Source organism: Peromyscus maniculatus, chromosome X (genome assembly GCF_049852395.1).
Source record: "Peromyscus maniculatus bairdii isolate BWxNUB_F1_BW_parent chromosome X, HU_Pman_BW_mat_3.1, whole genome shotgun sequence".
NCBI classification, from domain to species: domain Eukaryota; kingdom Metazoa; phylum Chordata; class Mammalia; order Rodentia; family Cricetidae; genus Peromyscus; species Peromyscus maniculatus.
The window spans coordinates 55,384,829-55,456,917 of NC_134875.1; the positions used below are offsets into that span (position 1 = coordinate 55,384,829).

Here is a 72,089-nt window from a genome sequence, read left to right on the forward strand (position 1 = left end):
AGAGTGTTAGGGAAAGTGGATTTAGAAAAGAGAAGAAAAGAGCCGGGGCGGGGGGGGGGGGGGGGGGGGGGCGTGGATGTCAAGGTCATGATGGGGAACCCACAGAGACAGCTGACCTGAGCTCATGGGAGCTCATAGTCTCTGGAACAACAGCTAGGGAGCCTGCATGGGACCGACCTAGGCCCTCTGCATGTGACAGTTGTGTAGTTTGGTCTGTTTGTGGGACTTCTAGCACTGGGTTCAGGGCCTGTCCCTGGCATTTAGCTGGCTTTTGGGAACCTATTCCCCATGCTGGGTTGCCTTGCCCAGCCTTGATGCAGGGGGAAGTGCTTGTTCTTGCCTCAACTTGATGTTTTGACTTTGCTGTGTTGACTCCTATTTCTGAATGGAGACAGAGAAGGGATGGATGGGGGAGGGGTTTGATAGGTAGTGGTGGGGGGAGAACGGGAGGAGAGGAGGGAGGGGAAACTGTGGTCAGTATGTAAAATAAATGAAAAAAATTTAATGTACTCTCAAAGAGAGAGAGAGACAGAGACAGAGACAGAGACAGAGAAAAGCTAAAGTATCTGAAGAATTCAAAAAAGTGGACAGACTTAGGAAGCTGCATGGCTGCTGCCCTGTAAGCCACTGGACTAGGGAGCAGGCAATGTACGGCAAACAGGTACTATACACAAGCCTACCTCACTCCTTTAAATAGCTACTTTACTGCACTATACCAACAATAGTAAGGAAGATGTGAACAGAAGATTTCATGAGTGTTTTCCAATTGAAAATAGACAAAGGACAGGGCATGGTGGCACAGGCCTTTAATCCTAGCACTCTGGAGGCAGAGGCAGACAGATCTCTGTGAATTCAGGGTCTGCCTGGTCTACATAGCAGAGATCCAGGCCAGCCAGGGCTACATAGTGAGACCCCATCTAAAAAAAAATGCACACACACATCCATACACCCATCCCCCCACACACAAATGGTACGTAGGAAACTACTCCACACCCAGTTACCCAACTAAATTAACATCTATTTATATTGTTGTTTTTTGATACATTTCCCAGTACCCTCATGGTGGCTTACAAAGGCCTATAATTCCAGTTCCAGAGGATCCAATACACTCTTTTGGCTTCTGTGGGTACTGCATACATATGGCACACAGACTTACACAGGCAAAACACCCATACTTTTAGAGAGTCTGAATGTATGTGATATGGGGGCTGATTTTTGAACACATTCTTCTGACATTTTTTCCTAGTGAAAGATTTATACAAGTTTAGCCTGTCTTTAGTATCCTGGTGAATCCAGCAGCCTTAATACTTCTCCCTCGGTCATTTTGAATTGACATGTTAATACTATGTGTAGTGTATGTAATATCAGATTACCAAATTGTCATGCGCTTTTGAGACCACTGAGAATCTGGCTCTGCAAGTGGGTTGCTTCTCATTTCAGACTCAAGCATGTTTGTCTCCAAATATTCTTCAAAGCTTCTTGTCTGGGGATGGTTTTGACCTCCCTGAGTCTGTAACAGGAAAGAGTACAGCAAACAGCCCAAGCAAAAACACCGTGTCCTTAAGAACAGCTAGAAGGTAAATAATTTCCAACAGATCGTACTATTGCTTAACCAAAGACACAAAAAGTGCCTGCTGCAATAGGAAAAAGAATCCGGAAGTTAAGTTAAGGCTTGTGGAAGTTCAGCCATGGAGAGAAAGCTTATTCAAAAGCTTCAGTTAATCACCTCATCATTTTCAGTTGGTTTTTATGGATGTTGTATGCTCCTGTTTTGACGATGTTATCTCTACCTGTTCTTATTTGTTCTTTACTTGAAAGCCTCACCTGAAGGGGGACACTGCTCTGAGAGGGACTCTCCATAGGGTGCTCTCTGTATTGAGAACTCCAGTTAATTGCCTCAAGAGCACTTCCTCAATCAACTTCTGCTGGATATTTTGAGTGTCTGATTTGATAATACTTTTCTGTCTATCTGCCTTCTGTCTGTCTATTTATCATCTGAATGTCTGATATTGCTATTTATTTTTTACTTCAGCTTGCTGTATAATTAATAAATTCACTCATTCAAAACTAAACATAAAGATATTTTAGATCATTCTCCAGACCATATAGCAAACTATGTCTTATAGTAATTTCTTTTGAGATGGGGTCTTGAGTAGTTCAGTCTGGGGTTAAAATTACTATGTTGCCCAGACTGATCTCGAACTCATGATCTTCTTGCATTTGCCTCCAGAGTGCTGGAATTATAGGCACTACACACTACTTTTAGTATAATTTTTAAGTTCCTCAAAGACTTTCTCATAAGGCTTGACATCACCATGATCTATTGTCCTGAGCAAAGTGCTATTAGGAAAGGCAGTCTGCCAAAGGCCCTGAGTGTCCTTGTGTGTTCTTACTGCATATGCCAAGAATGTAGGGCTCTGAGCATTCTTTACCCAGGCAGACAATTTTTCAGTTGTGCTTACAGTAAGCAACCTTGAAGTATGAGGTAACATCTTCCCTTGGACACAGAACAGGCTTATGATTTCTTTGAAAAAATTTCCCAGTCCCAGTGCGTATTTAAGCCTCTATCATGGGCCCTTTGTCACCCTAAGAGATTTGGGAATCAGAGACAGTACAAATCAGCATAAAGTTCTAGTTAATGCTGCTCTATAATAATGCATAATAATGTATCTCTGACCCAGCACTTTACTGTCTTCTGCCAGCATCCACTGAAAAACAGCAGGCTAACTGGTTAGTTTATAAGTAGGATAAAACCTTAGATTTGGTACAGTTCTCGACAGGTGCTTGCAAATACTATTCGTAAAGCAGGTATGCTTTAGAAACTTTTCCTACCAGTGTATTTTTTAGCATGTCTGTGTACCACCAACGCCATTTACCTTGTGTTCTACTTAATGTTTTTCTTCGAACCGACTCACTTATATCATTTGAATAGTTTTTCTAGAAAGGAAAGTTTATAACATGACCCTCCACCTGAATTATCTTCATATACTTTAAACCATAAGTATCCAATACATGTTCAAATAAATACATGGGCATTACAATGTAAAATTCATACTTACTGTCTAAAAATCACCTTCCCCTTCTTCCAGGTCCTTCTCCCTTAACATAAGTTATCTGATTGCATCTAAAGCTGCCGTGTCTCGGATAAAGATTCCCACAACCAAAGTTTCTGTTTAGTGAATTCTGAGCTAGTGTTTTGTTTCTTTTGAAAAGTGCCCTGTAAGTCCCCTGATAAAGTCGAGTGTTTTGATCTGCAGTGAGGGAAAACTGCCCTCTTTTAGATAAGTTTGCCCATGACAACCCAGCTGTCATCCCTACTAGATGCCTACTACAGGTTGGAGCAGAGAAACCAAAGGACAGTCCACCTGGAAAAGAGTGTGTTCCAGGTGAGCCATTCCACATCCTGCTCCGGTGACCACCTTCTAAGCTAAAGAAACCTGGATATACTTCTATCTGTAAAATTGGCACTGTGCGCCCCTTGATTCTCACATTACCCCAGCCACAATGCCAGCCACATCATCATCTGTCCAGCTGTCATAACCTTGAAGAAGAGAACTGAAGAGCTTCCAAAAGGAGCATCATAAAGGAAAAATTATATATAGGTGGCATATTACCATCACACTTTCTTTCCAGCCAGAGGTGGGAACATCCTCAAATCTGACTTCAGCCTCCCTATAAAATTTACACAAGTATTGGGGTACTTGTTGAACCTAAGAGAACCTGTCATCAGGCAGCCTGCTGAAGAGAAATCACTCACTATAAGGAAGCACAGTCAGTAAGACCAAATGGCACCTTCACATCCAGGGCAGGAATTCTGATGAAAGCCTAAGTCTGTTCTTCAGACTCAGCTGTTCCGGTCAAATTCTCAGATGAGCCCATTCTATCTAAGCCTTATAAAAGAAAATAGGATCCCAAAGCTGTCATGGTATAACCATAAGACACTGTGACCCAAGTGTCTAACAAAATGGAAAAGATGGGCAAAATTTCCGTCACTTTTGATGTGTGCAGATCTGGCCCACTAGAGGTACCAAATAAGTGTTTTGGGCTTCGTACCTGAGAATTGTATGCAGTACCGGGGAACTGAATTTTTCAGAATGGGGAAGAGGGGCTGGAATACCATGTTAGTATCATAAAGCAGCTAGATGGGAGTCTAGACAGGTATAAAGGAGTATGTAGCACTCGCTTAACAATTGCTTGAGTGAGTTTGTTCTCAAGCAGTTGGAGTATTACTTTCTCTATGTGTCCAAATAGCAGGAACCAATCTCTAGTATTTGGATCCTGTATGAACAAATGGTGATAAAACCCTGTCAAACAGCTCTCGGTACCTTATTTGGCAACCACAAAATTCCTATAAGATTATTATGCTTATTATCGCAGATGAGAATAGTTGTCAATTTTAGTCTTTTAACACAGTGGTTCTAATATTTTGTCAACGAGTAACAAGTGCCCCACTATTTTAGAAATAAATTGATAAGTGCTGTTGGATGCTTATTTTTAGTTATAAAACCTTTATTATTTTTAGCAAGAATAATGCATGTTCATTTTAGGAATATGGCAAATACAAATAAGCAGAAGAAAAATCATTCATCTTTCACAAGTTTATATGTGCATATATGTAACATACAAAGGTACTCTTGTCTTTCAAAATACGATATTCTCATATTATTTTGTATCCTTTTCTCATTTTGTATCTCATCAGAAGCTCATTTTTTTTTTACAAATCAGTAAAGCTCTCTTATTAAAAGCCAGAGACTTGTAGATTGGTTCAAATATAATCAACAGTAAGATGCAGACAAGAAGAGATACATCTAAAACCACTAACAGCAACAGATTCAAAGCAGGGAGATGGGCAAAGGTATATCAGAAAAAATGCTAATAAAAAGAAAGTTATATTGCAATGGTAATAGCAGATAAACAGAAAGCAAGGCAAACTACATTAAATATGGGTAAGGATGGTTTCGATTAGCCTTCCAACGCATCACTATAAGTTTGTTTCTCACTCTCCTTATCTCATCTATTTCATCCACATCTCTAAACATATCCTCACTGCTCAAATGCCTGTTGTGTATATCCTCTTTAAAATCCTGAAGAGACTGAATCAGCATCTCCCGAAAAGTTTCCTCTGATTTTTCCTCCTCTTCTGGTCCTTCCCCCTCCTCTGGCTTTTCCTCGGGCTTTGGCTCTTCCTCGGGCTTTGGCTCATCCCCATTTTCTGGGTTTCCTTCCATCTTTTGGCAGGGTTTCATCTTGTGTATGCTTCTCTTCCTTCTTTGCTTCTTCCTGCCTATTTGCGACTGCAGTTATTTCTAGGAAGCAAGCAGGAGACAGTAAATGGAAGACTTGGTAAGTGTTCAGGTGCTGTGCACAAAAGGTCTCCTCACCGTTTGCTCTCTCTCTCTCTCTCTCTCTCTCTCTCTCTCTCTCTCTCTCTCTCTCTCTCTCTCTCTCTCTCTCTCTCTCCCTCTCTCTCTCTCTCTCTCTCTCTTCCCCCCTCCCTCTTCCTCCCTCCTTCTCTCCCTCCCTCAGTTCCTCCCTCCCTCGCCTTCCCTCTTTCCCTCCTCTCCCTCCCTTCCCACCACATTTTGGTCCAACAGACCTCAGCAAATACCTTCTACCTGAAAAGCTCAGTCCATAATCAAGGTTTCCCTGTCCCCGCCCCTCTTACCTCCATTTTTCCACCCCCTCCCCTCTCTAGTCCCTCCCTCAAGCATTTTCCAAGGCCTTCCTTCCCGCCTCCCGCCCCAGCCCTCCACAAATCTTTCTCCCTTTACAGGCCTAACACGGGGGCCCTCCGAAAGGGGGGTAGGTTGCTTCAGGGGGAAGGGAGAGGGGAGTGTGGCCTTCAACCTCTGCCAGCCTTCACCAACCCCCCACCCTGCGAGTCTTTATAAAGTTCCCTTCACTTACCAGGTAGTGATCTGGTCAGTTTCTTTCGCCTACTTATTTTAGCCTGGAGCGGTACAAAGAACAAACCTGCAGGCAAACGGAGAAGAAGGGAGGGGATGTTGGGGGTGGGGCGGGCGAGCGAGCCCTGGGTGCTCAGCAGAGCAGCACCATGGAGCGAGCTCACCGAGCTTTCCTTATTCCAGGTCTTGCTTACGGAAGTTTCCCACCCTTTGTTTCCAACAGGACTCCTCCTTCCCACCCCTCAAGTTAGCTGGTCTTTCTAATTAGACAGGGGGTAAGAAGGAGAGATTATTTCCCAACTATCTGTAGATCCAAGACGAGGTTTGGGAAGCCGAGCGGCTGTCAGAAAAGAGGTCCCCAATCTCAGAGTGTGATTATTTTTGAGCCGTCATAGGTCTCCTTGCCTTTCTTTTGGGACTCCCTAGTTCCTTTCACAACTGTCCTTTCCCGCAGAAAAGGTAAAGGGGAGAGGGACGGACTTACCTGGAACTGAAGTCGCCACCCTAGACCACCCTACACTAGAAAACCCCTGGCAATATCCCATCTGACACCCACCTGGAGAATTTAAGCAAGCTGTCTCCTCCTTCCGCGGCCCTCTCACACCGCCGCCCGCAAGGCTGAAGGAAGCTGGTACCCAGATGGAAACAAGGACCAGACTAACAGGATTTCTGCACACGTCGACTCCTGGTCACATGAGAGCTACGTCACCAGTGAGCTCGGGTCCCCAATCTCCACTCCCACAAAAAGCGCGGCAGATGTGGGCCCGCCCTCTGCTCCCTCACCTACCCCCTTCTCAAACACACATTTGGCCTTGTCAGTCTTTTCTGGAGCAAAAAAAAAAAAAAGTGCGGGTTGTTTTTTTTTTTTTTTTTCTGTTGCTTTTGCAGTTCTCTGATTACTAAAGAGGGGCATCTTATTTTCTGGAGCTACGAACTTTTCTGCTTCGTTTAGTAATTGGCCCTTCCTCTCTCCCACTCCCAACTGCCAGTGTCACTAGCTCCCCAATGTAGCTCTCTGTAGCCCCTCCCCCCTTCATCTGAAATATACTCCTTTGTTGTGTGGAACCAGGTAGGTAGGGCACGAGTAGGGACAAAAAAAAAAAAAAAAAAAAAAAAGACCTTGGAATAGGAGTGGGATTTCGTGAAGGCAATTTAAACTTTATTCTTAATACTTCTGTAGTCTTTTCAAAAGTAACGTTGTTTTACAGTCAGAAGTAACAGCCAAATTATTTCAGATACATGCATGGATTCATACATGTACGTGATTTAGACTAGGGCCTATAGTAAAGGGTTTAAAAGTATATGCTTTTAAAATGATTATTATCTCGCGATGTTATTAGGGAGAATGATTTAAAGTGAATAAAAATAATGTTTGACTCTACAGCCCTGGCGGTAGTACTGTCAAGAAGTTGTGCTGCCTAAAGAATCCCTACTTGATCAGTTGTCGGATCCATATTGTTAGCACACAGTAGGTCTCCTCATCTAAAAGAAGGTGATGCCATTTATATCATGAATTGTTGGGATGTCTTAACACTACAGTGTGTCTTTACTGCTCCAAACCACTTAGCTAATATAGACAACCGTCAACATTCACTCATTCCCATTTTATTTCACTTCTCAGAGGTGCATTCGAGACCTAAATAACTCAGGGTTTGCTTGAGTCTCAATCGCTTGAGGCTATTGGAGAAAACACTGACGTGAGAATGGAGCTGTGGTGGATCTGGTTTGTGTTTCCCCTTTAATGGGGGTGGGGGGAGCTCTAGCTTCTTTATCTTTTAAATGACTTTAAAGTCAAGTCACTGGTTTTGTGATGATAATGGTTGCTTGGGTTAGGGACTTGTAAGCCTCTTTAGGTGAAAGTCCTGGCTTTTCGCTGACTCATACATGCCCAGTGGGAGTCTACAGTGTCTAAAAAACAATGTGGCATCACTGTCTTCCTGGTGTAGCTTCTCTTTGCTTACCTTAACCTTTGAGGCAGATTGCTGCTCCATTTTACATGTAGCCATAGCAGTATTTTAAGAAATGATTTGTTCAGAACAACAATGCAAGGCTGATTTGACCTAGCTTTGCACACTCTAGCTCCTCTTCAAAGCTACAGACACCAAGATAAGAGTAACTAAGACAATGGCCCATTCCTGGCCAGGGGCGTGGTGGTATCTAAAAGTCTCCAGTCAACAGTCCTTTGCTGCCCTTTGCCTTTCCCTTTCATCCCTAAAAAGCCCCTTTGCATTCCTGAGTCCACTGAAGTAGTCTTTGTTGGCATTAGCATCTCATTTTATTTGCTTTGTTAGCATTCCAAGTGAAATCTTTTTCTTGCCTCAAAAACTTATCCTTGAATCATTGTCCTTTTCCAGCCACAAGTAAATAGCCTTGCATTTGGTAACACCTTGAAGTTTGTATGATGGAAACTGGGTCCCCGAGGGCAATATGGTAGGTGATGGAACCTTTAAGAGGTGCAGTCCAGTAGGAAGCTATTAGGTCATTGAAGGGTATTGCCTTGGATAAGAACTCATGCAGTTCTCAAGGAACCCTGCTTATTTTTTTTGCAAGAGGGTGCTTATAAAAGGGGGATGACCCCAACACCACCTAGGATTGTTCTCCAGCATCTTCTTGTCCTTCCTACCAACAGCTGCCATGTTGTCATCCATCATGCTATGATGTAGTCAGTAACCCTTCACCATAGAAGTCAAAGCCAAGTATTATGCCTTTGAATCTCAGAAATTATATACTAAATAAACTGCTTTTCTCGGTAAAGTGTTAAGCCTCATATATTTCGTTATAGTAACAAAAAATGAACTAATACAGTCTCTGTGCCAAACTTAGAGCTGGTTGAAAGATCCCCCAGTACGGTACACTCCTTGTGTTGATCTTTTTGTTTGTTTTTCAAGACAGGATCTCTCTGTGTAGCTCTGACTGTCCTGGAACTCATTCTGCAAACCAGGCTGGCCTTGAACTCACAGAGATCCACTTGCCTCTGCCTCCCAAGTTCTGGGATTAAAGGCATGGACCACCACTGTCCCACTAAGATTGAACCTCTGAAGTTTTTGAATTTTTAGAGACTGTGGGACTTTTAAAAGTTGAAATGTGTTTTAGATTCTGATACTGATTTTAACATGGGACCTTGGAGATAAACAAGAAAGAAAGGGTTATGGTTTAATAATGATGTATTGGGATTGACAAGGGATCAGTTGTTCTGATTAGCTTTTTGTCACCTTGGTATAAGCAAGGGTCATCTGGGGAAAGGGAACTTCAGTTGAGCCTGGAGTATAGCCCTCATTCATGATCGCCACCATGGGAAGTTTTGCTTTGTATGTTGAAAGGTAAGGGTTTCTCTGACAGTATTTTGCAAGCCTGCTTTCAGTTTCTTTCCCTTTTCTTGGTGTAAATTTGTGGAGCCAGTTGTTACAATACTTTCATGTTGCCAGCTTCTTCTTGAATATTATATTTAAACTAATCAATGAATCTTTCTCATTGGTAAGATTTATCTTTATTTTAATTTATGTGTATATCTGCATAAGTCTATGCCATGTATGTGTGGGAGCCCGTGGAGGGTATTAGAATGTGTTGTATTCCCTGGAGCTTGGGTTACAGGTGGTTGTGAACTGCCTGATGTCTGTGCTGGGAACTGAACTCAGGTCATCTGAAAGTGTAGCACAGGTCCTCTGGGAGTACAGCTAGTGCTCTCACTTGCTGAGCCATCTCTTCAACCCCTAAAGCCATTCTTTGTCAGCATACATAACCTCCAGTCTAGTTTCCAATAGAGTTCTTACTCTCCTCTGAAAGCTCATGAGCACTGGCCTTCCAATTGACCTCCCTATTGGCATTCCCAGCTTCTAAACTTACAGAAGAGCTACTACCCATTAAGCTCTTCTTATTCCATGCTAGGGCTTTTCTAGCTCATGACACTAAACTTTTACAGATTCTTTCCAAAAGCCTACAAAGTATGGTCAAGTAGTCATAGCAACAGCCCTACTTCTCAGTATCAATTTTTTTGTGTTAGTTACTTTTCTTGGTGCTGGGACCAACTATTTCACAATAACCAACTTAATGGAGGAAGGGGTTTTTTGGGCCAGTCCATTAGGTGGGGTAGTATGAATGGTTTGTCTTTAGCATCCAACAAGAAGCACAGAAAGGGAAGTGCCAGCAGTCAGCTAACTTTCTCCTTTGTCTTTATTCCATCGGAGATTCTAGCCTGTGCAGTGGTGCTGCCTACATTCAGGCTAGGTAATCTTCTCTGGAAACATATCCAAAGATGAGCGTCACTCATGACCCAGGTGTCTAATAATCCAACCAAGTTCTCACAATCAACAGTTTCACAGGTAATTGATACTCAGAACTAGAAGACAAAAACAAAAGCAGCATTCCTGATGCTGAGGACTGTAGAGGTCATCAAAGTAAGTCCAAGTCATGAAAAAGATGAATGGAAGAGATAGTAGAAAATGAAAAAGCAGAAGTCAGAGCACAGAGCAAAAAACTACCCAGTAGGAAATTAACATGCCTTCTGGCAATGAAAAAGGAAGATAGATATTTGTTGTATGGTTTCAAAAAGAAAAAGGAAAAAGAAATGTCCAGGTGGAATCCTTCCTTTGGTTATTTAATGCATACACCTCTTCAATAATTAATATGTACTATTTAGTAAATAATATTTTCTAACTTGTAAGAATGGATTTATTTTTTCCTGAACAGAATTTAGTTGTCCAGTGTAGAAACTTATAGTGTAGAGTAAAGGGACACCTTGTGCCCAGATCCAGTACTGCAATTTGAACTTACCTGAGCAAGATGTCTGGTTCAGAGAAGCGGGCTACTTACTCTTGATCACTACTTTTCTGTGTGATTAAGCTGAGGAGCCCTTGAAATATCTTGGAAGTCAGGTACACTAGAAAACTCTGTAGAAATTCATAGGGGTTTGAGTTCTAGGTTATAGATGTGGACAATGTGAAGACTGAAAACAGAGGCCTCACCAAATTTACATAAGTGATTCTGGACAGTGAAAACACAGCCATACTTTCTTTTCTGGCTCTGTGATGAATTGCCTTAAAATAATTATAAATTCCCTATAGAAACTAAGACTTTCACCAGGTATGGTGGTGCACACCTTTAATCCCAGCACTCAGAAGGCAGAGGTAGGCAGATCTCTGTGAGTTTGAGGCCAGTCTGGTCTACAAAGCAAGTTCCAGGACAACTAGGGCTACACAGAGAAACCCTGTCTCAAAAAAAAAAAAAAGAAGAAAAGAAAAGAAAGAAAGAAGGAAAAGAAACTAACATTTTCAATAGACTTTCTCTCCAAGAGAATCCATGTATTTTAAGTCAATAACTATACACACAGACATACACATTTGAACATTAGTTTTGGAGATCCAAACTAAGCACTTCTAGTTTTATTTAATCAGAAAGAATACAGAACATGGGAATCAATTGAGAGGTATAGCACAAATATTATCAATAGAGTACATTTAATTTGGCTGAATATTCTAAATATGAGTAGATAAAATAATAAATCACATGTTGCTGACAAAGATTGAGAATGATATTAGATATTAGAAAAAATATTTGCCTGTAGTATCCAAAGAAAACTGGCATCAAATCACTACAAAAAATTGATAAAGTAAATGTTAAGACAAGAAACAAAATATTAGAGTTTAGGTATATATGTCATAATGTTAGGATGGTCAACATAACAGCAGAGGCTATATCTCAGTCAGCAAAGCACCCAAGGCTCTGGATTTAATCTCTACTTAGCACTGAAAAAATCAGTCTAAGAAGAAAATACAAAAGTCCTTTGCACTTTTATTAACATTGTGTATTAGCCCAATTTCCACTGCTATAATAAAATTCTTGACCCTGAGTTCTTTAAAACAAAATGAGGTTTATTTAGTACCATTTTAGAAAAGTCCAAGATTACCAATTTTCCCTCTGGGAATGGACTTATGACAGATGGAATGATAGCATCACATGTGCAAGACATACATAGGTAAGGGAATAGCAGCCATATGTGAAAAGCAGGAAACAAGATAATGTGGGTGAGCTATTTTTCACTTAAGCAACAACCCACTCTTTAGTGAACTAATTGGATTCCCATAAGAAGTATGAGAATTGCCAAATGAGATGCCAGGCACATGTGCCTTTGATCTCAGCACTTGGGAGGCAAAGGCTGGCAGATTTCTAGGAGTTCAAGGCCAGACTGGTCTACACCGAGAGTTACTGGCCAGCCAAGGCTGCATAGTGAGACCTTGTCTCCAAAACACAAAAATAAAAGAAGTATGAGAAGCACTTTGAGGGGCAGGGTACTCAATGAACTAGTATATTTCCCCGAGGTTTCACTTCTAAGATGGTCCACTGTCTGTATATTCATTTATCACATGTGTCACACACACACACACACACACACACACACACACACACACACACACAGCCATACAATTACATGCCATAGCATGTATGCAGAGGTCAAAAGATGCCACAAACAGCAGAATTATTTTGTTCTTTAGTTCCACCATGTGGGTAACTGAGATAGACTTCAGCTCCTCAGGTTATCGGGGTATCAGGCTTGACAGCCACCACTTTTATGGTCTGAGCTATCTTACTGACCATAAAAGGCTTGTTTACTAGGTTGCTTTACACAATACAGTGGACAAGAGGTCGAGAACTGAGCAGCTGTTCAGCCCTGGAGGCTGTCCTATGTGCCTTAGCAGCCTCAATCTGCACCAAGGGCCTGAAGGATGCCTGGGAGATACAGGTCTTCAGTTCATGTTGTAAGCAGGAAGACACCAGGTTCTATTATCGCTGGCAGAATCAGCAGCTGCAGCAACAGGGTAGATGAAATCACCATTGAGAGTAAAGGCCAAGCCAACGAAGAAGGGGACATTTTCTTTTTCCATTTCCTTTTATCCGAGTCACTAGCAGAAGATGCTGCCCACCTCTAGGATGGCTCTCCTCACCTCAACTAACTAGCAATACAGTCCCCCACAAGATGCCCACAGGCTGGCCTGATTTAGATAATTCCTCATTAAGACTCTCTTTCCAAGTGATTCTAGGTTGTGTGAAGCTGACAATTCAAACTAACCACCTGATTAGGAAGCAAATCCCAAAGCGTTTTCAAATTAAATAGACTTCTTTCTGAGTATGGTCAGACACACTTGTAATCTATTCACTTTAGAAGCAGATTCAGAATTGCTGCAAAGTCAGCCTGATCTACATAGTGAGTTTCAGGCCAGTCAGATGACACTGTATTCCAAAAAGTCAATGGCAAATATATATATATATATATATATATATATATATATATATATATGCTCAAATACATAAAAAGAAATTTTGACAATATCTAAGTTGTTTTTAAATACTAAGAGAAGTGTTTTGCTTTTAGCTTTCTGTTTGGATCTTACATATTTTAGCATTAGGATAAATATGTATGTTAGAACACTAGCTAAAGACATACTAAGAAAAAGATGCTTCACTGATGTTCAAAGAAATAATTTGTAAAATTCATTAAACAAATAGACAACTATATTAGTCAGGAACCCTCCTCCTCTCTCTCACACACACATCTATACATCTTGGAGATGATGGAGAATCTGACTGCTAAAGTTGCCACATCATGTTACCCAAATGTTCAGTTTTCACCAACATAACAGGAAAGTGTATCTCACTAGAGGGAAGAAAATAAAGCTAGAGCCCTGGTGAGAGCATTTACCAGGTAAGGCTTTTTATTTGTTTACATTACAAATTTTATTTCAGACAGAGGCAGGTGGATCTCAGTGAGTTTAAAACCAGCATGGTCTACCAAGCAAGTACCAAAACAACCAGGACTGTCACACAGAGAAAGCCTGTCTCGAAAAAATTAAAAACAAAAAATATTTATCAAGTTGAAATGAAAGGAGACCAGACTATCACTCAAAGTTACATAAGAAAATGAAAATGTCAGATGAAATTAACTGGACAGACCTAAAAGTCAATATTTATATTGGGGTTTGTAACTCTGCTTTTGATTGCTTGCTTGATTTAGAAAACAAAAATGTGTTCACATTCGTGTATTAGAAAAATGTGTCACATCCATAAAATGGAATTTTACTCAGCCATAAAGAAGAAATGAAATTAAGAACTTTTCAAGAAAATGGATAGAATTGGAGCACATTGTATGAAGAAACGCTGCAGGCTTAGCTTCTGATTTTCATAGCCATATTAATGTGAGAATGGGTGTGTTTAGAGGGCAGGAAACTTAAAATGACCCTTGAGAGGAGAAAAGGGAAGGGGAAATGTTATAAGGCAAATTTCACCACCCCCCAGATTTTTAGAGTTTTTTTTAAATCATACAGGAGACAAAGAAGGCCACTATACTTTGATTAAATTCAATTATCGATAAGATATAATAATATAACCAAACCAAAGAGCGAAGATGATAGTCTTTAAGAGAGAACAATAGTGTAAACTTCGACACTCTACTTCAGTAATAAATAGGTGATCCAAGCTGAAGGTCAATATGAAAAAGAGACTTGAATAACACTGTTGAATAAAAACGCTTTTTATGTAACTGTCACAAAACAACAATTCTTAAGTGCTCATTGAAAATCCCCTAAAAGTATAATTTTATAATTATGTGTCAATAAATTTAAAAAAGATTAGCGCTACACAAAGTATTTTCCTTAACCACAATCTAATGATTAATACCAACAATATATAAACAACTTCTGCAACTCAGAAAAGGGGTAATAAACTTCTCACATTTGAAATGATAGGACTTGAGCCTACCAAAAAAGATATGACCAGGGGTCATAATCACATGAACAGTTGTTCAGTATCATTTGTTGCTAACAAAAGCACAATAAGATATGTCATAGCCACTAAGGTATTTATACTTCAAAATGAAAAATAAGGATTGATAAGGATGTGGAGACCTGGAATCTTTATAGATTAAATAGGAAGGTAAAATGGTGAAGCTGGTATAAAAAAACATCCTGTGCAGTGGTTCTCAACCTTCCTAATGCTGCAACCTTTTAATACAGTTACTCATACTGTGGTGACCCCCAACCATAAAATTATTTTCATTGCCATTTCATAACTGCAATTTTGCTAGTGTTATGAATTGTAATGTGAATATCTGATATGCAGGATATCTGATATACAACCCCCAAGAGGGTTGCAACCCACAGTTGAGAACCACTGATCTTGTAGTTATTAAAAAATATAAGCAGGATTCATAGGTATCAGTTATGTATCTGTTGTGATAAAATAGCCTGACAAAATCAACTTAAAAAAGAAGGAAGGGAGAGAGGAAGGGTGGAGGTGGGAGTAAAAGGAGGTTTATTTTGGCTAACAGTCCCAGGGTATAGGTCTTCATGGTGGCAGGAGCTTGAGGAGGCTTTATCCCATTCTATCCACAATCAGGAAGTAGAGAGTGCGTGCTCAGGTAGCTTCCTTGTTTATACAGTTCAGGATCTAAGGCCAGGAAATGGTACCACCTTTCTTCAGAGTGGGTCTTCTCACCTCAGTTAACCCAATCAAGACAGTTCCTCATAGGCATGCCCAGTGGCTAACATAATCTAAATAATCTTTGCAGGTGGGCCTGCCTGGAGGTGTGTCTCCCACGTGGTTCTAGGTAGTGTCAAGTTGACAATTCTAAAGATCACAACTCAACCCCATGTCAACATGCCACCCAAGCCCATCACTTATAAGCCGTAACCTTCTACCTCTTAGTCCCATAATCCTATCTTACACTGCAAAAATATATCCCATCCAACTTCAGAAGTTTTCATAATCCTAAACAATTTCAACACTTTTAAAAGTCTAAATTCTCTTCTGAGACTCAAGGAAGTCTCTTAACAGTAGACTCCTACAACATCAAAAAAAAAGAAAAGAAAAGAAAGAAAGAAAAAAAACATCAAGTTGCTCAGTTCTAACTCATAGTGGAATCAAATGTAATCATTAATTACAAAAGGGAAGAATAGAAACCTAACAAGGAATAATCAGAGCCAAGCAAGACTAAAACACAGCAAGGCAAGCATCAAATCTTGTAACTCCGTGGCCAACATGTAGGACTCAGGATGAATCTCCAGAGGGCTTAGGTAGCCCCACATGTCCACTTCTGCTGCTTGCAGCAATTATTCTCTCTCTCAGGCAAGCTTTACACTCTGTCTGCAGCTTTCCTCAATGAATGTCTCACTGTCTTAACATCCGTAGCATTCTGGGATCTCTCCATTGATTCACCTTCAGATCTTCATGCAGTCATTTTTCAGGGCCACCATACTGGTACTTCAACACTGCTACATATTTCTTGGTGTCAGTGGCTCTCCGAAACTGTGGTGAAAGGCTCTGATGATGCTATCACAGTGCGTCTTCTATGCCTGCAGAGTTAGTCCCACATGGATGGCTAGACTTTTCTAGATTTTTAGTAGCAGCAAATTAATTCTTTTGCATTTGTTAATTTATCTCTCAAATTCAGTGTCACCACTCCTGAGTGGTTCTTTGTGCCCTGGGTGTTAAACAAAGCATGGTGGCATCTCACGATTTGGGGGGGGGGGTTGAGACAGGGTTCTCTGTGTAGCCTTGGGTATCCTGGGACTTGCTTTGTAGATCAGGCTGGCTTTGGACTCACAGAGATCCACCTACCTCTGCTTCCTGAGTTCTGGGATAAGAGGTGTGCATCTAAAGTACTAAACAACGCAGACACCGTACAGAGAAGTTTTTAAAATCCAATAATGAAAACATTTCAAACAACAAGGAGGCCACTGAGCTTGGAAGTTTGAAAAGGTTTTCTGTATGGCCAAACTCTCTAATGGGTTTCTCAAGTTCCTCCTCTTCCTATGGTTGGAAGAAAATAAAATCCTTATGAGGAAGTAGACTACTATTTCCCAAGGCGTGGCTTGTCATTCAGAGGTTTGGCCCTGAAGCCTGAATCATTGTCTGAGGAAGATGCTTTATTTTTTGGCCTTTGTAAAAAAATAAATAAATAAATTCCACAGCATGGTGAAGAGGCAAGAGTTCCATGAAAACGGCTTCCTAGCATCCATGCAGAGAGAAATGTAAAACCAAACAAACACAAACGAGTTTTCATGCCTTTTGTAAATTCCTTTGCAAAAGGTGATACCAAGTACAAATGTCAAGAGACATTAGAAAAAAAAAATTCTTTTGGGAGAGATGGAAACAGGTAATTCTGGAGCTGGGAGAAGACTGATGTGCGAATATACTTCAGCTATCTTTTTACAAGGAAGACACTTGGAGGAACCCTTACAATGCATAATTGTACCCCAAGGGAACTTGTATTGTCTCTTTAAATGTGGCTGCCCTGAGTCTTTCAGCGTATTTCAAAAGATGACAATGGATTGTGAGCTTTTGCTGTTCAGCACAAGGTCGTCACGCATGTGGAGTGCAGGCCAAACTTTCTGAGTGTTTATAGACACCAGAGAAATAAGGGTTTTATCTAAAATACACTCGAAAACCCACTACAAAATGTGGCGTACGTGGGTGCCACAAACCATGATGCCTACTATAGTTTTCAGATTCTCTGACTCAACTGTGGTGGCAAGCTGCATTTCATGGATGAGAGCTCTGTTACCAGTCCTGGGCAAAGTATTCTTTAACTAGGAAGATAATAGAGAAAAGAACCAGAGTATCAGATTATGGGCCAAGACCTTACCTGGGGGCATTCAGCACTTCCTTGCTGTTTGGGAAGATATATTGCTGTTTACTGTGTTCTAAAAGTGAAAGTGACACTGAATTTGAGAACTACATTAACAAAATCAGGAGGACTAATTTGTGGCTACTAACAATCCAGAAAGAGAAAAGCCTAGATTTAAAAAGCTAGAAGTCAATTCATGAAATACCAGCCATGCTTCCTCTGCCTATTAATTATCTAAAAAGAGAGCAAGGAGGGTTGGTGGTCACGTGGATGACTCTTAGGTTCCCTTACATACTTTTTTATGTCCCTGGCAGGATGCCCAGTCTTTGAATTGTGATCCAAATGTAGCAAGGCACGGTTTGCCAAGCATTTCCCTAGTGTTCACAGAGGGGGAAGGAGCCACATATTCCCAGGCTACATGTGTGTAGAGAGAACGCGTCAGTCACCACTGCCAATACAGTTTCCTAAGATTTGTTTTGTATATTGAGGTTCTGTATTATTTCAGCCGGGGTGGGGGGCTGTGTTTAGCATTAAATGTATGTAATTATTTATCACAAAGTAAAAGTTGTTCATTATTAGTGGTATCCCCTTGCATTCCAGATAACTCTCAAAATAGCCAGGCTCCAGTGTGGAAGTTATCAGTGTGGGGATGCCGGCAGTTGTTTCTTATGTCAGTCAACACACTAGGTACACAGAACAAAATTATTGTTCCTTGAATTCTTCAGCTGTGAGGAACATTAATATAATCCATTTTTATGTTTAATAGGCAATAAAATGTTCAATTGTTCTTGCATTTGGGAAAGTTAAAATGTGTCCGTTATTGCCTGGAGAAAAGGTTTTGTATTTTGTAGCATTTAATTTCCAGCTGCTAACTTAAAATAGTAGGCTGCTACATTCATATATTTTCATTAATCACTTTAATAAATACAATAAAAGATGGAAGTAATGAAAAAAGAGAAGCCAGGAGAAAACCACACAGAGACACAACTTCATTTCTACTAGGGTGACTACAATAAAAATCATTTAGGCAATAAAACATGTTGTGTCTGGGGAGATGGCTCAGTGGATAAACATGCTTGCTGTATAAGTGAGAGGACCATAGTTCAGATCCTCAGAGGCCAGATAAAAGCCTGGCAGGTGTGGCAGCTGCCTGTAATCCTAGTACTTAGGATTCAGACACAGGATCCCTAGGCCAGGCTATCTACAACCGGTACCTGAAATTGGTGTGTGAGGTTTACCAAGAGATCCTGCCTCAATAAATAAAATGTAAAGGAATCAAGGAAGACATCCATCAACTTCAGGTTTGCACGAGCACACACACACATATACAAGCAAAAAAGTGTTATTAATGGTATAGAGAAATAAGAACATTTATGCACTGTTAATGGCCACATTTGAAAAGCAGATTAGAAATTCCTGTAACAGTTAAACAGACTTAACATATGAACCAATGACTCTACTTCTCAATGTGTATCTAGGACAAAAATGTGTCCCAGGACAGTGTGGAACTGGCAATGTTCCCTCAGTGACACCTGTTTTAAATGTCGCTACAAAACTGAGATTTAAGACACTGGGAGATCTATTCATCGGAAATTCGGTGAAGTTTTGATACATAAAACCAAAGTGCATCAGCATCTGTGGGGCCATCAGAGAGCAAAAGACCAAGGCAGGATGTGACGGAGACAAAGGTGGTGTTCAAAACCTGAGGGCTGTCATGGGAGGCCCCACCTCTGCCTTCTGGACTTGTTCTTGAGCATATATTGAAACATGCCGTGTCCTCTCTTAAATGGACAGCTCGATACAAGCTAAGTTTCTGTATGTACCGGTGCAAATGAGGTCTCACCAAACATAGCCCAGGGCTATGATCCCATAGCAGTTCTGTGGGACAAAAACTCCTGTGAAGCAAATAATTTCCCTATGAAATGATCAAGCCTTAAACATTTGTATTTTATAATGCTAAGGTTTATTCCTCTGGCTAAGAAATCCAAAGGTAATTTGCAATTGACATGCCTTTTTTGTACTTCTGCTATTAAAAGTTTACTGTTCCACTGCCTTCCAAAAGTGATTGATAAACATCTTTCATTTATGTCTAATTATTTTTCATTTTGTGATACAAAATGAAAATAAATACAGATACATATATATTCATTTTGTGGAAAATAAGAAGGAAGAGAACACAGAGTCACCTCTTTGGCATAGAATAAGACTTTGCATGATGTCATACATAAATGGACACATACATATGCTTTGTAGCTTGCAATTTTTGGTTTACGATGAACTACCAGATGATTGTCCTCTTGTGTAAATGAACAAAACTTCTTATTAAATCAGTGGGGTAGAATTGAAACGTGAGATGTGTACAGCATGAGATTTATATATCACTATAGCCAATAGTGAAGGATTGATGTGAAATGATAGCAAATATTTATAAAGAAAAATAGAAACAGAAAGCAGTGGAAGTATTAATAACAGAAGGTAATTTCTGAGGCTACCGCATTAAAAAGGACGGTCCCGAGGATGGCTATGGTTAGAATGCAGAGCCCTGAATTTTTTTCTCAGACTTCTTATTTCTTCCAAACACCTTTCCATCTCGTCTTCCTCTCCTGCCATTTCTTCACCTTTAAAATGCCTATAGTCTATGTCTTCTTTAAATTCTTCAAGAGACTGCAGCAGCCGCTGTCTGAAATTCCCTTCCATTCGCTGGCCTTCGAATGCTCCACGGGTATGTTCGTCCTCCATCTTTGGCTCACTGCACCTGGGTTTTCCTTCTTTTTCGTTGCAGGACTTTTGCATGATGTTGTTTCCTATGTAACTCCAGGGAGAAAATGCAGAGACGGATTACTTTCTTACTTTTGAATCAGTCAGCTTCCTGTCCAATCTCCTTTTCCTCTTTGCCACCCCTCAATCCTGAACCCACCCTTTTGCCAGTAGATAAACCCAGTGGCCAGGGAAGCTGAAAATTTCCCCCAGTATCATCCCTCCACAACTCCCACCCTAAGAACCCCAGTCTAAGTGACTCCCACACACTCCCCTGTACAAATGCAGGATAGTTTCTCACTCGTTTTCCCGTCGGGTGATGTCTGTGAACACAGATTCCTGGACCTACAAACAGAATAAAGGATCAGGGAAGAAAGAATTGAGACCAGACACATGTTATCATTACCTGGAATCTGGGACTTTCATCATTGTGGTAGTTTCAATTAATCTTCTGCCTGGTTCTTTTCTTGTCCTCCAGAATTTTTGTGCCTCTTCCCTACTCCTTACTCTCAGGCTTGGTCCTTGTAAGAGTAGATATCTCCCATCTCCCATTTTGACCCCACCATTGTCCGTTAGTATTAAATGAGGTGAATTATTTTTAAATAATTTCACTGTTTATTGTCGCCATCCCACACATTCACTCTTTCTCCATCCATTAATTCAAATTTCAGTGCTACCATGTTTTTCAATGAATTGGGGAAAGACAAAGAGGAGGGCAGAGCTTTCTGGGACAAAAGAAGCCTATTATTTCTCAGTTATTACTAAATTGCTAGTTGTTTCTCAAGCCTTCCACATGTTCCCTGGTTCTTTTCCAAGTATACAATTATTGGGCCAGCAAGATGGCTCAGTGGGTAAAGGCACTCACTGCTTAGCCTGAAAACCTTAGTTCAATCTCTGAGATCTAAATGGTAAGAGGAGAGAACCAGCTCCTGCATATTGTCCTCTGACTTACACACATACGTAGTGGAACATGAGCTCACAAACATGCATGCAAATAGATAAATTAATTAAAAACTAATAGATATTCAGTTAACTATCCCCCTACTAGAGATATGGGGAAACAAGTCTAGATGGATTCCCGGCTCATTCAGCCACCATCACTCCAAGGGGTCCTGGTGGTTTCTGCACACCAGTCTGCTGGAATTTAAGGAATTTACCTTCTCTTCTCCTTGGCCACGAGTCTTCGGGGCAGTAAAGAGCTCGTACCCAGAGGAGAAAGAAACATGGATATATAACAACTTGGGCTCACGTCAGCTTCTAATCACGTGAGGATTATGTCATCTTCCAACTCTGGTCCCTACTTTCCCCTCCCATCAGCAGTGCTGCAAAAGTAGACCTCTCCACTAACCTCCCACCCCCACCACACCAGGCCCTGTCACTCATTTTTGCCTTTGCTAATTTCAGAGGTCAAAAGTGGCCCCTTCTCCTTATGGATGGAATGTGCCTTTCTCTGATTACCAGGGAGGGACTGCATCTTCTCATGGTTATATTAACCACCATTCCTTTTTTAGGGGTTGTGTTGAGAGAAAAGATTACTCGTCCTTGTCTTGGTTGCAAGAACAGGAAAATCTTGCCTCTACTCACCCTTCCCTCAGACATGAATAAGTATCATTTTCCTTACAGTCTAATCTTTGAAACTAAATTGGAGTATATGAGATAAACTAGGAAAAGAGGGAAAATTGGGTTTACAAATTTTTACTTTTTTCCAGGTATTTTCTTATTTTTCAAATTTCCATAAACACGTCTCATAATTTGAAACATGGTAAAGATATGCATATTTGGAAAAAAGATTAAAATAGGAAGATAAGAAGACCCAAGCACCTGTTTCAGCTAATGAAGTCAGAATATAAATATAGACCTTTCAGGCAAGCACATTTTTAGAAGTTCAAAAATGTACAGAGCAGTTGGAGCATGTCCTTTCACAGAGACTTTAGAGCAGGTGAAGTCCTTCTGTCACATGAATAACTAAGACTATAATCCCACAGCATTCTGTCCTTAGATATGCAGACCTCAAAAGTCAATCACAAATATCTACTGGTTTGATTTCACACGTTCACAGTTTATACCATGCCACATATTCTTTTATTCCCTTGAATGTTGTGCCCTGAATATCCCACTTTTTAAAATCTTTACCTTCAGTCAGAATCTTTTTTTTTTTGTTGTTGTTGTTTGTTTCTCTCAAACATTTCTGTCCTATTTATGTTTTCCTAAACTGGATTCTGCCATATTAAAGAAATCAGTTATAGAAACCATCACCATGTGAAACATTTTTTTGCTAAGGATTTTAGTACTTATATAAATGGATTTGTTTACCTGAAAATAAGCAATGGAAAAACTATGCAATGTTCTCCAGTCTTGTTTATTAGGAAGCCTGTAGCTCATTACAAATGTAATCACTATTAGTAAGCTTGTTGTAAATGATTACAGAAAAAAATGTTAACTGAGCAGAAGAAGAGATCTTTTAAGAAGTAGAGCTTTGTTACACCAATTTTTAAGGAATGATTAGCTTTAATAGAGAAACCTGCTAGTGAACAATCAGAGAAGAAACGAGGCTCTTAGTCCAAAAGCGCACTAGAAACTAAATCCTACTAAGACATTTGTAATTTAAGAAGTGAATCTTCTTGTAATTGAATGTTAATATGACACCGGTGTTATCAACACCTTCGTTTCAGTCTTGTAAGAGACCTTGAAGTGAAACCATCCAACCTAAACTGCCTTGTTCTTAGTTCCTTGACCCAAAAAATTGAGATGATAAAAGTTTGTCATTTTTCATTACTAAGTATAAGAGTAATTTGTAATCCAGGAATAAATAACACAGGTAACTAGGAATTAAATTTGTGTAGTCCAGATGTACTTAACAGATTGTGGTCCTTTAACCTCTCAGAGATCTGCTCCACATGACATTTAAAATGTTTAAGTTTTCTGCATTGAACCATGACCATTCCTAACAGTTGGGTGCCATTTGTAGGTGGAGTTTTTGTCAGGACCACCTGCACCAAAACAAATGCACAGAGACTAAATTATAAATGCTCGACCAATAGCTCAGACTTGTTACTAGCTAACTCTTACATTTAAATTAGCCCATATTTCTTATTTAGCCTCTGCCATGTGATGGCACCTTCTCTCGACAGCACACATTCATCTTCCTTCTCTCTGTGTCTGGTTCATGACTCCCCAGACTCTACTCTTCTTCTTCCTAGCATTCTTTCTGCCCCCAAAATCCTCTCTAGCTATTGGCCAATCAGCTTTTTATTAACAATGAGTGCAATACACTTTCACAGTGTACAGAAGGATTACTTCATAGCATTTCCCCCTTTTTGTCTAAATAAAAAAGGAAGGTTTAAACTTTAACATAGTAAACTTATATACAACAAAAACAGTTATCAAATGAGAATTGTAGTTACAATATTCAGTCCATTTGTATTTGGCAAATTTAGAGAAAATATTCTATTATTTATCTTATTTTTGTGAATCTAAAGTTTTATACCTAATTTACCTTTTATTATGACTAAGGGAAACTTTAAGTCTAATTATTTTGGCTTTAATTCCATCAAAGACCCAAGAAGGGTAAAATGTTACATAATGACAGGGACATCTGGCTGCCTGGACAGTCACCCAAAATTCTTCTGTAACACTGGGGCATCCAACACTTTCCCCCATAGAACCCCTTAATAAATAAATAAGTATATATATATATATATATATATATATATATATATATATATACATATATATATATATATATATATATATATATATATATACACTCTTGTTACAGCCTAGTATATCTGACAGACATTTTTGAGAAGCAGGGAATTTTGAAGGACTGTCCTGTTTTGTCTTGACAAAGTCACTTTTTTGTGTACTGCTGGACCACTTTGAATAGTATACTGTCAGCAATTGAAGCAAGGTTAGTTTCTTGCCCAAATGGCTAGCTTTTGCCACAAAGAAAGCAAACTCCATACAGAGGTTCTTTGATGCCCATCATCTTCTTTTGAAGTAAATTGGATGCTGTCAAGAGCAGACATATCTCACTGTCAAGAAAAGCCTTATGTTTTTAAAATATTTAAAATGCCATATTCTGTAGGTCTTTGAAGTATTTGAAGACCATATATTTATCTAAATATATCAGTTTAACTTTGAAAACATACCTAATATGACTATAAGTTTGATTATTATAGATGACTAACTATTAACCTGTATTTCTTAATCATACATTACATTTTTAAATGAGTTACACATAGGCACAATTCCTCAAACAAAAGTAGAAACATATATACAGTAAAACAAAATTAACTTTAAATTTGTATCAATAAACCAAAATCCATAGCAATGTAAAATATTTTGAGATTAAAAGTTGTTTTTTTGGATTAAAGTAGATTCAGTAATCTACCCTTTTATCTTATCACTTCTATAATAGCCCCTTTTTTTCTTTAGAAAGAGATCTTTGAATTTAACTCTTTTGTTTAGCTTTTTTTTTTTTACTATGACCAATGACAACTTGTAAAAAAACTCCACTTAAATGATATAAAAAATCTATAACCCATCTTTTGCGAATCTGGGTGTTGTTTTTTCTAGACTGCTTCCTATTTTCTGCAGGAGCTGTAGTTACTTGTCTCATTACTGTGACAAAATATAGGACAAAAGCAACTTAATGAGAAGGACTTTCTTTTTCTTTCTCTCTCTCTCTGACTCTCTGTCTCTGTCTCTGTCTCTGTCTCTCTCTCTCTCTCCCTCCTTCCCTCCCTCCTTCCCTCTCTCCCTCCCTCCCTCCCTCCCTCCCTCCCTCCCTCCCTCCCTTCCTTTCTTGTTTTTCTCTTCTTTTAAAGACAGGGTTTCTCTATATAGCCCTGGCTATCCTGGAACTCACTCTGTAGACCAGGCTGGCCTTGAAATTTCACCGATCTGCCTGTCTCTGCTTCCCAAGTGCTGAGATTAAAGGTTTGTGCCACCATGCCTGGCCGAGAGGAATTTCTTTTAGCTGGTCATTTGAGGGTACAGTCTGTCGTGGCAGCAGCAGCTTTGGGCAGCTGGTTGCATTGCATTCACAATAAGAAGACAGACAGAGACAAAGGTAGCTTTCTCCTTTATACAGTGCAGGACCCAACCCCAGGGAATTGTTCTATCCAGAGGTAAGGTGGGTCTTTCCACCTTAATTAACCTACATGGATAACCTCTCCCAGGTATGCCAGAAGCTTGTCTCCTAGGTAATTCTAGATCATGTCAAACTGACAACATTAACTATCATAGGCAACTAAACACATATAGTGAATCAATAAGCAGGTACACACTACTGATGAAGATGGTCATCAAGATGAAGCCAAACACAAAAGAGTACATGCAATAAGATTCCACTTACACAGCATTCTTCACTTGAAAACTCTGTCTATAATGACAAGAGTTGGAATACTGGCCTCCTGGAATGAAGGGCATTTGGAGTGTTGATTGCAAACAAGTGTGACATTCTGGGGTACTAATAATATGGAATGTAATATAAATGTGGTTTCATGAGGGTATGTGTTTGTTAATTGTTATTATTTATTTACTTTTAGAACTATTATTTACATACAAGAAATCATATATATATGAAAAAGACATTTCAAATGAGTAATGACAAACATATACCTGCATGAAATCATACTTACTATATGAAAAATTACATTACCCAAGAAAGTCATGCTCATTTGTAGTCAATACCTGAACAACCATACAGGAGCTTTATGCCTTTGCAAAGCCATGAACTCCTTTAGACAGTGAAAGGCTAGATAGAATCCTCTTGATCATCTTAGCTCTGTTTCACTTTTATTTTAGATGGGCATTATCTGTAGATGGAGGGAAAATTGGTATGGAATATTGAATGAATGTATAATACCCATGTGCCCATATTTATGTATATATTATAATTTTAATATATGCTAACAAATGCATACACAGATCCGTGCACATATGTGCACACACATATGCAAACACACTTTTGAAATACAGACACACATAGACATTAAGCTACATGGCTTTATTAATTAATTAATTTATTTATTTATTTATTAGGATGTTCAAGACAGGGTTTCCTCTGTGTAACAGCTATGACTGTTCTGGAACTTGCTTTGTAGACCAGACTGACCTCAAACTCACAGAGATCCACTTGCCTCTGCCTCCCTAGTAGCTGAGATAAAAGGTATGTGCCACCATGCTCAGCTAAGCCACAGGGCTTTAAATAGTGACTATAACAAAGATTTTGCACTTACACTTGTCTAGATGATGCTATTCAGTGTTTATAGGTCTACAGGGACCACATTTAACTTTTACTTCTCTGTTAATATTGACATTCGTCTTTAAATGAGACCTTGTGCTATTAACGTTAATTAACCTATTTATCTGGTTAATTTTTGTAGTCACCCTGCTTCTGTACCTTGTTGGATTCTTATGCCTTCCATATTCAGTATGCCTTGTATTCACTTTGACAGCTTCATCTGTCACCCTCCCAGTTTATGTCCCTATCTTACATGTTAACTGTTAGGATAGATGATTCTCTAGTGTTCTTTCTTCTATTTAATCTCTTTCTTCTTCAGAGATATCGATGTAAGGTGTGCAAGGCCACTTATCTGGTTAATGCTATGCATAAAAGTCAGCTTAAGATTTAAGATGAGGTCTGTCCCAATCTGCCACTACATTCTCTTCCAGCTTCTACATACACCTGCCATCCTTTTATGCATGATAAATTAACAGCTATTCTTTGACTTCTCCTGATGCCCAGTACTATCTTATTAGAGGCAAGTTCTACACTGCTTAAAAATATATTCTCTTCAGGTGATGGTTTAGAGAAAGGTTGAAAGGAGGAGTGGACTATTTGGATCAGTAGGTTATAGGAGAAGGCAATGGGTAGGCTGGCCCCAAATAGAAAATGCTTTAAGAAATATGTGGACCAGTATCACAAAGGGTAGCAGGATCTAAAATTAGGATGAGATGTATGGAGGTGATCTGTCAAAGGAACCTGAACCAAAAAACCTTACAATTAGTTATTTTGTATGTAAAGTTCCTCTCACTCCATCTTTAGGGGTGCTTATTGGTATTTGTCTCAAAGTGCTTTCATGTAGGAAATCTCACATTCTCCTAAGGAGTTTTGATATGTTAGAGACAGGATCATATGTAGCCAGCCAAGGCTGACCTCAGACTCCCTATATAGCAGAAATGGCCTTAAAATCCTGATTCTCCTGCCTCAATCTCACACATATTGAGATTACAGGCATATACGACCAAGCTGAACAGTCCTCTTAAAAATTCCCCCCACTTACTTCCAGGTCACAGTGTCAAAGTTCATCAACATTTCTGTATAAAAGTATGTTAAAATACTCATCCACCATTGAGTTCATACTTATATTATTAGGCATTTTTCCTAAAGAAATAATCAAAATTATGCTGGGAGTGTAGTTCAATAAATAGAATGCTTACCTAGCAGGCACAATGGCCTGGGTTTATTCCTTAGCACTACATAAAATCTGGCATAGTGGCACATGCCTGTAATCTCAGTAATCAGGTGTTAGAGGAAGGAGGATGAGATTAGAACATGATCATTCTCAGCTACATAGAGAGATCAAGGCCAATCTGTGATACATACAACTTTGTCTCAAAAAAATCAAAATTACATAAATTAAACTATGGCAGAATTATTCATTAAATATTGGGTGATCAGATTCTTTATCTACACTAATATTCACCTGGTCAATATTAAACACAAATGGAGAAGTATCGGGGACAATGAGGGTCCAGCCCCTCGATAGTCCCCTCCCAGGGTCCAGGAAGAATCTTCAACTAGCTAATAATTAATCTTTGAAGAAATGAATCTATGTACACGAAATTCCTTAGTCAATACATTTTATTATTCTGTCAGTTTTCTCTCTACAAGCTTATACTATGCTCTCATTTTTAGCTCCTTTCTTGCCCAATTTCTCTTTACATTTATCTGCTGTCCCCTTCAGGTTCTATCTTAATTCCTTCATCTAGTTCTGCCCCTTCTAGGTTCTCATCCATCTAGTTCTTTTCCATATCATTCTCCCATCTCCTTCTTTCTCATCTTGTTCTTCCCTATCTGGCTCTTCCTCATCTTCCATCTCATTCCTCTAGTCCTCTCTTCTAGCCCTTCAATCTAGTTCTTCCCCATCTCAGTTTGTTCCTCTCAAGTTCTTACCCATCTAGTTCTTCCACTCTCTTTTTTCTTCTCTGTCCTCCAGTGCCCTGGAAGACCTGGCATATATACACTTACAAGCAATATTCCCTTGGCAGTGCAAAGCCAGGCTTCCAGGGTCAAACAGAGGGGTGATAAGAATCACATAGAGAGGCAATAACCTTTAATTATTATTTGCAACCCCAAAGGGAAGTGACCAATGGGGAAATGAATTAACTAAAGGCTAAATTCGGGTAATAGCTAAGAAGAGGGATCTTATGTGCTCAACTATGGTCTTAAACGTGATTAGTAGAAAATGTTAAGAATCTATAAGTTGCTAGGTCAATGGGAGAAAATAAAACTGCCTTCTTTTTTCCTGTGGCTCCTATCTGTCCAAGCTATCTGCCATTTTTTCTGCAGGGTGGGGAAAGTGTGCTCAGTCTCTAGGCAACCTGTGTACAGCTAGATGCCTCTGGTAATAGTTAAAGGGAGATCTGGAACCGGAGGTAAGGTTTGGGAAAGGAGGAAGTATAGCTTAATTGGCACATCCACCAGGCCTTCTCAGACAGGTAGCCTGGATACTTAAATGTGTTCCTAGAGAGTACAGAGGTATCTCTGATAAGGTACTTTCCTCCATCTGGGGATAGACCTGACCAGATGCTGCCAATGATGATAATTACAGGGAGGCTTGAACTGGGGTTCTGGCTGAGCATAGCTGTCAGCACAGAAAGTTATTTAAATATTCCTAGAAGTGGTTAGGTAAGGAGTTAGCAGTCTATAAAGTTAGTAAGGCTGTAAGAAAGGAGAGTCTGAGTTAAATTGTGTAAAACTATTACTTAACATCCACCTGACCTAGGCGGTGTCTCCTTGTGGAATTTACCTTAAATCAGGAGACTTTCATGTAGACTGTTATTTCTGTTAGTCCTTGAAAGTGGCTAAGGGAGATATCTGATTCCAGAGGAAGCCTTTCCTGAGGCTCTTCTCCAAATACCTTGAAAGTGTATGTCCAGAGAGTGATCAGTCCACACTGTTAGCCCTTCTTAGGGAAAAATCAATTGGGAAAACTATGAAGGCACACATGATTTTCATAACAGAAGACAGCTGATATATAACAAGCCAAGTAACACCAAAAACTCCTTGGAATTTGGCTTCCTCTGAAGGAATTCCTTGATCCCTTCAGGTAGCGGCTTTGCCATAATCAGCTGAGTTCTTATATATTCCTGCGGCCCACAGCAGAGAAGTCTTTGTGTTTCATAGTATACTTATTTGTGTACAAATGTACACAAATATATGAATGTATTCAAGATAATCACCTTTGCCAGAGTTCAGGAATCACTCATTTTAGCCAAGACTTAATTGTCCCCAGTGATAATTTTCCCTGTATTCTTTTACCTAACAGAACTTCATTAAATTCTCCTTTCCAGTATATTTTCTATTGTTTTATAGAAAAATTATATTAAAGGTAATAATTTATATAAACCAATTAATCTCTATTTGTGTATGTTCTATTGTGTTTCTCTTACATTTGCATTGCTAAAACGTGTTTTTTATAAGGGTCTCATGTAGCTCATGATGGCCTCAAACTCACTATGTTGCCAAAGACATCCTTCAATACTTGATCCTCCTGCTTCTATCTCTTGAGTGCTGGGGTTCTAAGTGTGTGCAGCTACAATCAATTTTATATGGTAGTGGAGACTGAACCCAGGGATTTGTGCACAGGAGGTAAGCACGCTACCAACCGAGTTGTATATTTGTATCCATAAATCTTTTCAGATATTTAGATATTTTTCTGTATAATAGGATATAAAATGTGAAGTAACTATGTCAAATACTTCAAACATTTGTAAGAATTTAGAAAATTGCTATTAAATTGCCCTGTAAAAATGGTATAGGCTGAAGAGATCGCTCAGTGTTTAGAGTACTGGCTGCTCCTCCACAGGTCCTGAGTTCAATTCCCAGCAACCACATGGTGGCTCACAACCATCTATAATGTGATCAGATACCTTCTTCTATTATTCCAGCATACATGCAAATAGAGCACTCATATACATAAAATACATACAAAAAACTGCTAAATCTGATAGCCTGCATTTGATCCCTGGACCCATATGGTGAGAGGAGAGAACTGACTCAAAAAAAGTTGTTCTCTGACTTACAAACACACACACACACACACACACACACACACACACACACACACACATAAACAAAGCAAAACAAAATGCAGACTGAATATCTTGCAACAGGCTAAGCAGTAGCAAAAGTACTGCCTGCAGCCAAGAAATTTTTTTGCTTTAACAGTTTATTAAAGTTCTGACAACAACATTATTAGGCAGATAAATGTATTCTAGTGGGACAGAATCATATGTTAGCTCATATGACTATCTATGGCAGAAGCCTCATTCAGGACACTCTGAGACTGTACAGGTCCTTGCGACTGTGAGACTTAGGTATAACCCACCTCAGCACAAGCCTGGAGAGCCCAGGGATTGCCTTTGTAAACACTACTCATCCTAAGGTGCTGTGGGATGTCTTTCTGTATGCTGTGAATATGTGTTGCTCTGATTGGTTGATAAATGAAGCTGCATTGGACTATGGCAAGGCAGCTTAGAGGCAGGCAGGAAATCCAGGAGAGAGGCAGGAAGAAGAAAGGCAGAGGCAGAGGCAGACATCCCACCATCCAGAGAGCAACATGTAATGGCACACAGGTAAAGCCACAGAACACATGTCGACATATAGATTAATAAAAATGGGCTGAGTTTAGTTATAAGACCTAGCTAGCAAGAAGCTTGAGCCATAGGCCATGGCCATGCAATTTGTAATTGGTATAAACCTCCATGTGTTTACTTGGGTCTGAGTAGCTACAGGACCGGGCAGGACACAGGAAAACATCCAGCTACACTAAGGAATCATTGCAGGAAGCAGGACCACATTCTCTGGTAGTAGGACAAGATAGTAAGGATAGGATTTTGTTCTGGGAACTAGTGATGAGAACTGGGGAGATCCTAACATCTTCCATCCTCAGCCTTGACTGCAGATAGGTCCTCTGAAACAGAACCATTGCAAAGATAAGATTTCTATTTCCAGCTACAATCACATGTATCGATTGCAGCTGCACTGAGCCATAGTGAGTCCACCTCAGAAATAGTGCATAGCAGCATGGGCCTTGGTCCTATGCCAGTATTATGATGGTCTTGGAAGACCATGGGCCCAGGGTTTAACACAGTTTGGGGGCCTTGGTGTCCACAAGCATGACATAGGAGCCTGGAGCTTGATCTGTGGAGATTATTCCCATGTGAGAATCAGTGTCTGAAACAGCCTGGAAAGTATAAATAGCGTATGTGGGTTCTACCCTGGACCCAGGAAGAAACTTGTGAACACAGGCTACTCTTTTAAGGGACCCTCCCATCTTTGCCTTCCCAGGTGGGATTACAGGTTCACTCCCCACACCTGGCTTTTTTATATGGAGACTGGGGATCTGAACTCAAGTCTTCATGATTGTGTATCTCTCAACCCTGGGAACAATGCCAGTGTCTCCTTTTTTCTACAATTTTGGGATAGCTATTATGGGAAACAGTTTGGAGGCTACTAAAAAACTAAAATAGCAGTGTTTTCTAATGTAACAATCTCATATATCTAAAGGAAATGAATTGGTTAGAGATGTCTGCACACACTGTTCACTGTAGCATTAACCCGAGTCAATAAATAGAACCAACCTAAGTAACAATCAACTGATGAATGGTCTTTAAGACCAAACTAGGCCCCCTCTGAATGTGTGTGACAATTGTGTGGCTTGGGCAGTTTGTAAGGCCCCTGGCAGCAGGATCAGAATTTATCCCTAGTACATGAACTGATTTTTTGGAGTCCATTCCCTATGGAGGGATACCTTGCTCAACCTTGATGCTGGGGGGAGGGGCTTGGTCCTGCCTCAACTTGATATGCTACTTTGTTGACTCCCCATGGGAGACCTTACCCTTTCTGAGGAGTGAATAGCGGGTGGGGTGGGGGCAGGTGGGGGTAGGGTGAGGAGGGGAAGGAGAGGGAGATGTGGTTGGTATGTAAAATGAAAAAAAACTTTTAAATAAAAAAGAGAAATATACGGGAGTGCTTACTGAAGTCTTAGTAATAACCTCTCCCTGTGTAAATGACCTCAATGCCCATTAGTATAGGAGAAATAACTTGCATTAAATACTTTTTTTTTTTTTTTAAAGATTTATTTATTTATGATGTATACAATATTCTGCCTGCATGTGTCCCTGCAGGCCGGAAGAGGGCGCCAGATCTCATTACAGATGGTTGTGAGCCACCATGTGGTTGCTGGGAATTGAACTCAGGACCTTTGGAAGAGTAAGCAGTGCTCTTAACCTCTGAGCCATCTCTCCAGCCCGCATTAAATACTTTTTATAATTAAAAAATCATAGTACATACATACAAGTTAATAGTATTTTGTCATGCAAAACAATGGGATATTGTCAAAGAAATTGTGTTCACATGGATGAAAATGGAGATCATCAGTTTAAGGGGGAAAAGCTAGGCATAGAAAGAAGCATACTGCATGATCTCAACCAGATGCTGAAATTTTAAAAGTTGATTTTGAAGAAGTTGAGAGTAGAATGGTAGGATGGCAGAAAAATGATGAAGGTGCTGGAGGGATATGGAAGATTTGATCAATGGGTACTAACTTATAGTTAGATAGAAGCAAATAGTTCTGGTGTGTTATTCAAAAGCAGGATATCTACAGAAAACGGTGATATAATGTACATTTCAATGCGGTAGAAGAGAAGATTTTGAAACTTTTAAAAACAAAGTAATGATAAATGTTTGCAAACATAGATATGTTTAACCTGATTTAAATATTATTTTATGTATGTACTAAAATAGTACATGTTACTTCACTAATATATACACTTTTATATTTTTATGTATTAGTAAAAAATAAATGTAGATGTGTGCTGTTGTATTTATTAAATACAAAAGCTGTTCCAGGAGATCAGTGCTCATATTTTTATTATAATATACCTAGAATAAATTGCTGGATCATAGACTATGTATGTATTTGCTTTTAATACATTCTGTCATATGGTTTGCCAAACTGGTGATGATAATTCTAGTTGTACAACATCCTTGTAAAATACTGCTTTTTGTCTTTATTTCAGACACTGAGGAGTGTTTACTGCTATCATATTTTGTCTATAATTTGCATTTCTCACCAACTAATGAAATTGACTTTAGTTTAACAAATTATTGGCCATTTAGATATTTTTATTCTGTGAAGTAAGTTGTTTTCTGTTTTATGATATTTGTCAACATTTTCTGGGTAGAGTGGTAGATTTATTCTTTTCCTTATTAATTTGCTAAATTTCTTCCTTCCTTCCTTCCTCCCTACCTCTCTCTGTGTGTCTCTTTCTTTTCTCTTTCTTTCTTTCTTTCTTTCTTTCTTTCTTTCTTTCTTTCTTTCTTTCTTTCTTTCTTTCTTTCTTTCTTTCTTTCTTTCTTTCTTTCTTTCTTTCTGTAGTGCTGAGGATGGAACCCAAGGTATTGTGCATGGTGGGCTATACCCTCAGCACCTCATGTCTAAAGATTCCTTATACAATGTGAATTAGTCATTTGTCAGATATATATGCTGGAAATATATTTTTCAGTTTGTAACTTGTTTTCTAGCAGTTTTAATGGAATTATTTTATGAACAGAAATATCATAGCATTAATGAAATGTGATTGATTTATAATGATTTCCATCCTAGTTTGTGAACCCTTTAACAAAACTAGTTACTCCAAAAATTTCAAAGGCAAACTCCATTCAAATGTGAATCATTAGAATTACAGGTCTACCTTTCCATTTTAGATTCAGAGGATTTGTTGTTGCCCTTATTAATTTTTTCCTTTCTTTGTTTTTGTTTGAGACATGGTCTCAGGCCACTCAGGTGGTCCATGAATGCTATCCGTCATGGAGGATGCCCTTGAACATGCTTTCTGTCCCAACCTCCTAAGTGCTGGTATCCTAAGACTCTGCTCCCCTGCCTGCTTTTATGTGGTGATGGGGTTGTAATGCAGGGCTTGGTAGGTGACTCTGTCACCTGAGCTATATTTCTAGATCCAGTGGTTTTGTGTGTGTTATTTAAGATGGGATCAATGTGCATGTTTTTTCTCATAGGGACATCTAATTGGTCTAATACCTTTTAAAAAGAAACTCTTTCCCTCCCTCACAGTATATAACATTCATTAAATACCAAGTGACTGAATATATAGGTGTGTTTTTCAGGTCTATAAAATTTACATATACACACATTTTAATCTTTGTGACAATATATTAGGATGTCAATATTAATATTGTAATATTATATTAGCTATGCCCAATATAGTAGTGTTATGCTATATTTTGATATCTGGTAGTAGAACTCTTGATTCTTCTTAGTCTTCAAGATTGTCTTGATATTTTGCTCTCTATTTTCATATATATGACTTGATTCTGGATATGAAGAAAAGTGCCCTCTTGAGATTTTTATGTGAATTACACTTACAAAAATCAATTTGGATATAATTGAAACCTTCAAAATATTGAGTATTCTGATTAATAATCATAATAATGTTTTAGTTTCTGTTCAATGAATATCAAAATTATTTTATGATTTCAGACCAGAGGTATTGCATATATTCAATTAGAATTATTTTTAGCTTTTTATTTTAATGAACTTTATTGAGCTATAATTTACAAACAATAAAAAGTACACATTTTTTTGTTTCTTTTTGGAGACCAGGTTTCTCTGTGTAGCCTTGGCTGTCCTGGAGCTCAATCTGTAGGCCAAGCTGACCTCAGACACACAGAGATTCATATGCCTCAGCCTCCTGAGTGCTGGGATTAAAGGCATGTGCCACCACCACCTTGCTGCATGGCATTTTTATAGTTTTGGTGATGAAACCTGGGGCCTCGGGCATGATAGGCATGCTCCTTACAATTGACCTACATCTTCAACCCAAGATACTCATAGTTAAACTGTAGAATTCAATATTTTAACGTATTTATCAGCAGATAAATGAGTATCAAGATATAGAATATTTTCTTCTGCTGAATAAGTTATGCTGTGCACCTTTACAGTCAGAAAGACAGCAACTTTCAAGTCAGATAAAAATGGTCCAGTTTATAATGTGTATGTTACTTTTGCTTATTCTAGAAGTCATGGAATGGAATCATCCCGAATGTACTCCTCTGAATCTGACAGATTTCTGTAAGCCTATCTTTTCAAATTCATCTGTCACTGCTTGTACCAATAACTTGTTCTTCCCTTTGATTAGTCATGTTAAAATTCATGGATACATCAGATTTGCTTTCTTCAGTCCTTTATCAATAATTATGTTTTTATCCACTTTGTAGCTATCATAAGTGATGTTGCTATGAACATTCCCATGCCAAAATTTGCAAAGTCATTTTTGTATTTTGCTGGGAAGATTTCTAAAAGTTGACTTTCTGGGAAAATATGGTATATGTAAGTTTAACTTTTCATGAAATTGCAAAAAAAAAATCCTGAAAAGTGGTTTAACTTCTCACCAGCAACAAATGAGTGTTCTTTTCCTCCATCCAAGAAGAAGTAGGGACTGTTGGCTATCTTACCTTTACCATTCCAATGAGTTCATTTGGATTTGTACTTGAATTTTTTTTGATCATTTTGGTTTTTAATATTGTTTTCACTGTACTATTGCCTTCTGAATTTGAGTCTCAGGAGTTCTTTATATTGGCTACAAATACATGAATTGTATCTGCTTGTTTCAAACTAGGTTGCTTGTTTATTTGTTTGACTGTTTGCTGAGTCAGGATTTTGCTGTAATTCCCAGGCTGTCCTCAAACTTAAGGGCTCAAGCGATCAGTTCCTCAAGAAGCAAGTACTACATGTGCTTATCACCACACTACCACACTTGACACTTGACCTTTCCACTGATCCTTTTAATATTTGAATTTAAATTTGATTTTTCTCCAGGGCTGGAAATTGAACAGAGGGCCTCATGTGTGCTCAATGAGTGCTAACATGGAACTTTATTCCTAAGCCTCCATTTCATAGCGTGTGTGTGTGTGTGTGTGTGTGTGTGTGTGTGTGTGTGTGTGTGCACATGTGGATGGGGTGCAACATGCTTGAGTGTATGTGTGGAAGTCAAAAGTAGGTCAGGGGTCAACCTCAATCTCTCCCTCTCTCCACCTTTGTTTATATATATATATATATATATATATATATATATATAGAGAGAGAGAGAGAGAGAGAGAGAGAGAGAGAGAGAGAATTGTATTTAGTTGGGGATTTAGCTCAGTGGTAGAGTGCTTGCCTAGCAAGCACAAGGCCCTAGGTTCGATCCTCAGCTCAAAAAAAAAAAAAAAAAGAATTGTATTTAATGAACCTAGAACTTGCTGATTTGGCTAGACTAGCTGGTTACCAAGAGATCCTATTGTGTCCATCACCCCAGTGCTGGGATTACAGGCACATATTACCCAGCTGACTTTTTACATGGATGCTAAGGATTCAAACTCAGGTTCACAAGCTTTCCCAAGTGACTGATATCCCTAATTCCTCCATTTCAATTTTTAAACTATGTTTTTAAAGGGCAATGTTTTAGTCAGACGGTGGTGGCACACACCTTTATTCCCAGCACTTCGGAGGCAGAGGCTCTGAGTTAGTAGCCAACCTGGTCTACCAAGTGAGTTCCAGGACAACCAGAACTACACAGATAATTCTTGTCTTGAAAAACAAACAAACAAAGGCAATGTTTTAAATTTGATAACTCCAATTACTTCCTTTTTTCTAAATTTATGAGTTGTTATTTGTGTTCCATCTAAGGAATCTTTCGTTCCTAAGATTGTAGTGTTTTTATATTTTACTTTGAAAGTTTTGTAATTTGAGTTTTTACACTGAGGCCTATGGAGTGCTTTGAACTAATTTGTGTAAGTAAAGGTAAAAGAAAAGGGCTCTTTGGGAGAGCTGTCCCTACCCCTCATTAGCTGCAGCACTCGGGAGAGTGGTTCCTATGCCATGCCTGGGCAACACAGTAGAGCTGACCCTTAAGGTGTCGGTGTGGGAGATCTGACCCTGAGGCATTCCCTTGTTCATTGCTGGAATGGGTGAAACGCTCCAGGACAACGCAGGAGAGCTCACCTGGTGGTGAGGACAGGGGAGAGCTGGAGGGCTGACCAACCCCGCAGCTACCCAGGCCCAGAGCCAGGGCTATGAGTTGGTCCACCCCAACATCCACCCCATCTGTGATCTGCTGGAGCACGTGAAAGTGCTGGTCCTGCAGACCCAAAGCTGCAGGATCTCCACTGCACAGGGCAACAGCAGGAGAGCCAAGAGGAGCCCCAGTGAGGGGCCAGCATCCATACTGTAGCAGTGTAGTAGAGGCCTCTGACCAGACCCGTGACTCTCTGCAATGAACACTTGCAAGTAAAGATGTGTGGATAGAGGGTTTACTGTGTGACTCACTGGGTCACACCACAGCTTACACATGAGCGATTTTTCTCCTCTTTTTTCTTTTCTTAAATTTTATTTTATTTTGGGGGGAGGGGGTGAAAGGTCAGAGGGTGGATACGAAGGGATGGGGAAATGAATGGGATGGAGATGTGTGATGTGAAAGACACAACAAATAAATAAAAAGGAGGAAAAGAAAAAAAGGTCTCTTTTCTTCCTGGAAGAATGCCCATTCGTTTCCAGACCAAAGTATACTGTTGAAGAATATACTTTGCCCAGTGGATTATCCTGATACCTTTGTAAAGAAATGAATTGGCAGGATATGCATAAGTCTATTGCTGGACTCAATTTTGTTACAAGTAACTGGAACACTCCTTTAGTAATACTCCAGTGCTACCACACTCCTTCACTGAGACAACCTAAACCTTGAAATCATGGTTATGAATTCTCCAGATGTTTTCCCTCAAAATTAGTTTATTCTAGGTCCTTGGTTTTTCTACATAAATGTTATGTGTAAGTTTGCAGTTTATAAAAGAACAACTGCTGGTATTGGGGGTTTGATTAAACTAAATGTGTAGATGAATTTGGAGTATTGAATTTCAGAAAAAATTTTCGTTATATACGTTTACATTTGTTTTGGTCTTTAGTCCCTTTCATCACGGTTTTCCAGTTTTAGTATACAGCTTACTTCTAAACATTTCACATTTAAAGCTCATCAAACATACAAATGATACTTTTACATTTCAATTTTCAATTGCTCATCACCAGCATATAAAATGCAAGTGTATTTTGTATGGTAATCATGTATCTGAAACCGTCTTCCACTGAATTCCCAATTATCTAGGGGGATTGCCTTCCCCTGTCCTCAGCTCCCAGGATGCCTCTCCTCCCTCCTGCTGTCCTCTTCAGCTCCCAAAGCTTGTCCTGAAATAGATTTACTGTATATAAGTTAAGATTATTTAAATATATGCTCATTGACTTGCAAACACATATGAACCATTGGAAGCAGAAACTCCTGAAAGAGACTTGTTGGATTCTTTCCATTCTGAATCTCTCACAAGGTTTCATAGCACACTATATTCTGGCACACCTCATGAAAATGCCTCGCATGTCTAGGGGCCCCTCACAAGGGGAGCCATCAGCTGCCCTGTCCTTTTCCAAGGTCCAAAAACAGCAGCTGCAGCCTGTAGAGTCTATATTTATATAATGACTTAGCAGAAGAGACAGATGGTTGGGGTTTTTTCCCAAATTTAATCCTGTTTTTCAAATAAGACTATGATTTCTTTTTTTCTTTCTGAAATGAGACAGGATCTCCTCAGCCTAAACCAGTGTTAAACTAGAGATCCTCCTGCCTCAGTTCTCCCAATGCTAGGTTTTTACAGGCAAGAGACATGTTTCCCTGCCTTTTCTTTTTAAATTTTAATTTAGATATAATTGCACCAATTTCCCTTCCCAAGTGCCTTCTCTCCAACTCCACCATGCTCCCTTCACTCTCAAATTGATAGCCGCCTCTTCCTCATTACCATCATTACAAAGAAAAGAGGAGGGATGAGGGGGATCCGTGCTTGGTATGTAAAATGAATAAAAAAAAATCTTAATAAAAAAAGATGCATGCTTTTCGTTTATCACCAAAAGAACAGTGCAAAAACACATTAGGATTTTTTTTTTAAAAGATTAGCCAGGCGGTGGCCTTTAATCCCAGCACTCGGGAGGCAGAGGCAGGTGGATCTCTGAGTTTGAGGCCAGCCTGGTCTACAGAGCAAGTTCCAGGACAGCTAGGGCTACACAGAGAAAACCTGTCTCAAAAAAACCTAAAAAGAAAAGAAAAGAAAACAATCTACATAAGCTTCTTTCTTGGCTAACTTCGTCTCACATTTTCGTGAAGCGAAAATGGACGACTTTGGTAGCTGAGGGGACAGCAGGAGGAAGGAGGGGCAACCTTGGAGCAGAGGGAGAGGGAAACTCAGTCCCCCCGAACAGTGGCAATGGCTAAGAGCCCCCTGGGAACACACTGCCCCTCTCCTTCAGACAGGCACATGCTCAGGGCCCAGAGTGACAGGGCCCAGCCTGGAGATGTCACAGTGACCCTGAGGTGAGGAGGGGGCCTGGACTCGGCCTGGCCAGAGACTCGGGGCAGAGGAGGGGCCGGGGCCGGGGGCGGGGCTCTGTCTGTGACGCAGCCTCACGTGACTAGCCCACCACGCAGGCTCACACCCCTCTCCGGGGCTCTGGACCTGCCCTGGCTCGCGCCCTCCGGCCCGCCGTCCCCATCCCTGGCCGAGGCACCTGTTCGCGGTGGCGCAGAGCGCGCGGCCCGGGCAGCGCGGAGAGCGGGAGCGGAGCGGGTGAGGGGGCGGCGGCCCGGGTCTGCGGAGCCCGTCGGGGGTGAGGGCGGCCCCCGTCCCGCTGTCGCCCGCCGCGCAGGCCGAGGCAGCAGGTGGCCGTCCCAGTGTGCGCGGCGGCGGCGGGGCGGCCGGCCCGGGGCGGGCGCAGGCGGGGACCCTCGGGGAGTGGGAGCGCGCGCCCCGCCCCGCGACAGCCGCCCCCAGCCCCCAGCTCCCCTGCAGCTCGGCTGCCCAGGGGTGGTCGGCGGGGCGGGGGCGGCCGTGGGGGCGGGAGGAGCCGGGCGGGGGCGGGGGCGCCCAAGGCAGCGCCGCAGGTCCTCCCCCCCCCTTCTCTCCGTCCCCCCTCCGTCTCCCCATCCCATCCACCCATCCCATCCACCCAGCACCCTCCTGCCCGGTTGGTTCGCAGGTCCCAGGAGTCGGGCTCCTCAGCGCACCTGGTGGTGAGCATCGCCGGAGGGGAGAAGGCCAGGAGAGGCCCAGGTGGGTGCTGGCGCGGGGCTGGAGGCCGGACAGGGGACAAGGGAACGAATGCAAAGCCGAGGCCCACATCCCAGGGCCCAACTTAACCCCCTTCTACGCTCTCCTTCTCTCCCATCCTGTTCTTCCATTTTAATGACGCAGCTACCTTGGAGATGGATCTGAGGAAAAACGGTGGACTTTGGGGAGAGGCGGGCTGGAATTGGGCCCCCTAGAGAGCATGGGGGCCTCTTGGGTGGGAAAATGAATTTTGAAAGGTGCATAGTAGGTACTCCATCCTCGTTGCTGATTAGTCCACCAAGATACCTTTTCCTTCTCTTGTTTCTTAGGAATAATGGAGTCCAAAGATCAAGAAGTAAAAAATCTCAACATGGAAAATGACCATCAGGAGAAGGAGGAGAAGGAAGAAAAGCCACAAGAGGCTAACAAAAGGGAGCCGCCCGCGGCCCTGCCTTTGGAAACAGGCGAATACAGCGTGCCTAGAGGGAGTCGCAGACGCTTCCGAGTCAGGCCGCCCATTGCCCACTATAGATGGGACCTGCTGTATAGGGTTGGAGAGCCCCAGGCAAGGGTGAGACAGGAGAACGTGGAGAGGTTTGGGGAGGATGTGAGGCAGCTCATGGAGAAGTTGAGGGAAAGGCAGCTGAGCCATAGTCTGAGGGCGGTTAGCACTGACCCGCCCCACCACGACCACCACGATGAGTTTTGCCTTATGCCCTGAATCCTGAAGTTCTCTCTGAAGAGAATATGGGGACCCCTGCTTCTAAAACGTACATGTTTGTGATGCACTGTTGTAAAAACTTTGAGGTTACTTCTTTCGTGTGGATCTCTTCTTGTTGCCAGCTTCTAATTGAAACTTGTGTTTCAACTTGTTGACTCAGTCTGTAATCCTTTTGTTAGCAGAATTTATCAATTGCATGGAAAGATGCTCATTACCTATTGTGAAGCCAATAAAGCAGATGAAAAAGGCATTCTCTGCACTTTTACTTCTTTTTTCTTTATATAAGAGTACAATTGATGAGAGAGAGGAGGGATTCTGCAGGCGAGGGACGTCGAGATCATGATGGGAAGATGTGCAGAGATGACTGGCCACACTAGTGGAAGCCCATGAACTGTGGACTGGTGGCTATGGAGCCCCCATGGGACTGGACTAGGCCTTCTGGATACGGAAGATGGGAAGACGGTTGTTTGGCTCGAACTATTTGGGGACACTCAGGCAGGGGGCTTGGGATCTGTCCCTGGTGCATGGGCAGGCTTCTGGAGCCCAGTGCCTGTGGTATGATACCTTGCACAGCCTTGGTGCAGTGGGAAGTGGCTTGGATCTGCCTAGGCTCAGTGAGCTGGGCTCTGCTGACTCCCCACGGGAGACCTCGGTTTGGGGGATGTGGGGATGCGGGGTGGCTTGGGAAAGAGGGCTGGGGGTGGGAGGAGGGAGGAGGTGGGTCTGTGGATAGCATGAGGAGTGAGTAGAAAATTTCTTAATAAAGAAAAATAAAATTAAAAAAGAGTACAAACAGTCACATAAATGGAGTAAGTAATGTTGATCACTGGAAGAACTGAAAACAATTTTCATTATATTTCTTCATTTTTCAAAATAGAACACATATTACTTAACGAAGAATTTGATGGCTTGAGAGATTGCTTAGCTCTTAAGAGCACTGGCTGTTCTTCCAGAGAACCCAGCTCTAATTCCCAGCACTCACAGGGTAGCTTACAACCAAATGTAACTCCAGTCGCAGGGAATCTGATGACTTCTGGGCACTAGGCACATATGTGCAGATAAAATTAAAAATAAAATTGTCTTTTTTAATAACCTTATAAAATGTGAGAATTTTTGAGACTTATGATATAATCTCAGATTTAGTTTACCATCTGGCATCTGTTATTGGGAAATATAATAAATATTTAATATCTATCCTTATGCTTATCAGTAAGGTGAAAATAATAATCACCTCAGGGCTGCTGTAAGAACTAGATGAGGTAATGTTTTTTAGCTTTTTCAGAGTTTTCATTCTCTTGGCATGTGCATAACTGAACCCTGAAATGTCTTCCGTTATTAGGGGGTGTTTGTAAGATGAGGTCTCTACTCACAGGTCCCGTGGGACAAAGGATAGGTGCATACTTCTTTACTGTGCCCCATCCTCATCCTTTCCCCTAGAGTCTATGTACTAGACTGCAGTTCTACACCAGACCCCTGCAGATAGCAAAAATCCCTGAAGTAAGAGATTCTCACTGACTTCTCTGGAATGCCCGTTGTACCGAATCCTGTTCTACAAGCACAACTAGATTCCTTCCTGTTTATCTTTTTTATAAAGATCATTTATCCGGGGTAGTTATCTCTTTAGTTGAGCGGATTACGAAAACTGTACGAGACAACAGCTCACTGAGTCTGAGACGGTTGCTCAGAAGAGCCCACATTAACCTGAAACTTAGGAATGGACAGAATCTTGTTCTGTGATGCCTTGAACGTCAGAAGATCATGTCAGTGTATCAGGGTTTTAATGACACGAAAAAAGTACATTTTATTTATGAAAATTGATTTTATTTTGTGGTTCTGGGTGGTGAACCCACAGTCTTGCACATACCAGGTATGCCAGTGTTTTGTAAAAAAAATAAACAAAGTGTAGGTTTCTGGAACATGTTAGTAAATAACTCATGACCAAATCTGGCCCACTGTTTATTTGGGAAACTGTAAGGATGGTTGAAAAAATATTTTGTAACACAAAATTATGGAATTTTAATTTGGTGCTTATAAAATTTTATTGGAGCACCAAATACTAATTCATTTACACATTGTTTATGGCTGTTTTTATATTACAGTGGCAATATTGAGTTGTAAAATAGTGGAGCTCGTCAAAGACTGTCACCTGGTCATGACATACAATGGTTGTCATCCTCTGCCTTAGACTATAACATAACAGTTGCACTTAGGAAAATGAAGGGAAGTTGACAGGTGAAAATGTCCATCATGAAAGGTAACAAACGAAGTATGAACCATATGCTTAATTCCAAAGTGTCCTAGCCTCTCACAGGCACTTGAAATAAAAGGCAAATTCATGAAGACAGCAGTTAAAATAAAGAATGTGTCTAAGACAGGGTCTCACTATGTAACCCAGACTCAAGAGGAACTCACAATGATCCTCCTATCTCAGCCTCCTGAGTTCTAGGATTACAGGCATGAGCAGCCATATTTGGCTAAAAGCATATTTTAATGGCAAAAAGGAGGCTTTATATATGTATGAGTGAACTGGGTCATTGAGGCTTAGCCTATCATAGGTATCCAGTAATTACTAATGAGATACATGAAAAAACTGATTATATCAATTTAGTGGTATTAAAAATAATCAGTATACAATATAGATGCTTGCATATTTCTAAAAATCTAACAGAACGTAATGCAGACAATCACTCATTATATATTTTTCTTTTTCTTGTCTAACATAATTCTTTATTGATTCTTTGAGAATTTCACATCATGCACCCCAATCCCACTCACCTCCCAGTTCCTCCATATCTTTCCCTCACTTCTGCAGCATCCTCCCCCCCAAAAAAACTCCTCCAAAACTACCAATTAAAAACAAAACAAAACAAACAAAAACACCTCGATCCTCCATCTTTCTAACATCTCTTCACTCATCCTAGTGGCATCGGGAGCTGTGGTGTGTCACACAGTTACACCCTTTTGTCCAATCAGCCCCATATGCAAATGTTCATTGCAATGAGTCCTTGCAATGAGTTCAAGGCCTCTGGCACACCATCATCACTGGACCCTCACCAATACTCCTCTCAGATATCCTGCTGTTGCTCCAACTCATGGAGATCTCGGGGTTATTATTTAGTAAGACCAGTCCCTTCATGAACTCCAGCAAATAATAGGTATTGTAGATGTTAGGGTGGGCCAACCCAAGGCCCAGGATGTGGGTTTGGATGGTAGCTGAGCTGGTTGGTCTGAACCACTGGGACCACTCCCATCAGAGCCAGCTCTCCTAGGCCCATGCCATTGGGACTAGCTCTCCCAAACCCATGGTGAGGGGTGGGGCAGCTCTCCTGCTGCAATGACCATTGAGGGGCAGGGCCAGTGAGGGGTAGGACCTGCTCAGCGTGGCCTTTGGATTCTAATATGCATGGTTCCTATAGCCCCCTGTAGCAACACCGACCATGGACATCATCACAGACCTCAGTTGCAGTAGGATCAAGGACTCAGGGCATGGCCCTTGGCAGCATTTTGTGCCTGTACGTCACTATGGCCCCAGGGGCAGCATAGGCCACCCAGATCAGTATGGCCGTGGTGGCAGAGTGGGCCTTGGATACCAACATGGTCCCAGGTGGTAGCCCAGATCCCTGCCTGGCATTAGCATGTAATCAGGGTAATCAGGAGCCATGGATGTTAACACAGACCATGGCTGCGACAGAGCCATGGACCCAGACATGGCCCTTGGCAGTAGTCCTGGTCCGGAAAACTCCCTGGCCCTAGGTGGCACCAGAGGTCATTCAGATCAACATGGACCCCAGTAGCAGCATGGCCCTTGGACATTAACATGGCCAAAGGATGCAGCCTAGACCCTGGCATCTGTGTGGTCTTTGGTGGCACCATGGGCCACAGACATCACCTCAGACTCCAGATGTGGTAGAACCATGGACCTAGACATAGTCCTCAGCAGCAGCCTGGGCTCTGATGTCACTATGGGCCCAGATGGCAGTGTAGCCAACTCATATCTGCATGGCTTCAGTGGCAGTGTGGCCCTCTGACACCAACATGGCCCCAGATGGCATTGGCATGGCCTTTGATGGTATCAGGAGCCACAGATATCTATACAGACCCTAACTGCTGTAGAGTCACAGACCCAGACATGGCCTCCAGCTACAGCCTGGCTTCAGATGTCACCATGGCACCTTGTGGCAGCACAGACCACTCAGATTTGTATGACCCTGGCTGTAACATGACCCTCAGATCCCCACCTGGCCTCAGGTGGTGGCCCAGGCCCTGAGTATAACACAGCCTTCAAAGACCACACAGATGCCAGGGTCTAGGCAGCACAGGCATTTCTGATTAGCATGGCCCTGGTAGCAGCATGGACCTCGGACACCAGCATAGACTCAGGTGTTTGACCAGACCCCGGTCATCCACATGACCTTCAGCAGTTTCTGAAGCCATGGACATCAACACAGAACCTGGCTGCTGTGGGACCATGAACCCAGACATGCCCCACCCCCCTGCCCTCCCCAATCCTCCCAGTAATAGTACTTAGATCAATATGGCCCTGGTAGTGGCATGGCCTTCTGACACCAAAATGATCACATGGGTCATGGACATCAACACAGACCCTGGCTGCTGCAGAATCATGGACCCAGACATTGCCCTAGGCAGCATCCCAGGCCAGGAAACCACCCTGGTCCTGGATGGCAAGCAGGCCACTAATATTAGCCAATTCCTCACCACCCTCGCCTCTTCAGATCTGCCTCTTACCATAGCACATGAACCATTCATTCTGCCTCTTTTTCTCCCATTTCTCCACCATACACTTGCTCATCATAATGACACCTACCCTCCCAGTGCACCTGGTCAGCCCAAGGAATCCTTCAGGCAGCCAGGACAAAGAGGACTCAGGCTGCCCTGTGGATATTTTTCTCTCACTTAGCCGCATGGCATCAGGTGGGCCTGTAGATGACTTCAAGCAGCCCAGACTGTGAGGATCCATGCTGTCCCATGAGTGTCTTTTGCTCACCTCCACTCATTATATTTTAATAAAATTATTTTTCTTAAAATTTGCAAATGACTGAGGAAAATTCTAGATGAATACAAGGTGAGTGTTTAACCCCAGAAAGTGTTGCCGAATGAACTTTCTAGTTTAGAGCAGAAAGTGGACACAAACAACCTAAAAATACACTCGGTACAAGTGAAATAAAGCTTTCATCATTAACTATCATTCAAACATTAAGCTACCTTTATGAAAATGAGATAACATCAATGAAAATGGAGCAACAGATTTACCTCCCTAACTGAAATTTAAAACCTGGACAAAATGAACGAAATGATAACTTTTGATCATTGAACATTAGGCACGATAAATTATAGAACAGAAGACCAGGAATAAATGAAGTCATTACATAATTTAAGTGGTAAATTTATACATATTGCAGTGTTTCAAAATACATGAAGCAAAAATTCACAGTTCAATGAAAAATAAGCAAATCTCCAACAAAAGTCAAGATTTAAACATTGTCTCTAAAATATTAACAGAACAAGCAAACAGAAAAGACTTCCAAAACATGAACCAGTATAATCTATTGATGATTATGTAACTTACCACCACTAACACTGATTTACATGTGCATGACACATTTACCAACGTACTCCATATTCACTGTCATACAATAAATGTTAATAAAGTTAATAAGACTCAAATGGTTATTTGAGACTGTGTTCTCAGAGCACAATGAAATTAAATGAGGAATCAAAATAAATCCCTGGAAAATGCTAAAATCTTAAAATAGGAACAGTTAACATATATCTAAGTAACTCAAGGCCCAAAGTAAAAACTAAAATGGAAATTAGGCCATTTGAAAAGTTCATGGGTAGACATTTGCATAGCATGTCTGAGGCTCTGGGATCAATCCAAAAATGCAAACTATTTCCAAAAAGGCGTATCATTTTCAAATTTTATTATTTATTGAGAATTTCATATATGAGTACTGTATTTACATCATTCTCCTTACTCCTCCTCCTGTGTCCCCCCACTATGACACCCTCTCAAATTCATGTCCTCTTATTCTTTAATTAATTTTAGTTACTTACACACATACACATACATACACATTTATAAATACAATCTGCTGAGTCCCTTTAATGTTACTAATATGTATATGTGTTTAGATCTGACTGCTTGGGACTGAATAACCTATCATGAGACTGTCCCTGGAGAAGACTGATTCTCCTACTCTTAGCTGTCTTCGTCACTGTTCTTTTTCTGTTTAGAGAGACCATGATCAAGGAAAATCTTTTAAAAGAAAAGCATTTAATTGGGGGTTTGCTTACAATTTCAGAGCTTTAGTCCACTATCACCATGGCAGCAGGCATGGCAGACAAGATGCTGGAGAAGTAGTTGAGAGTTCTATAACCTGATCTGCAGTGACACACTACCTCCAACAAGGCCACACCTCCTAATCTTTCTAATCTTTTCAAATAGTGCCACTCCCTGGTGACTAAGCATTCAAATATATGAGCCTATGGGGATATTCTTATTCAAATCACCACAGTAGCTATTTTGACTGTGGCTCTTTAGCTAGGAGTGGGGATTTTTGAGATTTCTCCCATTCACATTGGAATGCCAACTGGTGTCATTTTTCAGGTCTTGTTTAAGCAGCCATAGGGTTGACATTTCATGGGTTCAGGTTCCTTGTCTTATATATAGAACACTAGTTCTCAGCAGACATTCTCATTCTCTCTGGTTCTTATAATCTTTCCACTGCCTTATTCAGTGCCCCCTGAAGGTTGTATTGTAGATGTATAAATTAGGGATGGGTAGTTCTAAGTTGTCATCTACATGTTTACCAGGTGGAGATTTCTATAATGGATTCTTTCTCCTTTCCTGATTTCTATGGTTACTCCAGGTTATATATTCAGATCTGTAGATTCAGAGATAGGAACTGCAAATAGAGAACATGTGGCATTTCTCTTTGTGGCTCTAGATTATCTTACTCAATATAATACTTTCTAGTTGCATCTATTTATCTTCTGATTTAAGGGTTTCATTTTTCTTTACAGTTGAAGAGTATTCCATGCATATACACCCCATTTTCATTATCCACTTGTTGATTGAAAGACATTAAAGCTGCTTCCACTTCCTGGCTATAGTGAATAGAAAGGCAATGTACATGGCTGAGCAAGTATCTGTGGAGTAGAATGTCTAGTCCTTTGGACATATATCAAGGTGAGGTATAGCTGGGTCTTATGGTAGATTTACTTTTAGCTCTTTCAGATTTCTCCATATTTATTCCATACTGGCTGTATCATTTTGAAATCCCACCAACAGTGAATGAGGGTTCTCTTTTCCCTGAATCCCCTGCAGCATTTGTAGTTAATGGTTTTGTTATTTTTGCCATTTTGATTGAGATAAGATAAAATCTCAAAATCGTTTTGATTTGCATTTCTCTAGTTGCTAAGGATGATGAGCACTTTTAAAGATATTTCTTAGCCATTTTTTGCTTCTTCCTTCGCAAATTCTCCATTCAGATCCATGCCCCGTTTTTCTAATCAGGTCGTTTGTCTTTCGTGACTCTTTGTTTTTTGAGTTCTTCAAGTATTCTGCATATTAATCCTCTATAGCTGGCAAAGAGTCTCTCTCACTCTGGCTGCTTCCTCCACATTGGGTTGGTTATTATTGCCTTTGCTGCCCAGAAGCGTCTTTTAGTTTTATGAGGTCCTGTGGGACATCTCCAATGCTTTATCTGAGATGAGAAGAACTGCTCGCCGGGTGGTGGTGGCACACACCTTTAATCCCAGCACTTGGGAGGCAGAGGCAGGCAGATCTCTGTGAGTTCAAGGGCAGCCTGGTCTCCAAAGAGAGTTCTAGGAAAGGTGCAAAGCTACACAGAGAAACCCTGTCTCAAAAAACCAAAAAAAAAAAAAGAAAGAAAGAAAGAAAGAAAGAAAGAAAGAAAGAAAGAAAGAAAGAAAGAAAGAAAGAAAGAAAGAAAGAAAGAAAGAAAGAAAGAAAGAACTGCTCACTGTGAGTGATGCTATTCCCTGACAGGAATCCTGTACTGTATAAAGGGAGAGGCAATTGAGCAGCAATAAGCATTCATTTCACTCTGTTTCTTCATCATGGATGTGATGTGACCATCTGTTTCAAGTTCTTGCTGCCTTGATTTCCCTGCCTTGAAGGACTATACTTTGAATTGTAAGTTAAAATAAACCCTTCCTTCAGTTTTTTTTTTGTTAGAGTATTCTCAGAAATAGAAAAATCCCAAATACCATTAACACATGAACAATAAAAGAAAATGTGGTATACATATAGAACAAAATATTATTCACCTATAAAACAAAATGAAATATCATATGTGTTAAAATATGGATCAACCTTAAAAACATTATGTAAAGCAAGATAATTCAGACCAAAACTATGTATTTAATAATTTCTTTTATATGAAATACAAAGACTACATTAAACCATAGGGACAGAAAGCAGATATTAATTATTGTTAGGGACTGAAAAGAGAGAGCTGTGAATGGTGCCTAGTGATATAGGGGTTGCTTAGGGCTTAATGAAAGTATTTCATAACAATAGAAGTGAGGTGTTGCACAAGTTTTTGAAAGTACTATATACTACTGAATTACACATTTTATAATGATTAATTTTATATTGTATGTATTTCCCTTACAAAGAACAATACAAGGAACTGATTTTAGAAATAATGTTATTTGTTATGAGAGGGTGAAATAGGAGGAGAGACAGGGATGAATCTGGATGTACTTGGCCGAGGTCAGAGGACAACTTTCAGAAGTCAGTTGTCTGCCACTTTGCTGTGTCTGCTCTGCAGTGTTGCTCAAGGCTAGTTGTCGCACAGGCTTCTGGGCCATTCTCCTGTCTCTGACTCTCATCTCCCTTTAGGAGTTCCTGGTTACACCACATTTAGCTTTTCTGTATGCCTGTTCTGGAATTAAATTGAAGTCAAATGGGTTATCAAGCTTGTGCAGCAGGCATGTTTACCCACAAAGTCATCTCCTCAGCCTAGGCCTTTGGAGTCTTTTCTCAGCAAATGCATACATCAAATAAAATGTATATATTTTGTGCCCATGTATATAATTTTAGACATAATTTTAAGGGCTTCATAGTTTGAAAATGCCTGAACTCAAGGAATAAGTGAACGTTGTTTCTCCTCTCTCCTGTTGCATTCATGCATAGTGTCTTCTCCTCTCTTCTCAAGCTCTTATCTCCTGCTTCCTCATTATGTCAACCTGCTTACATGCCATCATTATTTTTAGAACCCTATGGCGTAGATCTCCCTACAAAAGTGTATATACTCCACTAAGTCTTACTCATTTGCACCTTGTTTACTATCTTGGGTGGTCTGTTGAGAACACGTGACCTAGATCAACCAGTATGGTCAGGATGTCCGATACCAAGTCAGAAAGTACCAGAACATGAGAATGGATTGCAGACAGAAACCCTGCAGGATGGCTAGGCACTTATCGGGTGCCTTGAAAGTGAAGACAGCAGAGTTGAGAGACCTTGCAAGCTGGACCTTCCAAGTAAAACGGAAGTGAGAAGGCAGTGTCTAAGGGTGCTTCTACCCAAGCATTGGGAGTAACCGCGGGAAGCAAACACGTCTACGGGCTCTCCCTGCAGCAATTACTTTTCCAGGCTTCATGGTAACCCCAGGCTTCAGGAGGATAGGAGGGATATGCTCTTCCTCCTCTCTCTGCTGGGGCTGACTTATCCTGGTGGGAATTTGGAAGGAATGGATCAAAGGCATGTATTAAATTGGCCACCTGTGTCACCTACTATGTAGTTTTTTGAAGTTCAAGTGCCCGGATGCAGAAAAAAGGAGGAGAGGCTCTGAAACATAGCCAGGGAGAGGGAAATGGTACCTTCCTTTTCTCTTCGCAAGGAATGGATGATACAAACTCTCTGCAAGTCCCATAACCTGGACTACCTGGGTTCAATAGCTCTTTCCTTTCCCCAAGTGAGTGAAAGAGCCACAGTCCAATTAGATTTTACCTATCGTTTACCAGTTTTTCAGGAGCATTAAGTAAATACGTATTTTTAAAAAACAACACATGACAGCACCAGCTACTCATGAAAAGAAGTTAGAAGTATTTTGTATGTAGCCAATTCAATTCAGTTACAAACTGGACAAGTATTCTGAGTAGAAAAGTTGGAGACTCATTTCTGCCTCTTTCTTTAAACGCTTCATTTTAAATGAAATAGGTTTGTGCCTATGAGTTCAGCAGAGTAAATGAAATCTTAAAAAACTACTTAAAAGACAAGAAAATCTCTATTTCAACAACTTGCTTCCCATCCCGTGCCTTTTATGTGCAGGTGTAAAGTAGACCGTATGCAGAATGAACATTGGTGCCTGAGAGAGGAAGTGGATTGAAGGAGTACATGATTTGGGTTTGTTTTTTAAAGTGGTTCCTAAAATCCTCTGAGATCTTAAGAGGCGGCAGTGGTAGGAAAAGATGCAGCCTCTCTCTAATAACCACACAGGGCTAAACTCATACCACTGGAGGAACCACATTTGACCTCCGGGATTTGCAAGTAGCAAAATGAATGACAAGGCCTCATGTTGTGGGGGAAGGGACAGAAGGTGGTGCGGGTAGTGAGGAAAAAAGTAGGCTGGCTCCTGACGCACTTTCTGGTGCTTGGGAGGGGAACTAGGGAGCGGAGCCCACTGGTGACGTTCTTGTCACGTGATTAGGAGCAGACGTATGCAGAAGTCCCTCTCTTCCAGGTACCAGCAGCTACCAGAGCCTTATCTCCGTGGAGGAAGGCAGACTTGAAACTGAACGACAGAGCGGGGCAACTGCCCTATAGCCCGGCAGGTTGGTACAAGCCAGGGATTTCTGAGGGAGGGGTAGTAATGGACAGAGGCTACCGGAGCAGAGGATTCTGTCTGCTTTTCAGATACCGCCCCCTTTCCACCCCCATTCATTTTGGCGCAGAAGATTGTGTGAGTGTTGGTGGTAGCAGCTCTTGTATCCATGGAGAATGTGGGCTAACGGCAGTAGGAAATATGAGAGGGAGTCATTTCTCTGGGATAGCCACAAATCCTTCACTGCCTGCGGATCGCTGGGTAGGAATGACAGGAGGCTAAGACCAGAGCTGATTCAAAACCAGATATTATACTCCTTTCCAGATGCTCACCGACTTGGTGCAGGAAATGGATGGGGACGGGGACAGGGGTCATTGGAGGGAGATCAGGGGTATAGAATAGCAATCGGAACAGTGATTGAGTTACATATGCCTTATAGAGGAGGAGGGCGGGGGAGGGGACAGCGGGGGATGGGGGTGATGATGGCCTAATCCCTTTTAGGTAGCAGAAGAGGGGCACAGGCCCTGACTCCACGCTGAGGAAGATGGGCTGCCCCAGGCCAAGACTTGAGTTCTCCCATTCTCTTCTCCATCCCCCAACCATTTTGGAGCCCAAAATGGAAGGCCGAGGGGACCAAGGGTGGGGGTTGCTACATAGGAGAGAAACAGAGGTTTAGTGTGACGCTCAGCTCCCAGGTAGGGGGTAAGTTCTTAATTGGAAGGGTTCGAAAGAGGTATTACGGACCCAAAATGTTAGAGTTTAGAAATAAATTGTCCCTTTCATTGTAGAAAGCTGTTTTTTCGGTGTATGAGGGAGGAAGGTGTGAGTGAAGTGCTGTGGTTATGTCTGCCCTGCCCCCCTCCTCCTTCTCCGTTTTCAGAAAAGTATCCAGCTATGCACTGTCAAGGGACCCTGGGGTGGGGGTGGGGGTGGGGGACTGGTACAGAGAGACCTGAGTGAAGCAATATATGCCTTCTGCCTTTCCCAGGCCTGAACTCTGCTCATTTCAGTGAAGGGAGAGTAGATTTGGGAAGGGAATTCAGACAGAGAGAAACGGTTTGGAAGTAATTATTCACTCCTGTCGCTCGGGACTAGAAAAAGGGAAACTGTCGAGGGAGACATCTGGAAGAAGATCAGAGAACACTGAGAAATGGGTGATGGGGTGGGAGGGAGGAATTGGGAAAGTTTTGACCAAGATTCTATGTCCTGCTTGCCAGTCATTCAGATTTCTAATCCTTCATCTCCCCACAGGTCTTCAGGTCTGTGATTGTGGGCACCAATCCAACCAAGAAAAGGGAAGACTTGCAGGATCAGTGCAGGTTAGTGGAGAAGGAATGTGGTCCACCAGCCCCGGAAATAGAGCGAAGGCTGGGGAGAATAGTACTTGTCTCTGTCCTCCAACTCCCCTCATTGCAGTTTCAAGACACATTGCAAAACCCTAAGAGAATGTGATCCTTTATAGCTGGTGAGGCTAAAGAGGAGGCTATGGAATCGAGGAGAAAGAATGGCATTTGCCATGTTCTCTGAGACTATCAGAACACCTCTGAAATCTGTGTATACTTCTTACAAGTGAAAGGCTGAGGGAAAAAATGTCCCGCAGGATTCCTGCAGTTCTTTGTAAGTTGAAACTACACAGTGCGGCTGTGGGCAGAGCCAGAACAAAGTTCAGAAACCACTATGCTCCACGTTTCTTTCTTAGCACATCACTTTAACGGTAGGGAGAATCCCTTGGGATTTCCTGCCAAGTTGGTTCATGTGAACGTGTATGAAGTGTGTGAAGAAAGGAAAAGGAATATAAGGGTAAGAGTCCACCTGAAAGGTGGGTTAGGATGGGTTGGCAGAACTATGAATCAAGGAAAGCAACTGTTAAAACCTTGTGTGGGCCTGTAGACCTTTAGTATTCTTTTCTTTGTCTTCTAGGACAAGCAGCAAAAGAAAATTGCACCATGGAAAAGTTCTACAAAGAAAATGAAGGAAAGCCAGAAAACAAGGGAAGGGCAGAAGATGAAGGAAGGACAGAAGCGGGAGGAAATGCAGATGAAGACAAGTCAGATGCAGAGGGGAAGCCAGCACGCCAGGGGAAGCCAGGGGAGGGGGCAAAGCCAGCCGAGCAGGGACAACCAGATGAGGGCAAGTCAGAAAAGCAGGGAAAGTCTGAAGGGGAGGGCAAGCGCCAAGGGGAGGGCAAGCAGGATTCCCAGGCAAAGCCAGGCAGCGAGGCGCGAGCCGCAGAAAAGCGCCCTGCTGAAGATTACGTGCCCCGGAAAGCAAAACGAAAAACAGACAGGGGGACAGACGATTCTCCCAAGAACTCCCAGGAGGACTTGCAGGACAGGCATGTGAGCAGTGAGGAGATGATGAGGGAGTGTGCAGATATGACAAGGGCGCAGGAAGAGCTGAGGAAGAGGCAGAAAGTGGGAGGTTTTCACTGGATGCCCAGAGATGCACAGGATGCGCTAGTCCCCAGGGGCCAGCGGGGAGTGAGGGGAGTGAGGGGCGGAGGCAGGGGCCAGAAGGACTTGGAAGATGCTCCCTTTGTTTAACGCCTTTGGCCCTTCCTCCTGGTTTCTTTGATGGGAAATGTTGCCAGCCCTGCTTTCCCTGGCAGGCATTTGCCAGGCTCTGTGCTTTTAACCTTGTGCTATTTTCCTTTAGGTGTCACTCTTGTTACCAGCAGACAGCACTATGTCTTTTAGTACAGGACTTTCACCCATGTGCATGGAAGAGATGGTCATGGTACCCTGTAAAATAATAAAGATAACAGTTTGCAGAACCACACATACAGTATCAGTCCATTTTTGAAAACAAAAGCATCACATAGAATATTTACATACAAGGAAAATTCCTCAACTACATAGACCTAAGAGAAATAAGGTGGTGGGACTTGAGATTTTTCATTTCCTCATATAACCCCTTCTCTGTTAGGAACAGAGTTTAATTTTATTATAAAAGAAGCAATAAAAGATGAAATAAAGGACTGGGTGCAGTGGCACACTCCTTTAGACCTAGGGCTCTAGAGGAAGAGGCAGGCAGAGCTCTGACTTAGAGGGTATCCTAGTCTTTATAGACAGACAACTCAGGCCAGGCAGGACTCCAGAGTGAGACCCTCTCTCATACTAGGCTATCAAAATAACTATTAAGCTTGTAAAGGAAAAGGAGACTCTTAAAATTCTTGTCAGAATACAGAATCACAGGTAGAACTACACTACCTCTGGGACTTGACGTTGGAGGAATTTTTGCAGTTCCTGCCAATGATACTGGTTCCTTGTCATATGTGAAATGGGGATGAGGCTTACAGCACAAAACTGTGGACTAAACCAAATTTGGCAATGAGTGCTGCTCCTGTGCACTGGCAGCGCCAGATCAGACCCTTGGGGGATGACTGAAGGAAGTCTCAACTATGCCCAGGAAAAGATACAGGAAGCTGAGATGTGGGTGATACCTTCCCTTGGGCAAATGCCACATCCGCTGGGCATTGTGCCTTCTGCCTCATGGATCCTGCGTCCTCTTGAGACACCCGTGGCTGTTAGTAAGCTGAAGTCCTTGAGGTAACAATGCCCCTTTTCTTTTCCAGAAGCCCCTGTTAAATGGAATCTCTACTGTGTTCCATTCTGACGTGTTTACAATGAGCCTTTTCTCACTTTAACAGCTGTCAATCAGAAAAAGAGATGTATAAAAAATGTTTTCTAAATTTTTAACTAAATATTACATTCACTGGATTTACTTTTATTATTTGTTCATTTGTTTATTTACTTTGCAACAGGGTCTCATGTAAGCCTAGGCTGGCCTTCATCTTCACTATGAACAGAAGGAATGACCTTTTGCTTTTTTTTTGTTTAATTCTCCTGTTTCCATATCCTTAGTGCGGGAATTACAGACATGCACCACCAAATCAGGTTTATGAAGAACCAATGACCAAATTCAGGACTTCATGCACTCTAGACGAACATTCTACCAAATGAGCTATAGCCTCATCTCTCAGACTTGCCCTTTATAAAACCAAAAACTTATTTTACTAATTTTTTTTTTACTTCTCACAACACTTAATAGAAACTTACAAAATAAACACATTAACTATCAAGTAAAAGACCTCAGTTTTGGGGCCATTTCTGCTCCTGGTTTTATGTGTACTCTTCAGTATGCAAGCTAATTACTTTGTTATTGTTGCTATTGTTGAAGTAAGTATCTCATGTAGACATGGCTGGACTATACCTGGCTATGTAGTTGAGGCTGGCCTCAGATTCCTTATCCTCCTGCCTCTCCCTCTCAACTGTTGGTATTCCAGGCATTGGCTATCACACTGGTCTCATGTAACTTTATTCTTACACAACTGAAATTTGCCACTTCAAAAACAAAAACAAAAATGTGGCAGGGGAGAAATTATTGTACAATTTTTCCCCAAATGGTTTTTAACATTGGATATAGATAGCAGCAGCTTGCAGTTTGAGAGCTACTGGTAGAATATCTGCATGGAAATCCTATCTGTCTTTCAGAAAATATAGAATCCTGGCTTCCACACCAGACCGAAGTCATCAGACTCTCTTCTGATTTGGTATTGCTTCCATTTTTAGTTAATTTTAAAGAATTGTATTCAATCTTTTCATTTGTGGGAGGTGTGTGTGTGTGTGTGTGTGTGTGTGTGTGTGTGTGTGTGTGTGTACTATGATGTACTCGTGGAGGTCAGAGGACAACTTACAGGAGTCAGTTCTCTCCTTCCATCATGTGGGAAGTGGAGATTGAACCAGAGCAACAGAACCCTTTACTCGCTGACTCTTTTCTCCAGCCCTCAATTGCATGTTTCCCATACACTAAAATAAAAACACCAACAGTGCAAAAGCGTTTATTATTAACAAACACTGAAGTCTGTGTTGCCATTTCATATTCCCAATATGAATATGTCTGGCTTCTGATATCTACCATCATATTTTCTAGTGTGCATGTGTCGTTAATATTTTAACAGATTTGGTGAAATGTAATTCATAGATCACAAAATTTACCAACTTCAGTGCACAATTAAGCACTTTTTTAATATGCTAGCAGAGTTCTGAAACCATCACATTATCTAGTTCTAAATTAGATATTTTCATCACCCTAAAAAGAAACCTTATACGCATTGACACTGTGCCTATTTCATGTCCCTAGCATCTGGTAAGCAATGATCCTCTTTCTGTCTCTACGGATTTGTCCATTCACATAAATAGAATCATACACTACATGGCTTGCTATATCTGGCTTCTTTAACTTGTCATAATGTTACAGCATACATCATCACTAAATATTTGTGGGTAAGGTTTTGTTTCAAAACATGTTTTTTGTTTTCTTGAGTATATTCTTAGGAGATGAATTTTTAAAGTCTATAATAACCTGGTATGAGTTTTGAAGACCTGCCAAAATGTTTTCTAAAACAACTGTGACACTAGACACTCCTACCAGGAGTGTATTAGGGTTCCGATTTCTCAGTATCTTTGCTGACACAAATTTATTACAGCAATCTTAGTCGATTAAAAAGTAGCAGCTCACAAAAATTTTGATTTGAAATTTCCTAATGGCTAACAATCTTCTGCTTTTTTCATATTCTTATTGACCATTTATATATCTTCTGTAGAGAACTGTGTATCCAATTATTCTGCTAGATTTTGTTCGTTTGTTTTTTGAGACAGAATCTCTCTTTGTAGACCAGGATGGCTTTGAACTCACAGAGATTTGCCTGTTTCTGACTCCCAAGTGATGGGATTGAAGGCATGCACCACTATGCCTGGCCTATTTTGCTGATTTTAAAATTAGATTGATGGTCTTTTATTGTTGAGTTAGAATAATTCCTTGTCTAGTTGAGAAGCAGTCTCTTATGATACAGATAATTTGCAACTGTTATTTCTTTTTTCTTTCTTCTTTTTTTTTTCAAGACAGGTTTTCTCTGTGTAGTTTTTTTTTTTTTTTTTTTTTTTTTTTTTTTTTTTTTTTTTTTTTTTTTTTTTTTTTGGTGCCTGTCCTGGATCTCACTCTGTAGCCCAGGCTGGCCTCAAACTCACAGAGATTCACCTGCCTCTGTCTGTCTCCCAAGTGCTGGGATTAAAAGCGTGTGCCACCACTGCCCAGCCGCAACTGTTATTTCTTAACTCGCTAAATATAGACATTATCTATGGACCTTCTGATATAATAATGGAGTATATTCTGCCTTATCATAAGAGTTGGTAAGCTTTCCAGTGGCATAACAAATGTCTGGGAAAAATCAACTTAAAAAGAGGAAAAGGTCCCGGAGAGATGGTTCAGAAGTTGAAAACACTGGCTATTGTTCCAAAGGACCTGGGATTGATTCACAGCACTCACACCGTGGGAATCATCTGTAACTCCAATTCCAGGGGACCTGACACCCTTTTCTGGTCTCTGAGGGTCCTGAACTCACATGATAAACTTACATACATGCAGGTAGAACACCCACATACATATAATAAAATAGTAAAAGAGAGAGTTGCAAAGGCCCAGTTGGTAAAATGCCTGTTATACGAGCATGAGGAGCTGAGCTCAGATTCCCAGTACCCAGATAAATGCCAGGTGTGGTGGTGTACATCTGCAACTCTAGAACTGGGTAGGGGTGGAGTGGTGGTAGGAGTGAGATGAGTTGATCCCTGAAGTTTTCGGGACATTCACTCCAGTCAATCAGTGGACTACAGTCTCTGAGAACCTGTCTCAAAAAACAAAGTTGGGGAGCTGGAGAAATGTCTCACTGGTCAGGAGCACTTGCTGCTCTTGGACAGATTGGGTTCTGAGCACCCACGCCAGAAGGCTCATAACCACCTGTAATTCTAACTCCAGGGGATCTGGCACCCTCTTCTGGCCTCTGTGTGTACTGCATACATGTGGTGCACAGACATACATGTAGTCAAAACACCCATACACATAAAAGAAAATAAGCAAATAAGTAAACAAACAAACAAATAAATAAATGTAAATAAGGAGCTGAGTGTACAGGCCTTCAATCCCAGTACTTGGGAAGCAGAAGCAGGTAGATCTCTGTGAGTTTGAGGGCAGCCTGCTCTACAAAGTGAGTTCCAGGATAGCCAGGGCAGCTACACAGAGAAACCCTGTCTGGAAAAACCAAAAACTATAAAAGGTTGACACCTGATATGTCATCCTCTGGTGTCTATATGTGCACATGTGTATCCACACAAACATGCACACACACACATACATACACACACACACACACACACACACACACACACAGATGGAAATTTTATTTGGGGGGGGCTGGAGAGGTGGATCCATGGTTAAGAGGACTTGCTGCTGTTGCAGAGGACCCCAGTGTGGTTGCCAGAACAGACATGGAGGCTCACAACTGCCTATAACTCCAACTCCAGGGAATCTGATTCCCTCTTCTGGCCTCCTGAGCCACTACATGCTCATGATACATTTACATACATGCAGGCAAAATACTCACACATAAAAAATAAAAAGAAAGAGATCTCTTTTAAAAAGTGTATTTGGGCATAAAGCTTCAGTGGTTTCAGTCCATGGTCACCTGACCCCGTTGCCACTGAGCCTATAGCAGCCCAGCTCATTATGGGTAAAGTTTGTGGCACAGACGTTGATCAATTCATAATAGACAGGAAGGAGTGAGAAAAGGGTCAGGGTCTCACTGTCCTCTTCAGGAGCACTCTCTCAGTGACCTAACTTCTACTCACTAGGCTCTACCACTTAAGTTTCCTCCACCTTTCAGTAGCCCCACACCCTGGCAGCTACAACTTTAACTCACAGGCTTTTGAGAGACGCTTAGAATAATCATCAAACTACATAATTCCTACTGCGTATTGTCTAACACCCCCCCCACACACACACATACGTTCTTACCACATTTCATAAGTACACCCAGTGACTGTTACTGAACTCTGAGGATAATTTGCTGGTGTAAGGTAAGTTTATACTAGATTAGCTAATAATAGCAAACTCCCGATGACTTAATATAACAGAGGTTTATAGAGATCGCTCGGCAGTTAAGAGCACTGATTGCTTTGCCAGATGACACAGGTTCGACTCCCAGCACCCACATGGAGACTCACCTGTAACTCCAGTTTCAGACAATCCAGTGTTCTCATTTGGCCTCTGTAGACACCAGGCAAGCACTTGGTGCGCAGACATATACACAGGCAAAACACCCATCCACATACATTTTTAAAATAGAACAATGTATATATGTGAGGTTTATTTCTCCAACTGTGGAAGACTGGGGGTGGAGAAACCGTTTCCTGTGGTATATCTCAGGGATCTAGTTTATGATGCTACAGCAGTAGCAGTTGATAAGAGTCCCTGTGAGGCAGAATGAAAAGACAGGAGAAATGAAGAGGGCATGCGAAGGGAAAGAAGTTCATCCTGGGATTTGGTTTTCATTTATTGCTGGCTAAGAGTCAAGAGTGTCAACACAACTGATAAAATCAAAGCTACCGTGAAGATTGCCTACAGAAACAATATAACAAAATAAGATAACTGCTTTACCCAGCGTCACATACAGGTAAGAGAAGGAGCCTAGGTTGAAATCCAGGTTTATTTGGCTTTAATTTAATAATCCTTAACTAGTTTTCTTTCCTAAATTAAGAGATTTGAAATTGATCTTCAGTTTATTGCTCAGTCAATCCTTAAGGATTTCAGAAAAGTTGCATGTACTATTTCCTAAGAGAATTTTTTTGAGAAAGAGTTTTACTATGATCCTTGGCTGTCCTAGAACTAGCTCTGTAGACCAGGCTGTCCTTGAACTCATAGAGATCCACCTGCCTCTGCCTCCTCAATGATGAGACTAAAGGTGTGAGCCACCATGCCCAGGAAAATCTTAAAACAACAATAACAAAACAATGGCCAAATGACACTATTTTGTCACTGCTCTGCCTTAAAAGGTGCTTTTACAAGTAATCCACAGTTTGACTGTGTTGGAAACAAAAATTAGAGCTGTGTGTGCAGTGAATGTTTTTGTGACTGCTTAGTTGGGAAATTGTAAGATTTGCAAGATTGCATGCTCCTAGAATCAAGTTTACTTTGCCTGCGGTCTCTTAGACTTTAGGGCCTAGGAATGACTTGAAAATAAGAAATAATGGAAAAGAAACAACCTAAACATCCTTCAACCAATAAATTATAGTGAAATGTGGTACATATACACTTTTTGAATACTATTCAGCTGTTAAGAAAAATGAAATCCTGAAATCTGAAGGTAAGTAGACGCAACTAGAAAATATTACGTTGAGTGAGGTAACTAGACCCAGAAAGATGAATGTTGCATGTTCTTTTTCATCCGAGGCCCCTACCTCACAATAAGCTGATGTGAGTACATAGCCTGCAGTAACTGCAGAAACCAGAAAAGTAAAACCGGTGGCCCGTTGCCAGGATAGAAGGTTTGGGAAACAACAGAGATGGGAATAGCAGGGTACAGTGATATGATCAGGGAAATGTGGATTCTTTAGAAAGGGGGTGGTAAATACAGAAAAAAAGGAGGCAGGGAATTGGGGAAATTGGGACTCTAATGAAGGAAAAGGAAGTAAATATAGGAGGAAAGTGGAAAGTAAAATAACAGTAAGGATGTCTGAAAAGGTCATAAGGAATCAACTATTAACTATTCACCTAAAAACTCACTATATATATATATATATATATATATATATATATATATATATATATATATATATATATATATAAACTTTAAGTGAAATTTTCTTATCTGAGCTGACAATGTTCCTTCCCAGAACCAAAGGCCATCTAACAAAAACCCCACCACCAGTCATGGAAAGCTCTCTTTTGAGTTGTTAGTCAGGATTGTCCAAGAGACTCCTAAAACAGACCGGTTATTGCTATTGCCCCTGATTGTCATCCAGAGGTGGAAGGTAAGTGCCTTTTGCTGAAGACACCATGCACTTCAGTCACAGGGACCAAAAGCCCCTGAGCTGGAACTAACCTGAATGCCTGCTCCTTAAGAACTAGCTTTCGGGCTGGAGAGATGGCTCAGAGGTTAAGAGCACTGACTGCTCTTCCAGAGGTCCTGAGCTCAATTCCCAGCAACCACATGGTGGCTCACAACCATCTGTAACGAGATCTGATGCCCTCTTCTGGCCTGCAGTCATACATGCTGTATATATAATAAATAAGTAAATTAAAAAAAAAAAAAAGAACTAGCTTTCATGGTACCAGAAGGTGCATGCAAGCTTCCAAAGGAGGGAGGGAACTGATACTTGACATGCATAAACCACAGAAATTGACCAGTGTGGCACAATAACCCTAAGAGTACAGTAGTGGCACACATACTTTAGTGATAAGCAACTGCTCTCTAATTGGACTTAAAACTATCCCATCAAGAGAACAGCCATGCCTGCTACTAGAACTCCAGCTAACTACTCAGTGCTAGTGAAGTAGTGGATATTGAAGGAGAGTCTACAACCACCACTTTACTAAAGCAGCACAATCCCTAAGAACAATCTAAACTTTTGTCCGTATAGCCCCATCTAAACTTTTGTCCGTATAGCCCCAGATAGGTGTAGTCTTCACCTCTCATCAAGGAAAGCTGTCTTTGCAATGGATGGATACCACTACAGAAAACCACAACATCTACAGTTATTGAGATCAGTTCCGATGGATATATCTACAAACATTCCTTTACTAAGGCTCAGGGAACATTGCAGTAGATGGACCAGAATTTTTTTTCTTTTCTTTTATGTGCATTGGTGTTTTGTATGCATGTATCCCAGTGTGAGGGTGTCAGATCTTGGAGTTACAGACAGTTGTGAGCTGCCATGTGGGTGCTGGGAATCAAACCCAGGTTCTCTGGAAGAACAGTCAGTGCTCTTAACCGCTAAGCCATCTTTCCAGTCCCGAGCAGAAATATTTTAAGAGCCAGAGGATAAGGGAGTGAGATTTTGTCTCCTAATAATGTCAGAAGCTATAGTCATAAAGTCTCACCAGTATGACTGTCTAAACATGAGCTGAACAAAGACAACACAGTAGATATGCCGAAGTGGATGGGAGAAAGCCCAAAAGACCTCAACCCTACACAAGAAATTACAGGCAACTAAGGAATGCTGAGAGTGAGAGAAACAGTCTTTCCCAGGAAACAGCACCGATTGGTTATCCAATACCCAATGGTCAGCCCTGAAAACATGTATATGAGTAACATTACTGAGCAGGTTATATTAGGAATGCTTATGTATATACAAATACATATATGCATGTAAAACAAATGAAAAAGAGGCCATGAATATGAAAAGAGAGCAATGAAAGGTATATGAGAGAGTTTAGAGGGAGGAAAGGGAAGGGGGAAATGATATAATTTTATTGTGCTGTCAAAAATAAAAGAAAAAGGAAAAACAGGAATACCTGTTAATACTTAATAGGAACAGGGTCAGTCAAGATGTTGCATACTTTTAATCCCAGCACTCAGGAAGCAGAGACAGGTGGATCTGTACAAGCTCAAGGCAAGCTTGATCTACATAGAGAATTCTAAAACAGCCAAGGTTACATAGAGACACCCAGCATCAAAAAAAAAAATCAAACAACAACAAAATTTAATAGGAACACTTAGAGTCTATGGCACTGTGATCTGTTCTTCCTTTTTCCGTCCTAGCTCAACACAGTAACACTCCAGCAGTATTCAACTAAGGGTAAGGATTTCATCTGCCCCACTTCACTCTTAGAGGATCATAGTACCTTTGTCACAGAACTTCTCATCCCACGTTAAACTGTATTGCAGAGGCTAAGTTCTTTATTTTATTTTATTTTACAATACAATTCAGTTCTACATATCAGCGACAGATTCCCTTGTTCTCCCCCCTCCCGCCCCCCTCCCCTTCCCCCCAGCCCATCCCCATTTCCACCTCCTCCAGGGCAAAGCCTCCCCCGAGGACTGAGATCAACCTGGTAGACTCAGTCCAGGCAGGTCCAGTCCCCTGATCTGTTTGGGAGGCGGCCAGGCAGTGGGACCGGGTCCTGTGCTCATTGCATGAGTTGGCTGTTTGAAACCTGGGGCTTATGCAGAGGCTAAGTTCTTAATGAGTGCAACTGAGAAATGAGGGCCTTTTATGACCAACTACTACTTTTTAGAAAGTGGTTTTAGCTCCATCACAAACTGGTGGAAATACTGGGGCCCCCACATTCCTGAGAGAGACAATCTGAGAAAACTTGAATGAAACCAATGCCCATCTTCAGTCTAGTGCTCAGGCCCTAAAGCAGGAGTATCTTTCAGAAACAACTATGTCACTGTATCCATCCCCACTTCCCAAGTCTTGGATCACATATTTTTCTGGGCAACACTGGGCTTTAAAATAGAGGCCTCCTATGTACTCGTTTATATCTGGATATTAGTTGATAAATGATAACCAAGCTGCAATCCGTAGACCCAGAGAGATTAGGCATAGAGGAAGGGACCAGGGGGACACATAGACCTCCTTGGGAAGAGAAAATAGGATATATTTTATGAGTGGGATGGAGTAGGGGATGGGAGGCAAGAACTGGACGAACAGGTAGGAAGGAGGAGAGGAGATGGGATTGAGGGAGGGAATGAGTGGGGGGAGACAGCTAGAATTGAGGGGAGGTATGGAACCTAGTGTAGTAGAAAGTAATAATAAAATGACTCCTGACTCCTAATGTTATACTCATTCATCATTAGAGAGGCTTCCTCCTGCAGCAGATGGGAACAAATACAGAGACCCACAGGCTGACACCAGAGAGAGAGAGAGACAGAGACAGACACAGAGACAGAGGAAGAGAGACAGAGAAACAGAGACAGAGAGACCGACAGAGACAGACAAACAGACCTTGGAACACAGAAATCTAAATGGGATGTCTTCATCAAATCCCTCCCCCAGAGCTCAGGGAACCCTGTGGAAGAGGAGGCAGAAGGAGCGGGAGAGACAGAGGACAGAGGACACCAGGAGAACAAACTCCTCTAAATCAACTGAGCAAACCTCATATAAATTCAGACTGAAGCAGCAAGCACAGGGCTGACATGGGTTTGCACCAGGTCCTCTGCATATATATTATAGTTTTCAGTTTAGAACTTTTATGGGACTTCTTAATATGTGAATGAGTGGGTCTCTGATTCTTGTGTCTGCTCTTGGGGTTCTTTTATTTTTCTGTTGGCTTGTCTTATCCAATTTTGATGTGATGGCTTTTTTGGTTTTATCTTTTTATATTCTATTTTGTTATGTTTTGTTGCTATCTCATAGAAACCTGTTCCTTTTCTTTTTTTAAACAGCAGTTACTGCTCTTTTTTAAGATTTATTTTTTATTTTATGTATATGGTGTTCTGTCTGCATGTATGCCTGCTTGACAGAAGAAGGCATCAGATCCCACTATAGATGGTGTGAACCATCATGTGGTTGCTGGGAATTGAACTCAGGTCCTCTGGAAGAGCAGCTAGTGCTCTTAACCCCTGAGCCAGCTCTCCAGCCCCACCTGCCTATTCTTTTCTAATGAGAGACAGAAAGGGAGGGGATCCAGATAGCAGAGGAGGTGGGGAGAAATTGGGAAAGGTAGAGGTAGAGGAAAGAAACTGCATTCAGATTATATTGTATGAGAAAAGAATCTGTGTTTAATAAAAAGGAAATAAAGAAATTAAAAAAAATTAGAGACCTTCAGATCTCTTGCCAGATGCTCATACAGTATGTTAAACATGATAGCTAAAGGTTCTTGGTGGAAAAAAATGGAGGTTGCATTGAAAAGAATTAAGAGGACACAAGTAGATTTGTCAGAGGTAGAAGCTAAGTGTTAGGTGAGATAGTGTATCAATGAAGACCAACAAAAACATACTAAGTAGAATCTTCTTGGATCAAAAAACAGATCTCAAACACTGACCACTGACCTCAAAATCTACTCTTGCAAGAGTTAAAAACTAATTCCATGAATCTGAAAATCTGTAGAGTACTTCCTGCCTAGGTGCACTGTTGAAAACTATAAATTACCCTGTAATATAATAAACACCCATAGCAGCCAGATATTTTCACAGAATGAGAATGTCAAAGACAGAGTTACAAAAACACAAACTTAACTGTGTCTAAACTCAAGGCTCCTTGTGAGGAACAACATGACAGGTTCCACACAGCAAGGGTACAGGGGAAATAAACATGACTGCCAGAAACTAAGTAAATAAATAATTAACAATAGTAAACCTCTGAGAGAAAAATACATATCCTTAAATGTATTGTTTCAAATAAAATTCAAAGGAAAAGCCAGTGTGAGTCATAGATGAGAAAACAAGAGACACTGAAATATTCTTTCTGTGTCTCTCTGCCTGTCTCTCTGTCTCTGTCTCTCTCCCCTGCCCCTCTCTGAGACAGCATCTCACTACATAAGCTTCTGCCTCTGTGAGTGCTGGATTTAAGGTTGTGAGCCACCACCGCCTGCAGGTGTCTCCATTTTTAACCTGTCATTAAAGCAGTGAAATCAATATGATGACAATGTTATGCCAAAAAGAAAACAATTATGAAGAGACAGATACTATGTATAAAAAGGAACCAAATGGAATATCCAGAAAGTAAGAACACTGAAATTTAAAAAAAAAAATCCACAAGAATTCAACTGGAATGAGTTAAGACAAGAAAAGAATATTGAATGTTTGGATTTAAAGAGCCTTTGTAATTTGAAGAATAAGAAATTAAAAAGAAAAAAGAAAAATAAACAGAATTCAGAGAAATGTGGAACACCATAAATTATACCAACAAACACAAAGGGACAGTGAAGAAATCTAAAGACTTAATATCTGAAAACTTCTAAAATTTGCCAAGAAATCAGAAAGTTCAATAAATTTCAAGTGAAGAAATCTCTAGATGCATCATAGTAAAAGCATTGAAAGCCAGGGACAAAGAAAAATATTGAAAGAAACAGGAGAGAAGGAACTCATCACTTACAAGAAAACCTCTGTAAATTAGTGCCTAACTTATTTCCCAAACAATAAATGCCAGAAACAAGTAGGAAGGTGTATATGTTCAAATAGAAAAACTGTCAACAAAGAACTGTATTCACCAAAGCTATCTTTCAAAAGAAGACAAAATAAACACACTCCTAACTAAATTAAAGCAAGACACTGTGTTGTTCACATTTTCTTCTTTTTTTTTAAAGATTTATTTATTTATTATGTATACAGTGTTCTGCTTCTGCTTGCATATATCCCTTCAGGCCAGAAGAGGGTGCCAGATCTCATTACACATGGTTGTGAGCCACCATGTGGTTACTGGGAATTGAACTCATGACCTCTGGAAGAGCAGCCAGTGCTCTTAACCTCTGAGCCATCTCTCCAGCCCCACAGTTTCTTCTTAAAAGAAACATTTTAAGTTCTTCACATTGAAAGTAATTTACCTCAGACAGTAATTTAAATACACAAGACAAGCATATATGAAGATACCATGATGAAACTCATTACTTTGTATGGTAATCTAAAAGAAGAAAAGCATGGATAAAGGTCATTATGAAATCATAAAAGACAGTACAAATACATATTTCCTCTCACTTCTCTTAAATGAATTGAATATCAATTCGATCATTTAAAATATCTTCGAAACAATGTTTCTGATTTTTTTTTATTAATTTTTAAAGTTAGTAAACAAAGTGATGGATTTTGCTATGACATCCTTACACACACTTTCTTCTTATACCCCACCCCACTGGCTCTCTGCTGTCACCCTGCCAGGGGTGTTGTTGGGTACCTTCTCCTCACAATAGTCCCCTTTCTGTTTTTATATCACAACATCCCATTTCTCTCTTTTAATATCTCTCCTTCCCTCTCATGAACCAGTTCTAGCTGCATGATCAACACACATGCACGCACGTGTACACACACACAGGTGCATGCACTTAAATCTAGGTTCTGCATATGAAAGAAAACGTGGCATTCATCTTTCTGGGTCTGGCTTACTTCACCTAGTGTAATGATTTCCAGTTCCCTCTATTTTCCTAACGATGTCATGATTCAAATTTTTATGGCTAATATAATTCCATTGTGTGTATGTACCACATTTTCCTTTGTCATCTTTGATAAGTACCTAAAACACTACTTTCATTTCGTATCTGTTGAGAACAGTATAGCAATAAACATGGATGCTCAAGCACCTTTTTGGTAAGACTTAGAATCTTGTGTGTATAAACACAGGAGTAGTTTAGCTAAGTAGTATGGTAGTTCTGTTTTTAGTATTTTGAACAACCTCCGGACTGAGTTCCATAGTGGCTACATCACTACATTTCTCACTACCAGATTTTGTAAGAGATCCTTTTCCCCACATCCACACTAGAATTGATTGTAATTTCCTTTCTTGATGACAGAGGTTCTGACTGCAATCTCAAAGTAGTTTTAATTTCTATGTCAAAATAGCTAAGGATCTCGGACACTTTTCTAAATGTTAATTGGCCATTTGTATTTCTGCCTGTATTTGGAAAACCTGGAAAACTGCACTCCTTAGATCTGATAAATGCAAGGAAATTGTAGGATACAAAAAAGTACCTTTTTATATACCAATAATTAACTTGTCAAGAGAGAAATTGGAAAAAATATCATTCACAATAACTTTTTTTTAATGCTTAGGAATAAATCTAACCAAGGAAATGAAAAACCTCTATTTCAAGACACTGAACAAAGAAATTGAAGATGATACTAAGATAGTGGAAAGATCTTCCATGCTTAGGGATTGATAGATTTTATATGGTGAAAATGGCTATCTCATGACAAGTCGTGTACAGAGTCAGTGCAATAACTATCCAAAGCCCAATGAAATTCATCATAGAATTAGAAAAGAAAGCCTGTGGTTCACATGGAAGCACATAAGACTCCGAACAAACCGATGCTAACCAGAAAGAGCAATGCTGGACGAATCACAATATTTGCCTCTGAGTATATTAGAGTCCCTGCAACAAAATAAGCTCAGTATGGACATAAAAATATACATGTCAGTCAGGTGGCGACACATGCCTTTAATCCCAGCATTAGGGATACAGAAGTAGGCGATCTCTTTGAGTATGATACCAGCCTGGTCTATGGAGCGAGTTCCAGGACAGCCAGGGCTACACAGAGAAACCCTGTCTCAACAAAACAAAACAACAAAAACATACATGTAGACAGTAAAATAGAAATGAGGACCCCAAAAATAAACACACATGACTCTAGCCACCCAATTTTCAACAAAGGTACAAAAAACATACATTGGTTAAAAACAAAAGTCAGCCTCTTCAACAAAGGGCACAAGCAAAAGTTGATATAAAAGCCGGGCGGTGGTGGCGCACGCCTTTAATCCCAGCACTCGGGAGGCAGAGGCAGGCGGATCTCTGTGAGTTCGAGGCCAGCCTGGTCTACCAAGTGAGTTCCAGGAAAGGCGCAAAGCTACACAGAGAAACCCTGTCTCGAAAAACCAAAAAAAAAAAGTTGATATAAAAAAGTTGATGTCAAAGCCATATTGGTTGTAAGGTATAGAGAAATCAAGTTGGAACTGAGCTGGAAGCTTCATTGCTGATTAGACTTCCTGGTGCCACAAGGTGCCAGTGGGATGATAGGGGAGAAAAATCGATGATCTTACACAGCTGTGAACTTTAATGGACTTCACTACTAAGGCCCATTTGTGAAGAAACGGCATGACTGTTATGGGGCTAACCAACTGCTTTTTAAATTGGATTTGAGGCCCACTCATGCCACAGGAATGATCCCATACTTGATACTGTAAACCTGGTCAAAAACCACGTGGCTGAAGAAGTCATAGGCCTGAGAAAGGAACTTAATTTGTTGTTTAGTTAAATTGACGTAGCATTAAGCTGTCTTCAAAATAGCCATGTTTATATCAGTAGACTAACGGTACACTCAGCCTTAATCAACAAAGTCTCTCTTTTCAGTGAATACCGAGATGTGTGGCTTATCAAGTTACTGAGAATAATGACAGTTGAGTATGGAACCCTAAAGGAGACATTCACACCACCCCTTCTAGGCCTCGAGGAACATTGAGGAAGAGGAAAAGGAAAGAATGTAGGAGCTAGAAGATATGAAGAAAGCCAGCAAAATACCATCTTCTGGGCAAGAAACAGCAGTTGCAGAGGCAGGCCTGTCTGGCAGAACAGGTTTTTAATTTCATCACTTAGGAAGCAGTGTTAGATGGGAGAGGGGCTCATAGCACCCTACTCTCCATGCAGAACTCTTGGCTACTAATAGATTCTGGGGAGGGAAGTCATTGTCATTAGCCATGTATGTACTTGTGAGCCCACCAAGCTCTAATGGAGAGTTTGAAACCCACAGCAACACAGATACCCATGTTTAATTCAGTGGGTCACAAAATAACAATGATTTTTTTAAACTCATGAGTTACATGAATTTAGGAAGGGGATTTGTAGATAAGAGTGAGGAAGGACTTACAAGAATGAAAAAGCCATAAGAGAAGGTGTTGGTGAGATCAATTAGAATATATTTTTATCTATCTATTGATCTATCTATCTATCTATCTATCTATCTATCTATCTATCTATCTACTTACCTACCTATCATTCATTTTTTGAGATAGAGTTTCACTATGTAACCCTAGCTGGCCTGGAAATCACTATGTAGACCAGGATGGCCTCAGACTCGCAGAGATCTGCTTGCTTCTGCCTCTCAAATGCTGGAATTAAAAGTATATGCCTCTATGCCTGGCCTAATTTGCAATATTAAATGTAAAAGGAATATGAGATAATAAAAATTCACCATAGCTGGGCATAGTGGTGCACACCTTTGATACTAGCACTTGGAAGTGAGAGACAGGTGGATCTCTGTGAGTTCAAGGCCAGCCTTGTCTACAGAACGAGTTCCAAGACAGCCAGAGCAACACAGCAAAACTCTGTCTCAAAAAATCATAATATTAATAATAAAATTTCACCTTCAAGATATCGTACTAGTAATTTATGTAGGCAAACTCTGCAGGGTATTTATGTAGCTTCACATGATCTGTCCCTACATATTCACTAATCACTACAGCTGCTTTTAAAACACATTCACAAATTCTCTAACACTACTCCATCCTGGGTGGAGCAGTACTAATTCTCTTCTGCTTCAATATAGACTAGATGGAGAAATTCAGTTCTTGCCAGACATGCAGCTCAGTGGAAGAAATTTACTTCTACCAAAAGGGTATGAAAAGAGAAACCAACACTTCACAAGTGAAAACATCCAGCAGACAGCATAAAGCAAGTGGTCTAAATTGACTGTTCACGCTGTGTTTACATCACATCACAGGCTTGTGAGGGAAAAGGTATTTCACCTCTTTGATATCCGTCTTCCAAATGGTCACCTGCAGCCTCTGCCTCTCTTTGCATAGCCTGGGGCACTTTGGGATTTAGAAGCACCTCCAGTGCAGGCTGGGTGCAAACAAAGCAGGTAATAATTAACTCAGTTGTCCAGTGTGGCGGCTATTCTCCAGAACCTACATCCTCATTGTTAAAATTAGCACGTGTACCTTTTTCTTCTCTTTTACTAAGAGATGCATATTTTGCATTTTTATTTATGTGTGTTTGTTCCTGTCAGTTATGTGTATGTGTGTGCAAGTGCCAGCAGGAGCTAGAAAAGGATGTCAGATCCCCTGCAGCTGGGATTACAGGCAGTTGTGAAGCCTTATGTGGCTGTTAGAAATTGAACTCTGGTCCTCTGGAAGAGCAGAAAGCATTCCTAATGACTGAGTCATCCCCTCAACATCAATAGAGGTATATTTAAGTTAACACAGTGGTAGTATCTTAAAATTCACTTGCATTTAAAACCTACCGTGACTAACTTCATTTCAAAGACTGTTACACTGCTGTACTGAGAAAAGCCTAAGGAATCCACTGGGTCTTTGTCAGGTGTGCACTGGTAAACTGAATTTTCCCTTTTGAGACTTTAGGAAAA

The 72,089-nt window shown here is 40.8% G+C and overlaps 4 protein-coding genes across 5 annotated transcripts; 2 read left to right on the forward strand and 2 right to left on the reverse strand.

The window, feature by feature from the left end:
• Window positions 1-4,488: 4,488 nt before the first annotated feature.
• On the reverse strand, window positions 4,489-6,599 carry Tceal9 (transcription elongation factor A like 9). Its single transcript, XM_006995965.4, has 3 exons — window positions 6,463-6,599; window positions 5,908-5,973; window positions 4,489-5,306 (listed from the first exon to the last, which is right to left on the reverse strand). The coding sequence occupies exon 3, from the start codon at window positions 5,244-5,246 to the stop codon at window positions 4,932-4,934; it is 315 nt and encodes a 104-aa protein (XP_006996027.1). The 5' UTR covers window positions 5,247-5,306; window positions 5,908-5,973; window positions 6,463-6,599; the 3' UTR covers window positions 4,489-4,931.
• A 12,861-nt stretch (window positions 6,600-19,460) lies between these two features.
• Window positions 19,461-21,481, reverse strand: Tceal7 (transcription elongation factor A like 7). Its single transcript, XM_006995962.4, has 3 exons — window positions 21,435-21,481; window positions 20,579-20,622; window positions 19,461-20,332 (listed from the first exon to the last, which is right to left on the reverse strand). The coding sequence occupies exon 3, from the start codon at window positions 20,311-20,313 to the stop codon at window positions 20,017-20,019; it is 297 nt and encodes a 98-aa protein (XP_006996024.1). The 5' UTR covers window positions 20,314-20,332; window positions 20,579-20,622; window positions 21,435-21,481; the 3' UTR covers window positions 19,461-20,016.
• An 18,591-nt stretch (window positions 21,482-40,072) lies between these two features.
• On the forward strand, window positions 40,073-41,679 carry LOC102914099 (protein BEX2). Its single transcript, XM_006995961.4, has 3 exons — window positions 40,073-40,228; window positions 40,638-40,711; window positions 41,038-41,679. Exon 3 carries the CDS (start codon window positions 41,043-41,045, stop codon window positions 41,427-41,429), a length of 387 nt encoding a protein of 128 aa, XP_006996023.1. The 5' UTR covers window positions 40,073-40,228; window positions 40,638-40,711; window positions 41,038-41,042; the 3' UTR covers window positions 41,430-41,679.
• A 10,421-nt stretch (window positions 41,680-52,100) lies between these two features.
• Tceal5 (transcription elongation factor A like 5) lies at window positions 52,101-55,021 on the forward strand. 2 transcript variants are annotated; one of them, XM_006995960.4, is made up of 3 exons: window positions 52,101-52,253; window positions 53,495-53,562; window positions 54,164-55,021. In XM_006995960.4, exon 3 carries the CDS (start codon window positions 54,190-54,192, stop codon window positions 54,784-54,786), a length of 597 nt encoding a protein of 198 aa, XP_006996022.1. In that variant the 5' UTR covers window positions 52,101-52,253; window positions 53,495-53,562; window positions 54,164-54,189; the 3' UTR covers window positions 54,787-55,021. The 2 variants fall into 2 exon arrangements, with proteins under 2 accessions (XP_006996022.1, XP_042125756.1); XM_042269822.2 differs by lacking the exon at window positions 52,101-52,253 and adding an exon at window positions 52,401-52,504.
• The last annotated feature ends 17,068 nt before the right edge of the window (window positions 55,022-72,089 follow it).

Bases quoted from the DNA above. Each gene is read 5' to 3' on its own strand.
- Tceal5 (XM_006995960.4), top strand. From the start codon at position 54,190: ATGGAAAAGTTCTACAAAGAAAATGAAGGAAAGCCAGAAAACAAGGGA.
- LOC102914099 (XM_006995961.4), top strand. From the start codon at position 41,043: ATGGAGTCCAAAGATCAAGAAGTAAAAAATCTCAACATGGAAAATGAC.
- Tceal9 (XM_006995965.4), bottom strand. From the start codon at position 5,246: ATGAAACCCTGCCAAAAGATGGAAGGAAACCCAGAAAATGGGGATGAG.
- Tceal7 (XM_006995962.4), bottom strand. From the start codon at position 20,313: ATGCAAAAGTCCTGCAACGAAAAAGAAGGAAAACCCAGGTGCAGTGAG.